Source organism: Cucumis melo, chromosome 5 (genome assembly GCF_025177605.1).
Source record: "Cucumis melo cultivar AY chromosome 5, USDA_Cmelo_AY_1.0, whole genome shotgun sequence".
Lineage (NCBI taxonomy): Eukaryota > Viridiplantae > Streptophyta > Magnoliopsida > Cucurbitales > Cucurbitaceae > Cucumis > Cucumis melo.
In genome coordinates, this window is record NC_066861.1 from 5870160 (window position 1) to 5942248 (window position 72089).

Sequence of the window (72089 nt, forward strand, 5' to 3'; positions counted from 1 at the left end):
TCAATGAGGTCTAAATATGTCGTCAATTTTTCTATTTTTATAATTTCTCTAAAAATAAACATGAAATGTTCAAATATAACAAATTAATGAACCAAAATATTTACGACATATAGTAAAATTTCATATTCTACCAATGATATATGCATTGATAGATATCGATAGACTTATTAATGTCTATTAGTAACAATGATAGACAATGATAGAAGTTTATCAATGTTTTTTACTAATAAAATTTAACATTTTGCTATATTTTGTAAATATTTTCAATAGTTTTTTCATTTACAATAATTTTTCTATACATAAATAAATGTTTGAATCATACAGTTCGAAAACAGATTTCCAAAACCCAACCAGTATGCCAAACACATATTTTCTAAACTTGAATTTAAAAACATAAGATAAAATCTCAATAACATGTTTACTATTATGTCAACATTTGTTGATTATTTAATATTTCTTTTGTTGATTATTTAATATTTAAAAATTAAGCTTATAGCATATTTCATACGTTGATTTTTCCTTTTGTTTTTGTTATCTATCTAAAATCAAATTGTGAAAGTTTAAAAAGGTTTTTTTAAAAAATAATTAAGAAACAAACAACTTAAACTTCATAAAAAGAAACAAAAATCTATTACATTTTAATGGAGGATAAATATTTTGTTAATTTTTTTTCTTTTTTTACAATTTCACGAGTTTTTTAAAAGAAGTTTTTTAAAAACTTAACTTAAAAAAAAACCATATATTTAGTTAGAAAAGATTACAATCTACCTCAAGAAAACAATTTTCAAAAAAAAAAAAAAAAGAAAAGAAAAGAAAGGTGAAAAAATAGTTATAAAAAGGGGACACTAGCTAGTTTGGAATTTTATTTTTAAAATTAACTAGACTTATGAACACTACTGCATCCAATTATACATTTTTATGTGTATTGTTATCTTAAAAAATCAAATCTAAGTTTTGAAAATATTCCTTTTTCTTTTAGAATTTGACAAATAAATTCATATACAAAAACCATCATTAAAACATTTTAGGATGAACCAAATATAATAATATTTCATTATTAGGTAGAAAATTCAAAAAGAAATCATTTGCAAACAATACCTAATTAACCATTTAAGACATTTTTCACATTCTCTTTGACATTAGAAATCTGAATTCACACTTTGATGTTTTGTTGTACTAAAGCAAATGATTGGTTAATCTTCCATTACTATAACATTTTCCTAACACTTAAATTGGTAGTAATATAGTAATGAGTAACTTTTATTGAACAATCAAATCAACTTTATAATAAGGTGAATAGATAAAGTCATATTGAAAAGTCAATAATGATGTTCCACTAGAAATTTGATCCTACTTTAGGTAATAAGTCAACGAGAAGAACATCAATATATGGATATGGGTTACATTCCCATACCACATTTCTTTCCCCTACAAATTTATTTGATATATAAGTCCTAATATTATTTGATAAACTTTTTATATTTTTTTGCTTTAGATTTTTTTTATTTTTTGTTTTTTTTTTGTTTTCTAGAAATAACGAAACTTCAACAAAACTTTTTAAATTTTTTATTAACTTATTAAATACAAAATTATAAGTGCAGATATCTAACAAATATTTTCGTTTTTTTTTTAAAAATCAAGAATTTGAAAGTTTAGAGGACGAAATTGAAATTTCACTAATTAAGCTTATAGTTAATTAAGTTTAACCAATTGAAATATGTATGTAATTAGGATCCTAGAAATTTTAATTGTATTTAATAGATATGTTAATGATTTTTTTCTTTTCAGATGTCAAATAGGTTAGTATAGACAGAAAATCGTAATGTATTAGACAGCTCCTAATTAGATACCAAATCACAAATTATTGTAATTTTGAACTCCCAAAAAGCTAGGATTTGGATATTTTGCACTTAGTTTCCTTTATCCTATTACTTACTAGGTTGTGTCACCTACTTGACTTGAATGGCTTGATACCAGTCAAAAAAAAAAAAAAAAAAAAAGATATAGACCCAAGCCACTTTTGTAAATGTTATATTTTTTTCAATGTCTTTAAGAGGTTATCGAACAACAACACGTAAACAGAAACTCGGGCGAAAAAATGTCGGATCTATGAAACAACAGTACTGAAATAGACTAAACAAAAAATAGAAACAACGAACAAAACCTACAAAATAGAAAACGTTAATGGCTGAGTTGTGGAGCACTTTCTATTTAAGACGTTTTACGATTCTGCTTAGTATAAGTAGTTTGAAGATGAATGCCTCATCGTTTCTAGGATAAAACATCTCAGAAAACCTTTGTCTCTCAATCAGAACTACATCTTCGGAGTCCAAGAAGAGTAGAAGAAGACCGAAGGAATGGGCCTACAAACAAACTAGCACTACAAGAAAAGGGAAATCTCCCAATGCACAAAAACGTCGAGAGTTATACGAAAAGCGTCAGAAAGGATCTTCCGATGCATAAATGACTATCAGGATTGGGGTTGAGAAAAATTTATCGAGAGAGGATCTCCGTATACACAACATGCAGTGTTGGGAGATCCTAGACATTCTTCGATCGCCGTTTATATGACGTCAGCAATTGTATGTTCCTGATGCTGTCCATACATCATCGAGAGATCTTCTTTTTTTTTTTTTTAAAAAAAATATCTTCCATTTAATAATGGAGGTATATATTCTGTAAGAACACAGTCCAAGCCAGAGAATTCAAACAATTCTCAAAACATTCTAAGCATTTCATCAAACATAAAGTCTTCAAAACAAAATAATTTTAGGGAAATTTAAAAGAACATAGAGTTTTAGGGCAAAATTTAAAAGTACCTAAATAAGTTCAAAGAACAAAGAGATAGGGCAAGCGACGGTGGTGGACAGGAGTGGTATGATAGGGAAAATTTCACCGAGAGGCCCTTGACAATAAAAAAAAACACGAAAACAACCACAAATTTGATAATATTTCTAATCCCCTAAAGGAAAATAAAGAAAAAAGAAGAAGAACAATGGTGGCGGACGAAAGTGAAAACCATACGGTGGACGACGACGGGATTCCGAAATCTCTTCCTCTCTTTCGTTTTTTTCGACTGGAGTGTCTCCTCTTTCACATTTTTGATTGGTTTATAAACTTTTCCCAACGTCATGCATAACAACGCTTGGAGAAGTTTAATATATTTAAAAAATTATAAACTTCTCCCTACACCATGCATAACAACGTCGGAAGAAGTTAAATATATTAAAAAATAATAAACTTCTTCCGAAACCATAAAAATTATAAACTTGTCCTGACATCATGCATAACGGCGTCAGAGAAGTTAAATATATTAAAAAATTATGAACTTCTCCCGATGCCATGCATAATGGTGTTGGAGAAGTTAAATATATTTAGAAAATTATAAACTTTTCCCGGCGACATGCATAACAACGTCGGAGAAGTTAAATATATTAAAAAAATTATAAACTTCTCCCAACGATATGCATAATGGCGTCAGGAGAAGTTAAATATATTAAAGAAATTATAAACTTCTCCCAACGCCATGAATAACGGCGTCAGGAGAAGTTTGTAATTTTTTTATTAAATTACCTTATACCGACGTTGCCTTATGTCGCTCGGGATTGCCAACCTTTTCCTATGGAGCTTCTACGACATTGAGAGAAGTTTTTTCTCCTGACGTCACTTATCTCGGCATTTGTGTTGTGCGTCGAGAAATACATATTTTCTTGTAGTGTGGGTCTAATCGGCCTTGGGCTAGCATAGCCTAAGCATTAAGGGATGAAACCTAGTGTGGCTAAAAATTTTAGGTTAGTCAACCTCGGCCCAAAGAAGATCTGCACATAATTTGTCCAATATAAGATAAGGGAAGTGTAAGCACCTTTTAACTTTCTATGCAACGAGAAGCTAGACAACAAACTGAATAGAGGTAGGACGCCTCAAAGATGCGGCAAACACATATCAACTAAAGACAATGAGTAAAGGCAATGGACACTAAATGATGTGAAAAGCCTTTGAGGTGGTAAAAGATTGAGACACAGACCACAAATGGTTTTGAACGTGTGACTACAAGTGTGACCATGAGTCCAAGTGAGTATCTAAGAGTGTCGTCGCATGACGCCATGTCATCGCTTAAATTGAGATAGCTTTAAATATTCCAAGTACATGAATAAGACAAAGACGCAAACTAGTGGTAGCTAGAAATCTTGAAAAAGCTCAACAACATTTCAATGGTGAGCGTCGGCCATACTGATTTGTTTGGACCCGTTGAATAAGAAATTTTAGAACCAATCACAAATTGACACATCATTTACTAAAATAATTGTTTTTGGGATTAACTAAAAATTGGCATGTGTCCCAAATTAAATTTAAAGATCACAATTTGGACAATTTTAATGATGTCACATGTTTTTATTATGACAATTGGATCAAATTAATTATTTTGATTCAATTAAACATTATTTACTTGGCTAAAATTCAATTAAGCCCAAAAATAAGTTTAATTTAGCCCAAAATTAAATGACTCAAATCCATGTGATTGAGCCCAAGGGTATGGTCCACGGGCCAGATCAGGTTCAAGTCCATAAAAACCCACTAGGGAACCTTCTAAATAGAGGAGTTCTCTTCATTTGTGAGGAGGAAAATTTTTTACTTCAGAAAGTCTAGAGAGAATTCTCTCCAGAGATAGAAGACTCCTCAACTCCTGAAGTCGAATACCTTCAAAGATTGAAGCTCCTTTGAAGATACAAGTTTTCTTCCAAGACTCCAACTCCAAGAACATCACGTGTTTTGTTTCCTCAAATCAAGCGTAAGCATCCAGCCGAGATAGAATTAGAGGATCAAATTGTAGAGATCATACCACATCGCATCAAATCAACGTAAATACAACATCAACACAAGTTCAATTCCACGAACCAAATTTCTCCGAAAATCTCATGTGAACATGACCTAATAGTATATCTTTGTTGTGTATGTGTGTTCAAGGTTGGACACTCAATCAGAAATCTTAGAGAAAAGTTTGAAAAAGGCGGTAGAAGAAGAAGAAGTTTAAAATTTAAGAGTACATAATCTTCAAAAACTCATTCTCATAATTGATTAAGTTTTAGGGAGAAAAAACTTTGAATCCATGCTGCTCTTGAGCAAGGGTTTTCAATATTTATAAGAGATGAATAAATCTGGGAAAAATTAGGCACAAAGACCTTGGTGAATCTTAAATGGTAAGCAAAATGCATCCCTTGAATCTTGTGATAAAGTAATGAGTTTAAGACACACAAGTATTATTATGACAATAACTTTTATTTTGGATGCATAGTTGTTATAATTCACATTGAGCTTAGGCGTTGGAAGATTTGGTTAATTCAAGATGGGGGAGCTAAGGGGATGTTTGGTTTATGAGACTAGTTAGTTTTGAGATTTGGAAACTATTTTTACTTCTTTGAATAGAAGATACGACTATTGTGGACGCAAACTCTCATGTTGAATGACCAAGTGATATGTGAGTGATCCTTTTTTGAAATAACAGTTGTGTTCATGACTTTCTTTTGAGAATTGTTGACTTGATAAAGGTGAACGCATATTTGATAAATGCTTGTGAAAACTAGAAAATATTTCGGTATGATATGATTTTTAAAATTCATAATTTAATTTGGATAAGTTATAAATGCTTTGTTATGAAATAATGTTTTTGGCACGTGATGAAAATTGGCTCAAGGAAAATGGTAATGAAACTTTGAGCCAAAATAGTCTGATTGTCCTCGACCTCAACCAAGAATGAGGCAAAAGGCTAATCTTCTCTATTAAATGATCATTGACCTATTTGGATCATAGAAAGATGATGTGGTATATGGGTCGAAAGCCCAAACCAACCTTCTCGACCTCTGTCTTGCCCAATGATAAGAAAGGATTAGGTCGAGACCAACTTTCTCCATTTGGAATGTCTTGGTCCATGTAACTTGGAAGATGACCTTATTTAAGATTAGGAAACTCACATCCTAGTCCTAGTTGAATAAAGATAAACCTTGTATCAAATTCCCTATAAATACACTATTATAGTTTCATATGAGATAACTAAAACTTCTAACTTCTTCATTACTTTATAATTTTCTTACTGACTTAGACATCATGGTTATTAGGAGATATTTCAAGCTCCACATCTTCTCCTATTTACTCATTTGTAATATATATAAATGTTGGTACTAATCAATGAAAATACAAGCAAGCAATACAAATTTATATTCAGAAACTTTTAATAGTCATTTTTCTTTGTTTTGCAGGTTCTTCTTTCTTTCGCAAATTAAAAATTCAATTGATGGTATCAAGTGAGAATTAGATTTGTTTGTTTGTTTGTTTTTTTTTTTTTTGGCTAAAATTTGGCATCAACCAAAGATATATATATTGGAAAAAATATTCATATAATTTGGTGGGATTATCCATAAGCCATAACCAATAACTTGACCTACTTGTCCTTATGTATTATTTCAAAGTCAACATCTACTACTTTTTTTCCTTATTCTTTGTAGAAAATTGCATCATTTAATTTATTCTCAAACAATAGAATCTTTGCTTGTAACACCCACTTGGCATAGACAATATTAGAACAGAAAATGAATTAAATTGAATAATAAATGAAAGAGCCATTTAAAGGTTTGATACTTATCCATCACACACCCAAAAAAAAAAAAAAAAAAGAAAAACTCTCGAACCAAAAAGTAAAAGGGAAATGCTTCATAAATCATAATATCCAATTGTAGAAATGTAATTAGGTACACAGAGTAAAAATATAAGTGTAAAAAAGAGAGAGAGAAAATTAAAAAAAAAAAAAAAAAAAAAAAATATATATATATATATATATATATATAAGTGGAAAAGAGAGAGAAAATAGAAATTATGGGGACAGTTAAAGTAAGGGTCAGAGATTCTATCTAAAGTTATTTGATTTGTTTGAAAATAATTATAAACTATGGAAAAAAGTACTTTTTTAAATTTTAAAAACAATAATTTTTTAAATATTATAACTGATTTTATAAGAATTCGTATTTCTTTTATGAAATTAAGTTTCTTTTTTCAAAATTGTTTGTTAGAATGAAAAACATTTTGAGAAATTTTTATGGATAAAAAAAAATGGTAACTATTTAAAACAATAACAAAAAAATATAAATAAATATTAATAGGCATCGATAAAATTTCTATCAACTTCCATTAATGATACACAAATATTATTAGTTTTTATCATTGATGGTATCAAGGATAAATTTCTATTAACATCTATTAGTGATAGATCACTTGTATTAAGTTTCTATTGTTCATAGAAACAAATATTTATAATTTTGCTATAACTTGCAATTATAATTTTTCTCAAAAAAAAAAAGAAAGTTAAAAGATAGAATAAAAAACTTTTTCTGGGTATAAATAACTTAACTTTTTGTATGTAATTCTATTAAAGGAAATTATATGGATTCAAATGAATGAAAAACTTCGAAAATATTTACCCATATAACAATATTCTACCTTCTAGCAGTAGTAATAAGCTTCGTAAAATTTACTATATTTAAAATTAACCTATCCTGCTATATTTAAAATTATCTCTATTTTTAAATCAATAAAAATATTAATTTTGTATGCATAATTAATAAGTACATACTAAATATAAATTTCAACTTTTTTTAATAGTTTCTTTCTTAGATTTTTTTCATACAAAATTGAATAATAATAGCCAGTTTGCAGGGTTGGAAAGACTAGATTTATTTTCTATGCTAAATAATACATCAACTTGTATCAATTAGTAGTTTCTCTATGTTATACAATAATTATTACATTAAATCAAAACAAAATTAGACATCCTTCAAAATAATTTCAAGAAAACATTTACCTTCTGGTTTCATTTTTGGCTATCATTCAACTTGAATATGTGGGAAGTAGCTAAGTATCAGTGCCTCGAGTTTGTTGGGGAAAGGTCCACTCTGTGACACTAGGCAAGATTCAAAAATGATGTAAAAATAATGTGGAACTCTTAATCTTACGAAAATGTTGATAGCGGTGAGTAATGACGGATCCAAAAATGTACAACCATTACACTACGATCATACTTTATTTAAAATAAAAAATTATTTAATATATATTGTAATTTGACAGTTCAAAATTAATATTAAAATACAAATATCGATAATGTGAATTCGCTAGTGTGGCGGTGAGTATTTTTTAAAAAGAACTATACAAACAACAAAAAAAAAAAAAAATTAATAAGTAAAGCTCAATTTGGTATTCATTTAGTTTTTTTTTAATTTTTGAAAATTAAGTCAATTTCTTCCAAATTTCGTAAGATGACTTGAATTTCTTCTCTTTAAGTAAAAGAGTTGGATTCTTAGAACAATTAGAAAGGGAATCATCATTTTTTTTTTAAAAAAGATACCTTTGATTTAAAAAATTTTGTTTGATTTCTAAAAACATTAGTAAATATTAGTGGAAGGAGTGTTTATATATATGCTTTAGTTTTCAAAAGAATAAATAAATAAATAAACGATTACCAAATATCTATATTTTACATTTTCTGAAACCTTAATCGTTATCACATGCCAATGTCCAAATAATTACCGAACAACAATTTAATACTATAAAATGGTGTGAATTGAAATTAAAGCGGGAGGGCAAAAGTGTCATTTAAAGAAAGTTAAATTTGGGTGATAGAAGTAGAATCCAAATACATCAATCATACCATTTTTTTTTTTTTTTTTTTTGTTCCTCCAAAGAGTTTAAGATATTATTTCTATTTGAAAAATCGGTTAACTGTACATATTTTTTCACATCTCCAAAGAGGAGAACAAACCTACTTACACTTTAAACACATTTGGAATACTCTCATACTTCTTGTTCCATCCGAAAAGATGGTTTTCCAAGAAGTATTCTCCATCATTCAGTTATAGCATTAGTATTCTCAAAGTTACATAGTTATTTGTTTGTTTGTTTGCCTCTCACATATGTGTGTATATACATACACACGTGTATATTTTATTATATTGATGTACAATAGGAATTAAAGTACAATACAAAACAATGATTTTCTTTTTTCCTTTTTCCTTCCTCGCTTGTCTCTTTGTCTATAAATACAGAATTAGTCATCAAACTTACATCTGTCTCTGTGTGTGGCACAGCACAGCAAGAAACTCAAATTCAGAGTTTGAATTTTTGAAATATACTTATATATAGAGATAAAAAAGAAGAGAGAGATGGGGGTAGAAGAAGGTTTGGCTGATGACTACACACAAGATGGAACTGTGGATCTCAAGGGCAACCCAGTTCGTCGCTCCAAAAGGGGCGGATGGAGAGCTTGCTCCTTTGTTGTTGGTATCTCTCTTTTCATTCTAATTTCGAATCTCCTCTCTCTATTCTCTCTCTTCATCTCTCTTTTTTTTTTTTCCCCCTTTTTTGTTGAGTGTTTGTTTCATATTCGTTTCTGTGTGCCCTTTTAGATGACAAATCTAAGTTACTTTATGTTTAATTTGTATCCATGCTCATTTGGTGTCTGTCATGTATTCATATCGGTGCTTCTTAGGGATGGGATAGAATCATGGAAGGCTTCCTTTGCTCCTTTGTTGTGTGGGTGTCTGTGTCTTTGTTTACTTCGGGTGTCTGTGTCTTTGTTTACTTTGGTCGTTAATGCCACTTTTTTCAACACGATAATATGAAATATTGTTTTAATCACTTAAAACTAATTTAGTATTTAATATTATACTTTTAATATAATGGTTATATTTTTAAGAACATGTTTAATTAAGAGTGTGATATTTGAAAATCATAAAAATAATTTTAGTTATTTATCATCACCCTCTCCAATATGCCATTAGTTGTATGGTTTTATGGTTTTAATTAGTAAATCTTTGATACAAAGATATTTCATTTTGGATTCATGAAAAAGAGTGTGTTGATACTCAATTATACCCATAGGATGATAATGGTAGCAACATATATATATCAAAGGTTGGAAAGGAAAAAATAAACTTTTTTGATTTGGTTCTTTCCATTAGGTAGTATTTTGGTGGGATGGAGTATCTTATCTACCCATGATGGTTGGTTCATAATAATTCACATCCAACCTATCTTCAATTTTTTTTTCTCTCTCTCTCTAGAATTATATATGGATATAGACAAACACTAGGGGCTTTAGTTTAGCACATCACATGACAAAACATATCATACATCCAAGTGTAAAGTAGAAACCCTTAGCTTCTTCAAGTTGATAAAGAAAATCATAATATACATATATTAATATTAATGGTTGATTATTAATTAATTAATTAATGGTTGATTTGGAATATATGTGTTTAATTGCAGTGTATGAAGTGTTTGAAAGGATGGCATTTTATGGGATATCTTCAAATTTACTAATATATTTGACAAATAGACTGCACCAAGGGACAGTGGTTGCAGCCAATAATGTGACCAATTGGGTTGGGGCAGTATGGATGACTCCTATCTTGGGTGCTTATATTGCCGATGCCTATCTTGGTCGATTTTGGACTTTCATCGTTGCCTCTATTATTTACTTATCGGTATATTCTCTCTCCCTCTCCATCCAAATTTATTATTATTATTATTATTTTACTCTCGTTTCATAATCATTTTATTTTTATTTTTTTATATAAAAATATTATATTAAATTTTGAAAACTAAGAAATAATATAATTTTTGTTTTTAGAATTTGAAAGGAGGAATTCAAGTTCTTTTTTAAAATGTTATACTAAGGTAGAATAAAATTTAGAAGAAAAGGGATGAATTTCAAAAACTATATTATTTTTAGGTTTATGAGAGTAATTTTAAACTAACAACACCTAAAAATGTTATAGGAAGTCTATAACATGAGCATATAACTATAACATAAACCGTCCACCATCTACAATCGATAGGTCAAAGCTTTTGATTCCTTTGTCATGTATCATTAATTATTATTACTAAAATTTATTAAAAATCTCACGTTAGAAAAATTAAGAGGTTTTATAATGTTTACAAGATAAACGAACTAATTCTTTTGAAAATAATTTTATTTTGAAATGAAGTCTTATGTGATTTAGGAAAATATATATAAATAGTTTTTCGAAATTACTTTTGAAAAATGAGATTACTTTTAAAAAAATATACGTAAAATGTGAATCAAATCTCTAACGTTAACATCGAAAACAAAAAATTTATGTCAGTTGAGCTCAGGTTTTTTTGTTTATTGAAAAGGCGTTAATATGATCTAGAAAGATAAACACGAAGTTATTTTTATAATGAATTGGAGAAACCAGTAAGAAATATCAATTTTTTAAATGGAGGTAGAATAAGAATCAAACATATATATATATATATATATATTATTGTTTAAAGAGTACAGTACTCACAAATTAAACCAAGGAGTCTCGTTCAAATTTCATCTTCTAAATTTTTAATTATTTGAGGTTTGAATTATTGCATATAGTTTGGAATTATGTAAAATATCTACGGTGGTTCCTAATTTTATATATTATTTTTATTGGTTGAAATTTGGACAAATTCTAAAGAAAGGAACCAATAATTTAGACTCAAATGTTGACAACGTTGGCTGTCTTGTCTTTATTTTCCTTCCAATTTCTCTCAATTTTTCCAATAAAATGTTTTATTCAATCACTCTCAGTCTGACATTTGCTGTCACACTTTTTGACCAAAAGTCCATAGTTTAAGTAAACTTAAATTTTTGTTCCCCTTACTTTATGTAACTTTATTATCATTAAAATAAAATGTCAAGTTCATTCGTCACACATCTTTAGATTAAGTTTGTCCTATATTAGTCCTCTAGCTAGTTGAAATACTTAAAAAAAATGAGATTGTGGGTAGGTTTGGATTACTTGTTCAAATTAAAAAATATATATATTTTAAAATGAATTCGAAGTATTTGGTAATTTTTCAAGATGCATTTTTAAAAAATGAGATTGAAAAATAATTCATTTTAAAGATAACATTCGTAATCCAATTTTAAACTCAAAGAATGTGTTTTAAAAAAGTATTCTTGAAAAATATTTTTATATAGATAATTCAAACGTATTCTATAATGAATGGATGGAGGTCTCGTATTATATATTATTTAAAATAATTTATTGAACATAAAACATAAAAATATAAAAATCAAAATGATATTTTAATATAGACTAAAAGAATAGTATTTTAACCAAATAATTAAATGCAAAGATTTCTTTTTTTTTTACTAAATAGAAAAGTCTTATGAATATTATTGGTGTCATTGGTAAAAGAAAACTAAAGACTTGAACTAAAGTGGAGAGAATCTTTTGGAATCTGAAAAATGTTTGAACATAACAATTAGTTTGAAAATTTGCATTTTCCAAACCTTTATACAACCTAACTTTTAGGTATAGTTAACATAATAACAAAAGTTGACTAAATTACCAAAGTTGATGAATTTAAAGTTTGTGTATTCCTTTTTTATCACTAAACTTTTGAAATTGAAAATTAAAGTGTATAAAGTTTTTTTCTATTTCTGAAGTATAACATATGTTGGAACAAATTAAATTGAGGTTAAATCCTCAACCCTTACTTGATTCTCATTTTTCTTTTCTATGAGAGTATTTAAAATTATATTTAATAGCATGTTATAGTAAATTAAATGTAATGTAATGTTTTGATTATGATTGTATTGTAGAGTGATTGAAACCTCTAATTAATATGAAAATCTCCATTTTAATATTTATTGTGTATGTAAATGTATTATTCATGATTTTTATCAACGTATGCCAACATCGTACCAACATTATGTTACACACACTCACAGGGTATGTCACTTCTAACAATGGCTGTCTCACTCCCAACCCTACGCCCACCCCCGTGTGCCGAACCCACCTCCGGTCATTGTGAGAAGGCCTCCTCGCTCCAGCTCGCTGTCTACTTTGGTGCACTCTACATCCTCGCGCTAGGCACCGGTGGAACAAAGCCGAATATATCGACGATTGGTGCCGACCAATTCGACGACTTCCACCCGAAGGAAAAGAAGCAAAAGCTCTCCTTTTTCAACTGGTGGATGTTCAGTATTTTCTTTGGCACCCTTTTTGCTAACATAATTCTTGTTTACATTCAAGACAACATTGGTTGGACCCTTGGTTATGGCCTTCCCACTCTTGGCCTCGCCATTTCTATTGGTATTTTCGTTGCCGGAATTCCATTCTACCGCCACAAGGTTCCTGCGGGAAGTCCGTTTTCCCGAATGGGTAAGGTTCTCGTCGCGGCCGCAAGGAAGCGAAAACTGCCGCTGCCTAGGGACGTTAAGGAATTGTATGAGTTGGATTTGGAGGAGTATACGAAGAAGAGGAAGTTTAGGATGGAGGCCACTCCCTCTTTGAGGTATATGTTTGACAAATTTATTAACATTTTCTTATTTGAATTTTAAGGAAACAACTATAATTAAGTTGAATTTTGTTGTCTATTTAATGTTTTCTTTTATAAAAAGAATTCTCATATTGGATCCCATTATATATTGTCTTCTTCTCCATCAGCTTCTTGAACAAAGCTTCAATAAAAACTGGTTCAACTCATCCATGGCGGCTATGCACAGTAACAGAAGTGGAAGAAACAAAACAAATGATCAGAATGATTCCAATTCTATTTGCAACTTTTGTCCCAAGCATCATGTTGGCTCAAGTCAACACTCTGTTCATAAAACAGGGAACCACTCTCGATCGAAAAATCGGCAACTTTGAAATCCCCCCGGCCAGCTTGAGCGGTTTCGTCACCGTTTCGTTGCTTGTAAGCATTGGACTTTACGATCGAGTCTTCGTCAAAATCATGAGGAAATTCACCAAAAATCCAAGGGGAATCACTTTGCTTCAGCGGATGGGAATTGGGATTGTCCTCCATATGTTGATTATGGTCGTTTGTTCTCTTGTCGAGCGGCGGCGCTTGGCAGTCGCCAAAGAGCACGGTGTTGTTCAGAGTGGCGCCCAAGTTCCATTGAGTATCTTCATTTTGCTACCGCAGTTTATTCTCATGGGGACTGCTGATGCCTTCATGGAGGTGTCTAAGATTGAGTTCTTTTACGATCAGGTATATTATCGTCTCGTTTAATAACGATCTTGTTTTGCAATACACCGTATCATGAAACTAGAGAGCCAAGCTAGAACGTAAGCATTCATGTTTGATCATTTATTCATGTTCTTAACACAGGCACCAGAAAGCATGAAAAGTCTTGGGACTTCGTACTCGACGACTGCGATCGGGACAGGAAATTTCCTCAGTAGCTTCCTTCTCTCCACGGTTGCGGACCTTACCAAGCGAAATGGACGGAAGGGGTGGATCTTGAACAACTTAAACGCATCGCATCTCGACTACTACTATGGGTTCTTTGCGATTCTAAACTTTTTAAACTTCATCTTCTTCCTAGTGGTCTCAAGGTATTATGTGTACAAAGCTGAAGTTTCAGACTCCATAAGATTGCTCACTGAAGAACTCAAAGAGAAGGCACCATCTAAAGAATCAAACAACCCACATTCATGATTAAAGAGCCTTCTAAATGACTTAATTTATATTATGTGTAATCTTATGAATTCTAATTTTTTCTTTAACAATCAATTTATAGTCTTGCAACTTTTTTCTTTTATTTTGGATGGGTTTGTGTGATGTAATATAATAGTTAAATGTAGTTCACTCATGCCAAAGTAAATTTTAGTTTTAGTTTTAGTTTTTGAAATTAAATCATATATATATATATATATATATATATATATATATATATATATATATATATATATATATATATATATATATGTTTGATAAATGAAAATAGTTTCGCAAATTTTGTGGTTGTTTTTCACAATTTTGTATTATAATTTTTTTGAGCCACTGGACATTGTAATTTAAACCATGTTGAAAATTATATAATCCTACTCTTCAATAAAAAAAAAATGTCTAGATTTTTTTTAAAAAAGATAGGAGGTGTTTACTTTTTATACTGCAACAATTGTGAAAATATAGATTAATAAAATCAAAGCTAAATCCTATAAAGTAAGGGGAAATGTTGAAAATCATCTGATTTCTAGCAGCAATTAAGACACACAATTTTTATGTTTAATTTAAATGTTGATTAGTTTTTAAACAATTAAGATTGATATTTTAAACTTTCATAAGAGATGCTTCTCATGAATAAGTACTAATGTTTGCCCGAGGTTTATGGAGAAACATGCTTTATGAAGTTGAACTTGCGTTGATGTTGATTATGTTGCGAAGTGATTCATTTTGTAGTATTTGATTCTTTGATTCTCTTTCAGTTTAATGTCAACACTTGGTTTGGAGAAGTGAAATTCTTGAAGTTGAAGTATTTGGGAAAAAAGCTTGTATTTTCAAAAGAACTTCGATTTTCGAGGGTGATCGACTTTTTTGGGAAACTTTTATCTAGATCTACTAGAGTACTAATTTATGTCCCCTTCAAATGAAAGAAATCATCTATTAGCTTGTGGTTCAAGTACGTGGGTTTAGTTCATATTTAGCATTTGAAGTAATTAAATTAAGTTTATTAAAGGTCAATTGAAATTATATTTAATTGAACCAAAATAATTAATTTGACACAACGATCATGATTAACTCGTACATCATTAAAATTGACCCGTTTATGTGTTCAATTTCTAATAATTAATGTGGTAGTTTGTTATTGGTCCAAAATTCCTTGCAAAAATTCATAAATCATTTCTATAATTTAAACAAACAATTTTTATGTTTTTTCCCCATTATCTCTATTATGGTTTTCATCTATCTTAAAATAACTAATAACAACGAAAGTAAAATTCTAAAACCAAAAACGGTGTTTTTGAAAACTATTTTTTTCTTTTAGTTTTCCAAACATGACATGGTTTTTTCATAGTAGAATTTCAATAACAGGTTAAAGCGATTTATTATAAGTTCATCTTAAAAATTTAAAAACTGGATTTAAATTTTATATCTTTTTAATTATGAAATATAAAGTTATGACTCATCAACAACATCACCGACCATCGCTAAAAGAATTAATTTTTGGTTTAATAAATAGTATTTTAGTTCTTATTTTTTTTAATTTTTCTTTTTGTTAATTTTCATCACTATACTTTCAAAATGCTTATTTTGATCTAAACTTTTAAAATATTCATTTGATCCCTATATTTCACAACTTTGATTATGCTCCTTTTTTAGTTTTTGTTTATTTTGATCCCAAAACTTTAAAAAAGTGTCCATTTTGGTTCCTTCATTTTCGTTTTTATTTTAATTTTTAGGGATCAAAATAGTCAATTTTTGATAATTCAAGAACCAACATAAACTATAGTTAGAAAGTATAAGCACCAAAATAAACATTTAGAAAGTAAAGACCAAAATGAACCAAAATTCAAAGTATAGGGACCAAAGCTAACCTATAAAAGCATGGAGAACAAAATGAACAAAAACTAGAAATACAAGGACCTAAGCAATATACCTCTAATGACGTGTCAAATAGTGAATGGAAGGACCATGTAATATTCGAGTACTATAAATCTTTTCCGTACATAATAATAGTATACATGCATCACCTGGTACATAAGTTCCGATCAAATCCATCTTCCCATGTATAAAGAATAATTCTCGCAGAATTATATACTAAAATTCAGCTGCTCAAGTCAGAGTACGATGGACTGATGGATGCATGGTAGATTAGATATATCACACCTAATACATGTAATTTCAAGGGGTGGTCAAAATTTCAGCTCCCGTTCTAGTTATCAAAATAGTGTGCTCAAATTGAGCAGCTGGACTACCATCAGCTGTTAAAGTCGTCCAATTATCTGGCCATGTTATGCACTCAATGCCTCCCATCGTAAGAATTGGTTCTGCAATGAAGAAATTAAAACTACGGATATGAGAGTGAAATAAAATGATACATTTGAAAGTAAAGTTTCTGATAGAACTCTTCCTTGATATCAATCTTTTATTTATTTACTCAAAATGTTACAAACTGGATTGATAAGAAATCAATCCAGGAGACTCTCTTGTTGATCTTTCTTTCAAGATTCAATAGCTAATTTCTTACAAAAGAATGACTGCCATCTTCCCACCTAACAACCAGCTATAATTAACCAACTTAACTAATCATGCCTATTGCACATGTGGCTAACTGTCTTAACTAACCCTGTCATCTTTATTCTTCCTTCTGTTATAGACATACCTAATGGGAGGTCTAACATTACTCCCCCCTTCCAAACTCACCTTGTCCTCAAGGTGAAAACTAAGATAAAGTTGACGTATGGAAGGTGGCTGGCGCGTTTGTTAATCCAAACGGCACTATAAGGAACTCGTAATGACCCTCATGAGTTCTAAAAGCCGTTTTTTGAATATCTTCTTCTGCCATTCTTATTTGATGGTAGCCAGACTTCAAGTCAATCTTCGAAAATAAGGTAGCCCCATTTAACTCGTCGAATAACTCTTCCACAACCGGTATCGGAAACTTATCGGGTACAGTAGCATTATCGACTGCTCGGTAATTGACGCAGAAACGCCAGCTTCCATCCTTCTTTTTAACCAGAAGACTTGAGAAAGGACTTTTACTTGGTCGAATGACCCTAGAGATCAACATCTCTTCAACTAGCTTTTCCATCTCATCTTTATGATGATATGCATATTTGTACGGCCTTACATTAATAGGATCGGTGCCATCTTTCAAGTGGATGTGATGTTCAATATCTCTTCTTGGGGGTAATTTCTCAGGCCATTCAAATATATCTTCAAATTGCTTCAGCACACTATGCACCGAAGTTGTTTCAATTACTAAAGCATCATTGCACTGCTGCTCTTTTTTTTATTATTATTCATAACTTCCATTACCCTACATTCAACGAATAGCCTTCATCTTGGTCTCTCCACGTTTTGATCATACTTTTCAAGCTAATCCGAGCTTTAGTTAAACTAGGGTCTCTCTGATACTTACTTGTTTTCCTTCAGCAATGAAAGTAAGCATCAACTTTTTCCAATCTACCACTGTTATACCAAGTGAGTGTAACCACTGCATACCAAGTACGACATCAACTCCTCCTAGCTCAAGAGGTAGAAATTCCTCCTTCAGTTTCCAATTTTCTAACTGAATTTCCACACCTTCACAGACTCCTTTCCCTTGAATGGCTTGTACCGAATCCAGGATGACTCCATAGTGAGCTGTTTCCTTGATCAGTATCTGCAATTTTTCAACTAATTTTTCCGATAAGAAGTTGTGAGTAGCTCCACAATCAATCAATATGATTATGTCCTCCTCATGAGTTTCCCTCTGACTTTCATTGTACCCGGATCATTTAACCTGACGACAGAATTGATGGAGAGTTCGACATACGCCTTGTTATTCTCTTTTACTTTCATCATAGTCAGCTCCTTCTCCTCAGCTTCCTTCTCTTCGATTATTTCGTATTCTTCATTCTCATTCACCACCACAAACATTCATAACTCACGCAACTCCTTTATCTTACATTTGTGATCAGCAGAATATTTTTCATTGCATCGGAAACAGAGTCCTTTCTCCTTCCGAGCTTGAAACTCGACATCCGACAACCTTCTAGCATTCGTTTCTCTGCGAACTTCATTGCCATTAGAATTCCTAAGTGTAATGGTTCGAATAGGAAAAGCAGTATTTCCTTTGTTCTCTGCCGTCACCGTGGCTGTCGTTGCTTTATTATTACTAATGGTTGGATGTGGAGGATATTTCCCGCTCATCAAATTATTTAAATTCGCTTCGTTTCTGATCAGTTCTTTGTTTTCGACCAGCTGCGCGACCTGCATCATTTCAGCTAATCTTTTCGACCTACAAAAGGCGACTTCGGCTCTTATCCACGGAATTAGTCCGTTCATAAAGGTGTCTTTGACTACTTCTTCTTGAACATCAGACAATGGTGCAACCAATTTATCGAAAAGGTTGCGATATTCCTCTACTGTGTTCTCTTGTTTAATTCGCAAAAATTTTCCTAAGACAGTTCCATCCCTACTCGACCTGAATCTAACTAACAGCTTTTCTTTTAGATTCGTCTAGCTGAGGAATTTATCTCTTTCCTCTTGAGATCAGTACCAATTTAACATTGGTCCGTCGAAACTTATTGTCGAAACTAGCATTTTTTCCGATTCATTAAGCTTATGGATTTGGAAATACCTTTCTGCTCGGAATAGCCATGAATCTGGATCATCTCCGACGAACATCGGCATTTCAACCTTTTTAAATTTGCTCCGATCGGTTGACGTTTCTTCGATCTCTGTTTTCTTCTCGTATCGGTCTTCTCCGATATTTCGGCCCGACTCGGCGGCTTTACTCGACGTCGCCTCGTCTTCTTTTCCTTTGGCTATCGCAGACTCATGCGCAACAGATTCCGACGTTCGTTCACCCACTACGGTTCTATCCTTCTCAATCGTTTCCATCATCATCATTAACATTTGCTGCTGTTTTCCAGGTTCTTCGCGATATCGCTCAAACCTGATTCGATCGCTGGCAATTTCCCGATCTCTTTCTTTATTCCGGTAATTTCTTGATCGATCAATTCCGATCTTTCCTCTATCCTTGTTTGAACCATTTTTCTTCCAAGTTGCTCTAATACCAATTTGATAGAACTCTTCCTTGATATCAATCTTTTATTTATTTACTCAAAATGTTACAAACTGGATTGATAAGAAATCAATCCAGGAGACTCTCTTATTGATCTTTCTTTCAAGATTCAACAGCTAATTTCTTACAAAAGAATGACTGCCATCTTCCCGCCTAACAACCAACTATTTATACTGGTAATTAACCGACTTAACTAATCATGCCTATTGCACGAGTGGCTAACTGTCTTAACTAACCCTGCCATCTTTATTCTTCCTTCTGTCATAGACATACCTAATGGGAGGTCTAACAGTTTCATTAGAGATGAAAGAAAATTTAACTAAATTGTAATTGGCACACTCCCCTCTCCCTCCCTGGCTTAAAAAAGTTCCATAAGAGGAACAGTTTTATATTTCAGTAGTCATCTTTCCTTTATTTGCATGTTTTAACTTTTACTTAAAAGGTAGTGTCCTCAATAACCACAACTGCTAACTACTGCATCTTGAATTAAATCGTGCACACACGTAGATTTATCCTTACACACTCTTCCCCTCTCCCCCTCTGTGGACAGTGGTTTCTTCTTATCAGTTTCTACACAGACAAGAAAGTGGATAGTTAGAGCAGTTTTTGCTACATCACAGCAAATAACTGACCTCCACAGCCAAAAATAAACATAGGAAGTAACTAATTAGTTATAAGATGGTTTCTTTGCCTGCAAAAGTTTCTTCGAATTCTTCATTAACCTTCATTATTCGAGAAAAATGAATACTTTTTGGAAGTTTAAAATATTTTTTGGCCTATATCCTTTCTGTATATTCCTTTTGAAGATGTGTGAATTGTATCTTAAAAGACTATTTGAGATTGATTTTCAACATTTCTTGTGAAGTCAAATACGATATCTAATGCCAAGTTATCAGCTTGGATTACTCATCTCGAGTCTCGACAAGAAATTAGATAAAATTTGCAACTCCTAAGAGGGTTCTTTGTCAAATAAAGTTCCTGAAAAGGTAGATTGAGATTCTTTGCAATACTCTATGGAGCTTTCGGAAGTCTGTTTCAACTTCTATGGGTGGTTGGCTGTTTATTCTCTTGATTCAATTTAATGTATTTCTTTGTTAAGGTTTTGACATTATCATTTGTTATGGGTTGCAGTTTCTTTATATTTCTCTTACTTTTTCTTTTTCAGTCCTTTTGGAGTGTTTCGTGTGAGCAATAGTATATCTTTCCATCTTTTCAATGAAAGGTTTGACTCTTGTGAAATATATATACATACTCAAACCAATGGGAGGGCCTTCTTCCTTTGAATTTTCTGGTGAAGGAATGGTTTTCCCTTTCTTTTATATTTGACCTTTTAATGATGATGTTTTTTCTTTTGAGGCAAAAAGAAAGTGGAAAAAGAAATTTCCTACTAGCAAATGACATTATGAAATTTGAATCAATTTTCTTCGACCATTAATATGCTCCACATCACTTTGATCAACTTTTAATAAAATTATCTGCAAGCACGAACATCACATGTATAGTGTATTCATTTTGTTAATTTGCAGTTCAATGAAAAATTATTTTCTCCTTTTTATCCTCGATAATTCAATGTAGTGCCTATAAACACATGAAATTTCAATTAGATGCTAAAGATCAAAGTTACCAACAGCTTATAAAGCTGCATTTACCCAGAAAGGAAACAATGATTTTAGAGGCACTCACCAATTGTAAAGGTTAGACCTTCAACCATTTGTCCAGGTTCCTCATTGCCTGGCCATACCAACTAACAATGAGTTACAAAAAACAATCATTTAGGTAAGAATTAAGATGCAGCAAAAGGATACCCCAAAAAGGAGAGAGAGAGGGAGATAGGGAGAGGGAGAGACAGAGAGAGAGAGAGAGGGGGGACCGCTTACGGTGGTGATATATAAGTGGTTCAGAATGAAATACAGATCCCACACCATGCCCAACAAAACGGTCCACCACCCCATAGCCATACTTTTCAGCATGTTCACTGGCAATTGTACATACTAGATTAAAGAAACAGGTAGCTTGTAGAAATATATCAATCTTTTAACGTGGCACAGAATAAAATAACAAATAGTACATATGCATCATAGTAATCAAGTTTCAGCAGGAGCACATTGCATAAACATGTAAACATGCGGAATATTGGACAACAATAGTAAGCCATCCAGGATAGAGCAAATGCTAGGTTCTCTTAAGAACAAAATTGCACCAGGAATAGAGTTAGTGGGTTCTCTCTCTTTTATGGCAAGCGGTAGCTCATCTCTACACTCAAGGTGTGAGAAAGGACTTCAACTTTTTTAGTGTATGTCATACATGCATGGTTTTTCCTAGAAGCCTTAGGGACTCCCATTTATCACGCTTATCCCACCCCTCAGAAACAAGGCAGAATTATCGCTTAATGTGGTGAGCTTACCTTTGAAGAGCTATGGTTCCAGAGGAACTGGAGTCTTCAAGATCTTGTAGAATTTTTTAGGATTTTGGGACATTACTTCTTACAAAATTACTTTTGGGACATTAGTATTTTTGTGGTAATTTCTTTTTTTTTTGAAGTGCCTACTCACTTCTTTTTGTATTACTACTCTACCTGATATGTGAAAATTAGAAGGTGGTTGGTTATTACTTTGTCTTGGAGTTTTCCTGTTGTATATTTCATCATTTTTCTAAAATTTCCCTATAAAAGAGCCTGTGTGAGTTTAGAATTCCTATCTAGTAAGAGCCTTGAGAATCACAAAACTGTGATAAATTTTCTTGGGAAGGAGTTGACGAGTGAGGGATAGATGGGAGCCTCTAAAGGATTGATCAACTTCCTCTTTGTATTTATCAGTAGCTCAACTTTCTTAGTTTCCTTTTCTCGTCGTCTGGGTGTTGATGTTCATTCGAGCACATCATTAACAGTGCTAAGAAAAACTTGAAAAGAGATGATTAATGGGGGAAGAAGGCTTCCATGATTCTCTGTTTCTTAACTATTAATGATACAGGTGTTGAATGAATGGCCCAACGTATTTATTTTTCTAAAGGAATTTTGTTTTACTTATAATTTTCAATATAAAGGGGTAAAAGAATGGATTGAACTATTTGATAATTCCATTGTTAACATGAATGCCCGACTATTCCCAGACCATTTCCTGCTTTTAGAGGCAGGAGCAGGTCTTTGGGGGTCCCACCCACACCATTCAGATTCTACAATAGTTGGCTGTTGAATGTTTCTTTCTCAGGTATAATTAAAGAAACCTTGGAAGATGATAATTCTGCTGGTTAGGCTGATTTTGTAATAAATCTAAAGCTGCGTAAAGTGAAAGACAGATGAAAAACCTGGTTGGCTGACTAAAAATTAGAAAGGAAAGAAAGGAGAATGACCTAACTTCAGAATTGGAATTCTTTGATATAAAGGCAGAAAAAGAAGTCCTCCTGTCCTTCGAGGAAGATATTCAGCTAGCAATCAAAGATTATTTCTCGACCTTGTACTCTATAGAAGAAAGGGACCTAATTCAAAAGAGCAATTGGCTTTTTTGACCTCGTACTGCATAGAAGAAAGGGACCTAATTTATTTTGCAAGCTATACTGGATAATCTCATAAAAACAATTGGCTTTTTTGAATGGTATTCGGGGCAGAAAGTGAACTGGGAGAAATCGACATTGTATGGGATAGACATTGATGAAAACACTCTGCTATTAACAGCTTCTCGAATTAATTGCAAGGGTGGATCAGTCTTTCACATACTTGGGGCTGCCATACTAGCTGATTACCCGAAAAACAATTTTTTTGGCAACCAATACTAGACAGGGTGCCTTGAAACATGACAGATGGAAGAGATACAATCTGTCTAAAGGAGGACAGCTAAACCCTTTGCAATGCAGTTTTGGTGAATCTCCCAACATACTACATGTGCATTTTTCAAATGCCAAATTCACTAAGCAGTAAGAGCGGAATTAGAAAGGATAATGAGTAATTTTATCTGGGAAGGGTAGAAAGGTTCTAAGATGAATCACCTTGTGAGATGAGAGCTAGCCACAAAAGCTTTGCAAGAAGAAGGGAAAGGAATCAGCAATCTGAAACATAGAAACCTAGTCTTGTTATTCAAGTGGAGCTGGAGGTTTATGAAAGAACCTGATGCATTTTGGTGCAAAGTTGTGAAGAGCATACATGGAGTTGATCTGCATCAGTGGCACACTTCTGGGAAGTTTGGTAGAGTTTACGGAGCCCATGGATTAATATTTAAAAGATTTACGACCGTTTCGAATCTCTTGCAGTCTTCAAGATAGAGAATGGAAAAAATATCTACTTTTGGTTTGATCCATGGTGTTCAGACCAGCCTTTTGAGCTGACCTTCCCTCATCTTTTCCAGTGCTGCCCCCAATGGCAGCATCAGTGACCATTGGAATCCGGTGACTTCCTCAAAGAACTTTGCTTAGAAGACAACTAAAAGATGAGAAATTATCAGAATTCCAGCAGCTGCTATGTAATTTAAGACTCTTCATCCCTCGATTCAAGGCATTCGTCCTTGGAATCCTCTAGTAAGTTCATGGTTAAGTCTTTATCAAGACGACCTTATTTGAACAGGATCCATTATATAGGTTGTACAACTGTGTCATCGAGTTCTAAGATTAAATCTTTATCAAAATGTTCGAACGCATCATCCTCACTTGATAAAGACATCTTCCAATCCCTGTGGAAATACAACAGTCCAAAAAGAATTAATATTCTTATTTGGATTGTGATGTTAGGCTCCCTGAACTAGTTCAAGCTCTCATCCACAATGCAACACAAGCTTCAAGCTCATCATGTATCTCCATGTATTTGTTCTCTTTGCTTAGCCAATGGTGAAGACTTGCAACATCTGTTTTCTCAATGCCCCATCTCTAGTAAATGTTGGTGGAAGCTCTTCGGATACTTTAATGTACTTTCAGATTTTTAGACCTCCATTCCACGATAATATTTCCCAAGTGTTGAGAGGTCCTTTGTTTTCATTAAAAGCCCAAATATGATGGTCAAATGCAGTCAAAGCCTTATTGTCTGAAATTAGGTTTGCGATTGAGTGGTTGGATTGCTTTGGTTCTGCTCGGCTCCATGCTTCCTCTTAGTGTCCATAATTCAAACTCTTTGCTTATTATTCAATGGAAGACATATGTCTCAATTGGAATGGCTTTTGTTTCTCCAGCTTAAATTACATTTAAGTTTAATTAGCAATAAAACTCAGTGAACTATTACATTTTGTTCTATGGATATATTTAGTAATGGAAAATGATGAGGGTGCTAAGGTTGTCTCAACCTAGTTGAGATAGTAGGATACACCCACTGACCCTACTTTTAGTGTGTTCTTCATGATCATTATGTCTCCTCGTATTTTGAACATTAGTCTCTTTTCATTATATTATATCTATGAAAAGTTTTGTTTTTGTTTAGAAAGAAAGATGCCTTTTGAAGAATTGGCATTCGATCATAAGATAAAAGTAGTTCCACACATAAGAAAATTGAGAGTATATGAAATACCTGATTCTCTTCCCAATTTTCTTAAAACTAGCACCATCCTTGCATACAGCGATACCTCTCTCGAGACATTCCTCAGTAACCTGAAATACCAACGGAATTTAAACAACAAAAGGGTAAAAGAAAACCAATACCATAGAATAGAATACTAGGATTAGTATAGAACTGAAATTAGTACACAAGATTATTTTAACGGAAAAGAAAAAGGAGAAATTATTACACCAGATATGAACAATTTTATTCAAAAAGATTCTTTTTTTTTTCCTATCTTCTCTCTTTTATGTGAAACAGAGATATAATCAAATCAATAAGGAACATCCTAGGGAACTGGATTAAGGAGGATGCCCTGAAACTAAAAAAAAAAAAAAAAAAAAGAGGCAAACGATAAGCCTACCAAAGAAGTGGCAAAAGGCGATGCATTATTTGCACTGCAAAATTTGAATAACCTTCAATATTAAGCCATTCATTATAAAATAACTTAATCCAAAATTAACAAAAAGTACCTTCACGAGACGCCTCATTCCGTCACTTACATCTCCACAAAAATATGTCTTCGATGTGTCTCCATGATATCCCTAACATTTAAGGGGGAAAACTTAGCTATCAAAACTAACACATACATACTGCATGGAAACTAACCAAAATACAATGAATTAGGGCAGATCTCTCGTGGAGTTGTGCATGCAAATTTTTTAACCTAAAGAAATTCACTGGGAACTTGAAAACTCATTACCAGACAATTGGGGATTTAACCCTAACTTGTACCGCACTTCACTTGAAGTCGAACATACCAGGGGTGCTATTCCCAAGAGGTGAAAACAAGTTTTCCTATAAATCTATCTGTTGATATAAGTATATTATCTATACCTTTGTGTGAATATATATGATACATATACCCTGTTTATATTCTTTTAGACTGAAAAAATTACACCAATGTAAAATAAGCAATTTTTTAGTTGAATCCAAACTTTTTCCATCATGAAAAGATATCTAAATCCATGATTCCACATATTCCCTTCAACATTTTTCTCTTTCTTTTGTTTTGGAATCTTTAAATTAGGACAAACCCTATTCCTTCAAATCATTAAGAAAGTGTTTGGGACAAGAAGTGGAGTTGTGAAGATTGAAGAGTTGTTTAGTCGTGAGGCATGCTCATAGTGTAAGGAGTTAATAAGACATAAAATTGATGTTTTTTGGGTCATGGGGCACACAAACTTCTTGGGCCAAACAAGAGTGGAGTTAACCCCCAAATCCAACTTCTTGAGCCAAACACCCCATTAGAGTTAACTCTTTGAGGCCCATTATTGAAGTTATGATTGTCCCTTCAATGGTTGTAATGAAACATAATTCTGTCAATCTTATTATCATTATGTGAATAATCTCTTAATCCAAGATATGAATCTCTGTGCTTGGTTGGGTTTAAAGGAAATCCCATTAACATTCATGTTTCTATTTCATTTTGGTTTTATGGTGACTAAACAGTAGAGACTAGATATTTTCATCACTACATAGCTTTCAGAATATAGGTTTGCAGCATGTATGTAGAGTTTACCAAATCCAGCATTTAAGTAGATTCTAGAACAAAGATGTTCCAAAACTAATGGAAGAAATAGCACTGCCGCTATTACCCAAACAATGCTATATGTATGAAACAAAAAGCAGAAAACATATCTGGTGATGAACTAAAATCTAGAATGAGAAACAATTAAGAACATACATTTAGATAGACCGTCACATCAATGTTTATTATATCACCACTCTGCACAAAAGAATTATTGTTAGTGTAAAAAACATGAATTTTGTTTCAGTATTTGATATACAAATATGGAACCTGTAATTGACGAGAGTCTGGTATTCCATGACACATGCACTCATTAACTGATGTGCAAACACTCTTTGGAAATCCCCCGTAGCCAAGAGGTGAAGGATAAGCACCAGCATCAATAATCATCTGATGCACTGCTTTGTCAATTTCATTTGTTGTTACCGAGGGCTGAAACAAAATCATGTGTCAAGAGAAACTCAAATGTCATTTGACATTTAACATAGCCACATCCTTCGAACTAGATGCCTAAACAACATTAAATCATAAATAATTACACACAATTTATCACCAGCGTTCCAATATCAATGTGCTAGATGATAAAGTAACCGATATTGAATGTAGAAGCCAAAAACTTACTCTAACTAGAGTTCCAGCATACTCTAACACACGAGCGGCAAGCTGACAAGCAGCCCTCATTTTAGCAATTCCCTCGGAATCATGCATTTGATACTCACTTGAAATTTCTGGCAGTATAGAAGAACCAACATAAGGAGGCTTTTGTATGTGATCGGGCACAGGAAGACGTGGAGATACCTTCCCACGCCTCAATGGTTGTCTCTTTCTAACTTTTTGTACAATGCCAAGCTCACGCTCTCTACATGAAAAAATAAATAAACTATAAAGGTAGATAGAGCTATAATGAAATAATATGGAAAGTGGAAACTACAAAAAAAAAATGCAACGACTTTCAGGAAATGACATCTGATTACAGTCTTTATTCATAAAGGAAGGACCTAGGTAGCCAGCCACATAAACCCTTTCTCACAGCTGAATATGAGGAGGCAATCGTTTTTCAATCATATTGGTCGGTCGACTCAATACTTTTTCTAAAATGGAAACAAGATTCGTTTATATAATAAAAAGAGGTTATTCCACAAAATATAATGAAAGTTAACGCTAATCAACAGAAACACGAGAATAGAGATAAGTAGATACACCCGGATATCCCAACTAGATTGATACATCTATAGCATCCTCATCTATCTCACAAAATATAGTTACTACATAGATATAACAAGATTACATTGAGAAATAAAAGTTTATAGAGGAAAACCTCGTACATTGGTTCTAAAAATGAGAGTAACGCCACGTATCATTCTACAAATCTTCTGGAGAGACTTATACAGGACCATTTTCAAAACTTTTTGGATTTCTCATAATTAACTAACCAAGAGTTCTAATCGAGGGATGGTAATCTATTTTCTTTAATAAACATTAAAAAATCGTACATTTCACGATATAACAAATGTCTAACTTAGCAAAGAGCACTACTATAAAGAAATGCCACAAGACATCAAGCAGCCTAAACCAGTAAGTTAGGTATTATAAGCAGGGGATTCGACCGGAATCAATTAGAAAATAAACGTATAAGATGAAAGAATAATAAACAGTCTCATACGTGCTTAAAGAGCCTTAAAGCCCGTGAGTCTGCAGTACCTCCTAATTCTCATGGCTTCCTCCAGACCCGATATTCTCTTGGATACAATGACAAGATTCTCATGAAACGGCGTTCGTTTCCCTGCAAAGAACGAGAAAAAAGCCAACCCATCACCGAAACGAATGATAAGAAATAGAATTAGAAGCAAGCAAGCTAACAAGGTTTGAGGGAAGTTCGGGCATACCGGAACGATAAGAAGGAAGAAAATTAAGTGGCGCGCCCAAGAAGGATGAGGACTTTGATGAAGATGAGAAATCATCGCCATGAGAGACTGAAGAGAGCAGCTTCAATGATGAAACTCGAACGAGTGAAGCGCCAGTTGCCATTTTTTGCTAGAACTTTCAACTAACGAACGAACGGTAGCATGAGATGGAAGATAACGTTTTCGAGAAATAAGGGTGTAAATAAATGAGCGGGGTTCGGTCGGATCTTTCTTTATAACCGACCGGTTTAAAGGTATAAAGCGGGCTGGACGGGCCACATCGGACGATCTTCTTCTTCTTCTTCTTCTTTAATTCTTTTGGTGCGGGTTTGAGAGAATGGGGTTCTTCATAGAGAGAGAAAGATGGGGAATGATGTTGCTGGCAGCCTTGCGGAGAGATGATTGGTGGTGACTCTTTAAAACTAACCCTTTTAAAGATGTAGCTTCGCATCGTCTCAAACACTTGACAACATTGGATGCTGGGGAATGTATAACTTATACTTGTAGTAAATTCTTTGACACTAGTTGTCATAGAAAGATTTCGTGACAGTTATTTGCAGTCATGAAAAGTATTTTATGACAGTTCTACAAAACTGCCACGAAATGTATTTTTCATGGCAAAATAAATGTCACGAATTACTTATTTTATGATTATAACTGTCATTATTTAGATTTTATGACATAATAATTGTCATTACTTATATTTATTACAGATAATAACTGTCATTGTTTATATTAACAGAGAATAAGTGTCATTATTAATCTTGTTTGACAAATACTAAATGTCATTATTTATCATTTATGACACTTATTAACTGTCATCATTTCATCTACCATAACTTTAATTAATTGTCAAGAAAACGTTTTCGATGACAGTTTTTTTTTAGATTCAAATGTCATAATTCTATTTTCAGTCCCTGTTTTGTTGCTCTAATTTTTATTGAATCCCTGGTTTTCTTGTCGCACTTCCATTACACAGACCAATACAATCACAAAGTACTATACAACACACCCATCTAGAAAGAAATGGTGAACACTTAAATATATATACTTTAATATATGTACAATTGTTCGTAAAGTGTTTGTACAATGAAGCACTGAACATATATGTTTTGGTATGAACAAGTTATTTAAATAAGTACATTTGAACCAAATTTGGCTACCAAACCTACAAAAGACCTATAAATAAATCAATTGCCACAAATATGACTTCACTACTCCAATGGGTTCTTGCAAAACCTAGTAAGAAAAGAAAATGATTATTGTAGCTCAAAATAAGACTTGTTATAAAGACAAGAAATAGCGCAAACACTCACAACGGACAAAGCAACAGTCAAACATTTCTAATTCAAAAACCAATAACAACCTTAAAAATGAAGATCAAGAGGAGAGAGCTTTGCAATTAGCTACTTCTTAGGACTTAACTCAAGCTTGAACACATTGTATCCTTGGAAGAAGCAAAGGAGGTGACAATCATCAACTTTTAAAAATAATCCCTAAAACAATTATTTAGCATAAATATACAATATTAATTAGATGATGATTAATTAAAAACTTAATCCTATGGCATATCAAGGGAGAGGACATAGAGAGGGGCATAACAAATTAGGTAACTATGAATATTTAAATTACCTTTTGAGGCCAAATGTATTTTATCTTTAAATACTTGAAGACATCCATATTATTTTTATAAACATAAAATAAACTTTTAGCTTAGGTTTTGTGTATGGACAATATAATGATCTTGTAACATCCTTATTAAGTTGGTTTGAGTATTATTATTTTCTCAATAACATAAAATTTTACATTGAACTAATAAAAAAGTAATCAAATTAATTAGTTGAAATTTTAGACACACTTTTTAGTTGAAGCAATTGAGGTAGTTAAGATAATAATGCAATTCACTTTCTCAATGTGCATAGATAGGAGTAAGTAGAAGAAAACAAAGTACACGCATCTAACGAAAGAGAAAATATGAACAATGAGACAAAAAATTATTGAATATGGCATTAGAAACAAAGTATGGTAATAGCTCCATAAGTTCCCTAATAAGTCTTTTGAGCAACCAAAAGAGGCACCGATTGAACGTTTATACCACTTTAGTGCTCTCAATGATACTGTACACCAGTGAAGTAAAGAACAACAAAATCAAATGTACTAAGGTTATTTCATAGTACCTGACAGCCACTAGATAGACAAAAGTGCACCAAAAACCAACTTACCTGTGCTAAAATCATTATCTCCTACACCATATCGGTTGCAACTCTGTAAAGAGAAGGAAAAGTAAATTAAAAGAATTAGATTTATACAAAAAAAAACAAAGCTACGCAAATAAAAAAGAACTTGAACTTGATACATGAAAAGTTTTCCGACGTGGAAAAAGAAATCACACAAATATGGATAACTATGATTTAGTTTCAGACGAAGAGCTGATTACATACATCACTTCTATATATCGAAAAAATATTTTAATAATATTTAGCCTAGGAATTGAAAATTTTATCATTCCTAAACCCTATTGCAAGTTTACACAATGACTATTAATCATACTCTCTTGTCCATCAAGATATTCCCAAAAGAAATATCTACTTCATTTTTTATAAAGTATTTAATATAAATCAATCATCTTTGAATATTAATAACCATGCAAGTGCTGTACATTTTTATTTCACCATCTTATCGAATATATATCATTGTTGATAAAATGTGATCCATCTAAATACATAATAATTTAGAATTAATATCTCAAACGATTTCGATGAGATCCTTTTAGATATAGAGTGTAAGATACCATGACAATAACTCTCAATAAGTATATATACTATTTTTCTCCAAGCTTTTAGACTATACCTTTTGCTACCAGCATTCCATTTCTCAATATCCAAATACATACCAACATAAAGAAAGATGAAAATCTCTGCCACAAAAGATAATGTTGCAAAAGCATGGCTGTAAGTATCAATCAATTGATAACACAAAAAAAATTCAATTCTATAGAAACTTCAGCATAAGCTTTCAATTAAGATAGAACTTGAAAATGAGGTATGAGTTTGGAACTATCATTCCCATTATTCCAAGATGTGTAGTGAGACATGACAATCTCACAAAAGAAGACACTAAGAATACCATTAAGAAGCAACAATTGCAATAATAAATTACAATGAATATGTCACCCAAGAGGAAATGTAATAAAAATTCACGCTGCAAGTAAAGATGGAGATGATTATCCTTTTGACTTAACAACACATAAGAAGACTTACTTCAACGACCTTATACGAGAGGTTAGACCATCAAAATCATCTATTCAACTTCATAATTTGTTGGGTGCCTGAGAAGTATTATATAAAATCTCTAATAATAAGTTAACACACCCATATTTCTTGTAGTGACTCTTTGATAACTTGATAAGAATTGGTCAGAAGCAATAGATTAGGTTAGCATGTAAATCTAATTTGATGGACAATGTGATTCTAGCCAACGTAGAATTGAACCTACTGAATTTTAATTAGACGTTGAGAAAATAGACATTCTACGTAAGGAACTTAATGCTCTTTGGGAAATTCAATATTGCATGTGTGAATCGTATTGAATTAAAACAATTAGAACCTTAGGACAATTTAACTGGTTGTTCCAATTAAGTTAGTTAGGTGAAGTTTACATATTGTCAAGTAATGATAGTTCGATGAATAAATTCTTTGGATAAGGAAAAAGTCTTAATAACCCAAGCTAAATCCTTTTATTATTGAATTTTCACAAGTTTTACTTTTCTGCTTGCAATCTACTTTGCAATCAACTCAACTCCCCCCCCCCCCCCCAATCGGTTACTTGAGGTTGGAAACTAATGGTTTGAGAACCAACGTGCTCCCTATGATCGACTCGGACTTGACACTAAGACTAGTTTTTGTTGTATGGTTCGGTTTATTATTTGACACGAATTTGGATCAATCTTCGTTCAAATCAATATGAAATTAATTCATTTGCAAAATATAAAAAATTAGTTATCAGATGCATTTGTAGATGCAAAGAAAATAACTAAGTTACATACATTAGCTACAAATGTCCCATCGAAAATTGATATCCCAAACATAACAAGTTGTCATTAATGAATCTAAAACACGTTATAAGCATGGTAAACCAGTGGGTTCAAAAGACAAAAATCCTTGAAAAAGAAATGGATTCAATAACTTGATTAAGGATATGGATGTTCCAGAAGAAATCTAAAGTTTGACTTCTCATAAGATTATCAAATAAGATATAAAAACAATTGAGGATAATAATGGGATTTTGATAAACTATGGAACCGAACTAATATAGTTGTTGACAACATTTTTGTATATAATATTGCTCTTGATATTATATCTAAAAATGAGGATCCTAAACCAAAATCTATGGAAGAATGTTGATAGAGAAAATATTGATCTTTGTGGAAAGAAGCAATTGAGGTAGAATTAAATTAACTTTCACAATATCAAGTTTTTAGATCAGTAGTCCAAACACTAGAAGGTGTCAAACCTCTAAGATATAAATGAATATTTGTGAGAAAAATAAATGAATATAATGAGACCACGAGATATAAAACAAGACTAGTTGCACATGGTTTTTCATAAATGCCGATATTGGTTATAATGAGACATATTTTTTTATGGTGGATGCAACCACATTAAGATTTTTAATTGGTCTAGTTGTGTATGAAATTTGGACATGCATCTTAAAGATGTAGTCACAACATATCTATATGATATTTTGATAATGACATTTATATGAAAATCCCAGAAGGATTTAAGATACTTAAAACATACAAATCAAATTCATCGAGAACTATATTCAATAAAGTTATAAAGTTCATTACATGGATTGAAACAATCAGGAGGAATGTTGTACAATCGTTTGGGTGGATATTTGTTAAAAGAATATAAAATAATCCAATGTTCATGTGGTTTTATAAAAAAATCACACTCAAGATTTACTGTTATAACTATATATCCTCGAATATCTTTTCAAATTTTCAATTCAGTAACTTTAAAAATGGAAGTTTCTCTATGGCATAGCGACTCTAGGTCTCATCCCATGGAAGCATATAGTGAGAAGAATTAACCTAGGGAAAGACTAAGGTGCCTTCAAATTGACTTTCTAATTATTTATAAACAATTTTTTTTACACTTACACACACTTTTTTAAACACTAACATGCACTATAATTTTGAAGAATTGTTACAAGGCACCTGTTGGGTTTTATGTCCTAAAACTCGTAGATAGTAAATATAATCAATTGACTGCCATTAATAAAGTATTTTATTATTATAATTTCAATAAGTGTTATTGATTATATTATTAGTTTTATCTTAATAACCTAAATCCACTAGAACAAATCTGGCCTTTAATGTCGGTTGGAAAAAATGAAAAAAGAGCTTTAATGTCGTTTTTGAAAATGCGGATGTTTAATGTCGGTTTTAAGCCGACATTAAAGCTAGAGCTTTAATGTCGGTTTAAAACCGACATTAAACATCCTTGTTTTGAAAAGCGACATTAAAGCTCCTTTTTAATTTTAATTTTAATTTTTTATTTTATAAAAAATGACTTTCTCTCTCTTACTTTACTCTTTCTCAATCACCCACACGATTTCATCCTTCCAATTTCTTCTTCACTCCTCATTCTCATCTAACAATCTTCCCTTTCTTCTCCGAAGAGTCGCTGGCACCACCACCACCATCGTCCCTCGTGCCCAGCTCGTGCCCGCCACCACCGCCGTCACTCCTCACTTTCTTCAAACACTGATGTTGCTTTGGGGTTTTTTGCTTTGGGGTTGTCGACGAAAAGAATGGTAAGTTTGAATTGGGAATTTTGCTTACTCTTTCATCACTGTATGTTGCTTTGTGTAAACTTAATTCTTTTGAAAGACTAATTTTCAGTTTCATGGGGTTTGCGGATACTGATTTATCACTAACATTTTCTTTTTTCTCAAAATGTGAAGCTGTGAGCATCAAACATGTTTGTTAATTTTCAGATTCTTGTTGCAGATCCGTTTTCTATGGCACCCCAAAAAGCACTTGAAAGTATTGGAAAAACATTGAGTGTACAGTATGAGAGGTGGCAACCCAGGGTGGAGACCATTATGCCCAGAACTTTGTCTGATTTACTGTATTGCTAGTCTATATCCTAACTTGATGATGTGTATGCAGGCCCGTTATAAAGTTCAGCTGGATCCCACTGTGGAAGAGGTAAAAAAGCTTTGTAGTACATGTCGCAAGTATGCAAAGACTGAACGGGTTCTCTTCCATTATGTTTAAATATTAGTGTTGATCCACCTGATGTAATTAAGATTTCACCTTGTGCCAGAATGGAGTGCTGGATAGGTAGATATTTTACACCATTACTACTCTTTTTCTTGAACTTTTGCTTTTATTTGAGTTTTATGTGATTATCGTATTTCACTAAGGGTGCATTTGGTTGGGGGATTTTGGTGGCAGTACAAGGTTGGAACCAAATGCTTCCTGTTCTGTCAATTACTTTGAATATTTTTTTTTGTTGGTATTGTCTTTTATTTTTCATAAAAATTATTAACCTGTGCGTATTGACATTATGTAGTAACAGAAGCATTTTTGCATTATTAATTATTTGAAATGCACAAAAGAAACTTCCTACCAATATTTAATTTTCAGTGTTTTACTTATTTGAAGTGTTTATGTGTCTCTTATCTCTATTTGTTTTAGCAAATTGTTTTATTTGACTTGATTATATTGGTTAAACGGTAACTACTTTTATTAAATTCTTATGAGTCACATGGGCTTAGTTCTGCTACCTTGTTATAGTTCAAGAGAGAACAGACATCTGCTTACTCTTGAGCAAGAGCAAGACCATATCAGTCCTGAAGAAAAAATAAATTTGACATTTTATCCTCTGAACTTGTTAACTCAATTTAGTTTTTCGTCAATTTTTAACACATTCACAATCAGAATTTTTGTAACCCATGTAAGGTTTACTTGGAATGTGGTAGAAGATTTACACTTCAGTTATGTGTAACATTTTCATGCTGGACACGTTATTTATTTATTTTTACTTTTGTCATTATTTTGTTGAACATGTTTTATTCAAGGTTGACTCAATTCATCTTCTTGGAGTCAGGATGATCTTAAAGACCCTGGAAAATTTTATGAAATGACTGTACTTCTTAATGCCCAAAGAGAAATTGCTGATAAAATCTTGGATGCGCAGTGGGAAACAAAATGGCGGCAGGAAAAGGTTATTCACTTCTAAATCTCTGTGTTTTCCCTTTATGAAATGACTAACTGGTACTCTAAGCACCAATTTCTTGGGTTGACTCTTCTTCTGAACCTAGTCATCAAGTAATGCTTCATTTATATATCTATATGAGTATTTGGGAAGGAACATAAGAAAGACGTAATGGATAAACTTCCTCGTAAGTGATAACTAATTCATATGCACATGTTTTATAACGTAACTTATTTGTCTCTATTTATTACCCCTTCTTTGCATTGTTAGACTGATAACCTCCTGTACTTCTTGCTTTAAACCGTCAATATACTTTGGATTTACTATCGTTATAATTTTATTGTCAGTTGAACGAGTTGTTGGAGGAAAAGCTGCGGCCTTATGTTACGAGTGCCAACAGCCATGTCCTTACAGCGCCAATTGTGTTGAAGTCACAGGAACCGGTTCAGAAGGTCCTACCCTTTCTTTTTCAACCATTACATTTTGCCTCTATTTGATTTTACTGGATTAGCAAATGACACAAAGGCCCTCTACCGCTCCCTTTAGTACTTCAAATATTCTATCCACTTGAAGTACTGGATAACATAAGTTTCCCTTATTAGCATTTGTATATTCTTTCAATGCTAGTTAGTTCCCACCACATTTTTCATTCAAAGTGGCAATTAATCATTGGTTACCACTACAATGATAAGACCTAGGCCAGTTTCATTGGAGAGTTATTCCAAATAGGCACTTACTTTTGCTGAGATGAGCTGTTCAAATAGCGTTTCTCTTGTTCTTTATTAAGCTTTAGTAACACCTGTGACTTACATGAACCTCCCAACTTTGTAGCAACTGTTTAGGCTCTGCTTTACTTGGTATGGTAATTATTTGGTTTTTGATTTTTGAAACTTAACTCACGCTACTTCCATCTACTTTTTTTATGTTTTGTTTTTTAAATTCAGCTAAGAATTCAAGTGTTTAGTTGGAAATGATAAAAACCTTGGTAAAGAAGTTGTAAGAAAACAAACTTAATTTTCAAAAACCAAATGGCTATCAAATGGAAGCTTATTGGGCTATTTCATTTTGATTTCTTCCATCTGCTCCTCCTATTTTAAAGTGTATTAGAAAGAGAGTGAAGGAGGAATCGGCTTAGCGTAGCCTACAAGTTGTAAATGTGCTTCCACGGTACAGATTTATAGTGGAGCTTGTTGTTATAGTGCGAGTGTGTGCTGAATCGTTTTTGGTCTTGTACTGAATAGGGAGTTGGGAGGGATAGGGGAGCTCTTGAATCTCCCTCAGTTTGCACCTTCCATGTTAATAAAAAGTTTAGTTCCTTTTTAGAACTCAATAGTTCCAATAATTAAATCCCAGCAATCTCTCAAAATATGTGAATTGATTGCTTTAATTTGAGTTGGTTTGCAATTACACCATTCTTTTTACTTGTAACTGTATGGAGCTGTTGCTGTTGCTCTCTATGATGGGCTGTTGTTGTTTTCTTCTTCTTTATAGAAGGTGAGAATCTTAAGTACTTTATCTAATCATTTTGAGAGAGGAAGGTTTTGCTGCTCTTTATAAAGGGATTGTTCCTGGCCTTATGCTTGTAAGCTGTTAGATTTTAGTTTAATTTTCTTTTAACTGTTTGCTGTGTGGATCTTATTGCATTAGTTTAATTGGTCTTGTTAGGCATCTCATCTCCCATTTTTTGTACTTTGGCCCTGTTAATAATATCTTCTGTTACCTGTAAAAATTTATCTGTATTTGTGTGTCAGTGTGAGAAACACATATATTAGTTAGTTTTAAAATTTCATGTCTTCCATTCATTATACTGCAATTTTGTTTAATCAAACATGGGCATTACTCTAAAGTTTAACCGAGATTCACCATTATCCCAAACTGAACTACTGTTCATTTGTCCTTTCCTCTCTTTGATGCTGTGAACTGTGGTGTGGTTTTTATAGTCATTTTTCTTAGCTGATTCTTGAGTGACTTGGTTTCAGGTTATTCGAGCTCGGTTGCTACAGTTCAGGAAGAGGAATGTCAAGCCCTTGCTGCATTTGGTGCCTGTTTCCAATATTAATAATTGTTTGAAGAAGCATTTTCGAGACCTTTAAAATGTCGTGATCTTTGAATTTATATAATTCTGTTTGGTTGCAGTTAATTTTACAAGCGTGTTTTCATTGTTGGTGGAATCAGACTTGAATAATATGGGATTTATGTGCTTTAAGATATGAATGGGATTTATTGTTGCTTTAAGATATGAATGGGATTTATGTGCAAGTGCTAATAGCATTTTCATTGTTGGTGGAATCAGACTTGAATAATATGGTTTCCTACGTAATGTGACTTGTAGTTTCAAGTTTGTAGTTAATTTCACTTGTTGGATTCAATGTTGGTTTATAAAAAATGGACAATAATACAACAATTAAATAAATATAAATTTCTAAAAATGGACAAAAACAAGCCTTTGATGTCGGTTTTAAACTGACATTATTGGCCTCTTTAATGTCGGTTTTAAACCGACATTAAAGCCAAACCGACATTAAAGGGCTTCAATAACACTATCAAAGATGTCGGTTGAAAACCGACATTAAAGGCCTTTAATAACGCTCGCAAAGATGTCGGTTGCCAAGTGACATTAAAGGCCTTTAATGTCGGTTTTAAACCGACATTAAAGGCCAAAATTCTTGTAGTGATCCAATAAACTAACATCATAAGCTGTTTGATGAGTCTTGAACAGTATGTAGAGACATACGGAGATCAATGTTCAAGATCAGCTTAAAGGGTCTATAGTATAGGGTTAAGGTAGGGTACCTTATCCTGTAACACTATGGATACGGCTAACTTTGTATTTCATACAAACACATTGATCCAATGTGTTCATGTAAATGACATGCGAGTGAGGGTATTCTATGCAATGAGTTTGCATAAGACTGGACCACGAAATAGTAATGACTAGATGTAACACCGTTAACTAGTTAGATTTCTATTTCATTAGGATGACCTAGGTGAATTAGTCTTAATCCTGAGTGTATTATGAACTCCTGTTTGTGAGGGATTGTCCTTTGATTTGTACGGGTGATAGTAGCCAAATTGCCGACTCAATATGCTTATCATTTTGGGGTCTTCAGGACTTGAACGAAAGGCCCTACCCTCTCTATGGCACGAGAGGGGTTTTTGTTTAGTAGTTGGACCATAAACAGGTTGTTCATTAGAGGAACACTGGTATTTAAGAACTAGAGGTAACCTAGGGGTAAAACGGTAATTTGATCCAGCTGGTGTTACGAACACTTGTGAAGGACTAACTTACTGGTATTGGTCTATATCCGTGGACACAGAAATATATCTACAATGAGAAGAGTTCAGCTGTGAGTCTTTAGTGGAGTGTACACACAGTTAACGAATATTGATTAATGTAGTTAGTTAATGAGTTTAACTAATTAATCTCATATCGTTGTAGCTTCTGATCTGTAGGTCCATTAGGTCCCCTTAAATAGTAATGAGATTTATTTATATTGGTTGTAATTTGAAATGTTCAAATTTACTTTGGGAATTAATATAATGTATATTGATACATTATAATATAAAGTTTATATTTCAATTAGACTTTATTATATAAATTTAATTTTAGATATGATTCAAAATTAAATTACGAGAGAATAAAATATTTGAATAAGTTCAAATATTAGTTTAATTTGAATTAGATTCATATTAAAACTATAAGTTAAAATTTAATGTGTATATGATACATATTAAAACTATAGGTTATGAGAGAAATTTATATTTGAATATGATTCAAATTATGGATTAAATTAAATATAAGATATTTAATTTATATTAAAACTATAGGTTATGAGAGAAATTTATATTTGAATATGATTCAAATTATGGATTAAATTAAATATAAGATATTTAATTTAGCTATTAATTAATTGGAGAATTAATTAATAGTTTAGTTTAATTTGATTTAATTAAATTAATTAAATTAAAACTAGAGATTATGCGAGAGATATTCATTTAAATATGATTTAAATGAAAATATTAATTAAATATGATTTAATTAATTATTAAATTAATTAATTAATTATTTTAATATATATTAATTTAATAATTATTATTAAGTTAATAGGGAACGTGGGTAGTTTTTCCACGTTCCCATTTATTATCTCCAACTTCCCACTTCTTACGTCTGAAGAAGTGAGAATTCTTTGCGTAACAATCAGAACGGGTGAGTTCTGCGAAGAAGAAGACTCTCCATTCTCTCTGAAAAAATTCTCTCCTAGAGAAAAATTCGCTTCTTCCAATTTTTGTTCTCACAAACCATCTCAATTAGAGAATAGGAAGATTTCCAAGTGGTGGTGCCCAAATTGGTGATTGGTAGATTCAGAGTCGTCAACGAGCGTAAGTTTTCTTCTCTGTATTTTTATTCAAACCATGTTTAACCATAAAAATTATTTTTATAATTTTTTACCAATGTATTGGTATTTTTAAGGTTCTAATTAAAATTGGGTTTCTGTAATTATTCCGCTGTAAAGGGTTTTCATCTCTTCAGTACCTTTATCTGTCGAACTTATATTGTAGCTATGATTCTTGTTTATTTAATTTTAAATAGGATTCAAATATTTATAATTTTAATTAATTCCATTCAAGGGTACACGTATACTACAACCGATGATAAAAATCATCGACTTATCTTAAAAAACGTGTAGTGCCTTAATTATCACTCTAACCACTTTTCTTTTTAGTTTTATTGAGAGCCTTTCTATTTATACACTTTTCCTTCTCCTCAATGCTCTATCGTGGATAAGGAACTCTTTCAAAATGGCAACATATGTATGGGTCCTGGGCTTGAGTAGCGCATTCCCAACAATTAAACCTATTGTGATAATAAATTATTCAACTCAAATAAACTTTTATTTTGATACATTACAATGAATTGAATTAGAATTTAAAGTAAAAATTTAGTAAGTATTTTTAATTTTTGGATTTACTTTGAATTCATCACAAATATGAACAAAATGAGTTATATACAATTATTGCATTACAAAACATTTTAAAAAAAGAAAAATTAAATGAGTCATTTAAATTTTAAATGAGTTCTTTTTACCTTTCAAATTGTAAAGGGTAACAATTTTAAGGGGGTTTTTGGTGTCACAAGCGCAATCTTTCAAACACGAGATGGGTGATTATGCGGCACTTGTTCTAACTCGGTGAACAAGTCAGCCATATTAAATCTAAAAGTCGCGGACAAAATCGCGATATGATGTAACCTCCTTTCACGTTTTGAGAGAAAATAGTTTTATAAAACGTGAGAGAGAAATAAAAGCATTGAAAACATCATTAAAGAAAGCATTGAAAACTGTCAATTTGCAAAAAAAAAAAAAAAAAAAAAAAAAAAAAAAAGCTTAGATTGCAAAGAGTACAACAAGGCTTGGTCGAGGATTCAACTACTACATCTCCCTTATAGTATATTTTAAACTTTTTTTTTGCTCTGACTGACTTGCATATGAAAAGTGTGAAATGTCATGCCCTAGGTTGGTGACATCAAAAGGAAAGCAATAAACTAAACTAAGTACAAAACATAAAGAGAAGGTGGTTTGAGGATGTTTGGGGACGCGACCATAGACAAATAATGCCCTGGACAAGCATGTTCATGACATTCAGTTGACGTCCCTATCGACTAAAGAAGCTTGAACTTTTCAATCTTTTGCGTCCAGGCTTCTAGATTTTTGGCACGTTCCCAACTAGTTTCTTCTAGATCTTCAGCACGTTCCCACTTTACTAGGTACTCGTGGATTCTTCTTGTGGGTCTTCGACCATTCCTCACTCGAACAACAAGAACTTCTTCAACATCTTTATCTTCTTTCTGGTTCAAATCAATGCTTGGTTGAACGATGACATTACGTTGCATGTCATCTGGATCTGATGGTAGGGTTTCAAGTGTCTCACACGAATAACTTGATAAATTTTTATCAATATGGGCAATGCCACTCTATAAGATGTACTTTTCACCCTTTTGAAGCTTCCACTAGTCCCACGTATTTTTGACCAGGCACTGGTCTTTACATCCTCGAAATTGAATCTGTTCTGGTCACAGCTTGATGAGGACTTGATCTCCCACCCAAAATTCAAGGGGCAGCATTTCTTATCTACCCACTTCTTTATCCGCTTCGAGGCTTTGTTTAAGTAAGCTCGAGCAATGTCTGTCGTTTGTTTCCATTTCTTTGTAAAGTTATGAGCCTGAAGATTCGTCTCTACACAGGGATGATCAACAAGATGTAGCAGTACAGGTTTCTTATTGTAAATAATCTCAAACAAGCTTCTCCCAATTAATGAACTCGTTTACGCATTGAAACAGAATTGGGCCACATTTAATAGTTGAATCCAATTCTTCTATCTTGCATCCATAAAATGATGCAAATATTCTTCAAGCATACAATTGAATCGCTTGGTTTGGTCATCGATATGAGGGTGGTAGCTTGAGAATATATTCAGACTTGTCGCCAAGAAAGTAAATAACTCGATCTAGAAATACCAATGAATATACCATCTATGTCGCTCACAATGCTTGACGGGACTCCCCATAACTTTACAACATGTCTGAAGAACAAGTGTGTTGTCAACTCGGCTAAACACAACTTGTTAGTGGGAATGAATGTGCCATATTTTCAAAACCAATCAATGATGACCAAGATGACCTCAAAGTCGCCTACATTAGTGAGGTGGGTGATGAAATCCATAAAAATGCTCTCCCAAGGTCTTGTCGGAACTGGTAGAGGTTTGAGAAGTTCAGCAGCATTCGCCTTTTCGACTTTATCTTCACTACAAAAAAATTAGTATTTCCCAATGCATCTTTTGCACGTCGGGATATGAAACATCAAAAGACATGGCTTCTGTCAAAGCAGTAGGACGCGTGTTGGAAGCTTTACCATTCTCCAATGTCACACTTTAAACATGGGGAATGGTTCAAGTACTCTTAATGCCATTAGTTAAATGTCGGAAATACCCAAAATATTCCCAATGTGGCATTAGCATAAAGGAAACATTTAAATAATTATTTCTTTTATCCCAATGCCATGCATGTAAACATCGAGATTTGTGCAAGCAATCACGACATTTAACTAATAACGTCAAGATTGTTGGGGCACTATGTCTCGTGTCATGGTGCATAGGGAGTTCCCCCTATAAAAAAAACCTTATTCCAAATCTGGTTTATAGATTTGGAAGAGTTAGTCAAAAACCAAAGAGACGAAGCGTCTAAAGGTCGAAAAAGAAAGAAGAAGCCCCATTACTGCTCATCATTCCCTTTCGCCTCTATTGTTCTGCCTACCGCCGTCACCGCTTGTGAGCCAGTCGTCCACCCTTGGTCGGTAAGTCTTTGTTATTAATTTTTTTTCTTTATTTTGGTTTAGGGTTTAGAAAAATAGTATATATGTATGTTTTTGTGATTGTCGAGGCCCTCTCTGTGTGTTATTCTCTTTACTGTCGCCACCACCCCCTTTCTTCACTTGCCACTGCCCCAACCCATCGGTATATAATTTCTTTTCCATCAATAACGTGTAAATGTTTTTGATTTTGTTGTTGATTTTTGTAAGTTGTTGACTTTGTTGTTGATTTTGTAAATATTGTTTTTGTTCTTGTTGTGGGTGATGCATTGTTAAATGTAGTGAGAGTTTGGAAATGAATTTGATGAGTTTAATTTTGAAATGGATTTGGAAACTCTTAAATTTTGGCATGTTTGAAGATCTTAAAATTAAAATGTTGTTGTAAATCAAATGTTCTTTATGTGTGTTAGATTGCATATTTGATGAGAATTTGTTTGATGAACTTTTTAATGAATTGATGAATTGTTGAAGTTGTGGAATGATGTTGTTATGGAATGTTGTGAAAGTATGTTAAACTTATTGTGAGTTTGGAAATGAATTTGGCAACTACACTTGCTACCATGACTTTCGATTTTTTTTTTAAATGTAGTTTTATTTATTGAATGTGTTAGCTAGCCTTGTAAAAATTGAAATATGTATGCCTTGTTGGGTGGGAGGAGGGGTAATGTTGCAACATTTGATCCTAAAGATTGAAGTAGCAATGTTGCTACATTTGAACCTAAAGATTGAAGTGTGTTGCAAACTATGTAAAGTTAGCTAGGTTCTAAGATTGAAGTAGGTAGCTTTACGCATGGTGATTTCATGGGATTGATGATGAAAATTGTGTGGAGATTTGTTTGTTGGAAGTGTTAACTAGCTTGTTAAGATTGAAGTAATTTGTGGTTGATTTGTTTTGGTTAACCTGTAGTTATGGTAGCCTTTAGTTTAAACTTAGTTTTTAATTTGTTAGTAGTTTTGTTTGTTTGAAGTCTTAACTAGCTTGCAAAGATTGAAATAATTTGTGGTTGATTTGCTCTGACTATCTTGCGGTTATGGTAGCCCTTTAGTTTGAAGTTAACTTTAGTGAAAGTTGCAAGATTGGGTACTTGTTATGAGGTGTAGTTAGTTCATGGAGCAAATTCGAAGGGGGTGAGGAGGAATATAAGACTAATATTTTGTTGTAGAAGTAAGGGTTTCTTTTTCTTTCTAAATATTGTTGATCATTTTTTGCCTTAACCATCACCAAAAGTAATAGAGATCCAAATTTGTTTTCATTAAAAAATAAGAATCCATCAAAGTGTTGTTATGTCTTAGGATTTCTTCCTTTCCTTGAAAACTTAACAACTTGTGCTTGGATATATATTTTTGAAATTCGTCTCAACTCCGTTTTTCCTAACTTTTAACATTCAAACCTATTTATGTTTTAGGTCTTTAATGATGAACAAGGGTTGGACCAATCTTAGAAATAAATTGTCAGTTGAGTATAGAGAGGGAGTGTCCAAATTTTTAGAGGTTGCAAAGTTTCACGGCAATGATTAAGGATGAACAAGATATGCATGCAAGAGATGTACGAACTCAATTTGGGAGTCATTAAAGGGTGTGAAGCGACATCTATTAACAATTGGAATATCTCCCTCCTATATAAACTGAGTGTACCATGGAGAGCCAGTGAATTTGCATAGAGGTATAGAAAGATTTGGTGAAGGAACTAACAATAACCCTTTTAAAAAAAAATAAAATGTTAGGTATGCTTAATGATTTACAAGTTCCAATTGAACACGAAGAAGCAACATAAAAAGGTTTAGAGAATGAAATGTCGTTTAATGGTGTGTAGAACAAGAGACAACAAACATATTTTAGGAGTTATTGAATGAAGCATGTAGTGAGGTATACCCTAATTGTTTAGAATTTTCCTCCCTGAAATTTTTAGTTAAGTTGATGCATATCAAGGTTCTCAACAGTTAGAGTAACAAATCCTGTGACATGTTATTAGAATTGTTAAAAGCAGCATTTCCAAAGGGTACTGATATCCCTACTTCATTCTACGAAGCTAAATGAAAATTGTGTGACTTAGGTCTATGATACAAGTCTATTCATGTGTGTAAGTACGACGATGCGTATTGTATTGGAAGGAATTGAGCGATTTGCAACATTACCCAATTTGTGGTGAGTCTTGGTACAAGGTTAATGATAACAAAAAAAAAATATGCATAAGGTGTTGCACCACTTTTCGTTGATAGTGAGATTAAAGCGATTGTTTGCATTGCAAGAAGGCTCGTCTAACATGAAATGACATAAAGATAAACAAGTCAAAATGGAGGATGCGTTAAGACATCTAACTGATGCAGATAGATGAAAATATTTTGATTGTGAACTTCTTGATTTCGCTTCAAATTCACGGAATGTTCGTTTGGGATTAGCTTCAAATGGATTTAATCCGTTGGTAATATGAGTACCTCGTACAATATGCGGCTTGTGGTGATAATCCTTTATCATTTGCCACCTTGGAAATGCTTCTTCATGTCATTACTCATACCTAGTCCAAGATCTTTTGATAGGGAAATTGATGTTTACCTACAACCGTTGATTGAGGAATTGAAAGAGTTATGGACTTTTATTGTGCATACTATTATGATTCTCTTACTAGTCAATTCTTTCAATTATATGCAGCCTTGTTGTGGACAATTAATAATTTTCCAGCATACGATGACTTATCTGGATAGAGTACAAAAGGCTATCAAGCATGTCCCATATGCATGGTGCTGGAAAAAACGACAAAGATCATGCAGCAGCGGAAGAAAAGGATCATTACTTTACTCTATATGCATATAAACGATTTAGAAATTAACATGCAACTACTAAACGATAGACCTAAACGATGAGTGTAGAAGGTAAATGATGAGCTTACCTTTGTAGTTCTCGACTTCTTCTTCGCTCCAAAGCTTCTTCTCTGCCTGAAGATCACGAGCAAAGGACAACCACTATGTTGACCTACTAATCTTAGGACCAAGAACCGAGTTGTGAGACTCGTTTTTATGAAGGATAACTTAGAGAGATGGAAGGAAGAAAGTGTTTCGTTTAGAGATTTCTTATGAAATTCATCATCCTTTTCTCATTCTGAAATGAGAAGTTTATATGGAAAAATTACATGCAAAATGCATGCAATTTCTTTCATATAATCTCAACACCTAATTAATTCATTAACTATTTAATGAAATTAGTGGCTTCTAATTCATAATAAGCTGCCACATTTCCCACTAACATTTAGTTAATAAAAAAATTAGTCAAAGGGTAATTTGGTCATTTGACCAATTAATTCAAAGTCAAACTTTGACTTTTCTTAGTCAAAAGTCAACTTTTTGACTTTTTGTTATTTTTCCCATCTTGACTAATTCCAACCTCCCGAGTATGAATCCGCATTCATTTTTCTAAAATTCAAATCATATTTGAATATAAAGCTTAAAGTTTATATTTACCGACTTATATCATATATTTGTCGTTTTCTCTCTCTTTACCTAATTCGAACAATTCGAATTACTTTAACATATTATTCTTAGTTGAATCCATATGAGCTAGTAGGGGAACCTAATAGACCTATAGATCATGGGCTCCAACAATTCGAGATTAACTGGCTAAACTCTTTTAGACCAAGCTTAATCAACATTCATTAACTAATAAGTCATTCCACTATAGATATATTTCTGTCCACTTGATATAACTATGATGGATAAGTTGATCCTTCACAAGTTGTTCGTAATCTTGCTGGGTTAAAATTCCATTTTACCCTCGAGTTACATCTTGCTCTTTAAGACCCACTAATCCACTATTGAAGAATTTGTTTAAGGTCCAACCTTTAAACCTGAAATCCTTCTTGGGCTAATGAGAAGGTGGGGACCCTTGTTCAAGACTTGGATTCAGTTCTTAAGGGAACAACCTATCTACTATCCCAGAAGTGGATAGGAGTAAATTCCATCTTGCACCCTATGTCCCTAGCTATCTACTCAATCTTATCCTTGAAATGGGAGGCTTATTGGACCAGCGATGATGAGCTGCCCTCACCTATGCAGATCTAAGGATACTATCAAATTAACAGAAGTTCATAGTTAGCTCAGGATTAAGATCAAGTTACCTAGGCCATCATAATTGAAATAGTCAGTTTATATAGTTTACGACGTTATAATTAAAAAGTGACTATTTCGTGGTTCCAGTCTTATGCAAACCATTTACATAGGATGCTCCCACTCCTATGTCTCTACATGAACGATTTAGGATTACATCGTTTGTACTAACTACGGAGGGGGCTGTATCCATAGTGTTTTTCCAAAATAAGGCGCCCAACCTTATTTATACACTATAGACTATTTGGGCTATTAACTCGAACTTAATCCATGTTTATGTCTCTACATAAGGTTTAAGTGCATTGACAAACTTAGTAAAATAGCCTCGGGACCTTAATTTATTGGTTTTAAGATTATAGCATTCAATAATAAATTTTATTGAATCAAATAACAAAGTATGAGTTTTAGGACATAAATTCCAACACATGGGAGATTAATCGTCATCCAGGATAAGAGGAAAATTATCTTTCATGGGACATCAACGTTATATTTCAGAAAACCATGTTTGGCATAGAAGTAAGCTACATGATGGAAAGGTATAGCGTAAGCCTTCTCTAATTGTAATGAATTGACATGTTATATTAGAACAACTAGATTCATCAAATTTTACAGTTATGAGTAAAAATACCTCACTGAAAGATAAGAAAAGAAAGCGAGCACTCAATTGGACTAAGAGAAGTATCTTTTTTTAACTTCTTTACTGGTCTAGACTACTATTACGTCATAAACTGGATGTAATACATATTGAAAAATATGTTTGCGAGAACTTGGTTGGTACATTGTTGAATATTGAAGGAAAAATGAAAGATATCACAAATGCTCGTTTGGACTTACAAGATTTGAAAATAAGAAAAATTTTACACCTAACAGAAGTTGGTAACAAATTTTTGAAGCCACATGCAACGTACACGCTGACTAGTAGCGAGCAAATTACATTTTGCAAGTTTCTAAAATCAGTTAAGTTTTATAATGGATTCGTTTATAATATTTCACGATTTGTGAAAGACAAGGACGAAAAAATATCAGGTCTTAAAATGCACGATTGTCACGTTTTGCTTCATCGACTTCTATCCATTAGTGTTCTAGCATATCTACCGAAAAATGTGTCCACTGCTGTTACTTAATTGTGTGGTTTTTTGTGACTCGTGGGCAAGAACGATATCATAATCATACTTTATAAATTGGAAAGAATATTCTGACATGCCTTCTTCGAAGTAATGATACACCTTACCGTTCACCTACCATATGAAACCAAAGTTGCTGGTTCGGTTAGTTACAGTTGAATGTATCTCATTGAAAGAAGATTGTGAACATTAAAATAATTTGTCCAAAACAAAGCACGTCCTGAAGGGTCTATTGCAAAAGCATATATGATGAATGAATTGTGAACTTTTCATTCGAGATACCAAAGTGGATTGAAACTTGATTCACTAGAGATGAATAAAATGATGATAGCATTCCCAATGACGAGTCATTGACGAGTTTGAAGTGTTCGTGCAGAAAATACGACCATTAAGGGCTCCATCATAGGAAGGAAAATGGTTCGTACATTTGTACATCCTCAACAATGTAGCTGAAATAGCAGACTACCGTAAGTATGCATTTTCAACTTTATATTTCACTCAATATTTTAAATCTTTGTTATTGTCATCACACAACCTCACAATTATCTACTTTAGGAAACACTGAGGTTGATACAACATCAAGCTGAAAGATCTTCTAACTTATATAGAAGACATTAACGAGCATTTCCTAATTTGATTAAGAGCTCAGGTATATATCGTACATGAATTTGAGAATTGATATATCTTACTTGAGAATTTATATTCATGTACATCAATTCCAGGTTCTAGAAATGCATAGGAGAGAAAATTTTTCTCATGATTTCTTTTCACTTTCGATGGAACCTTCATCTGAGGTTCACTCTTACAGTAGATGCATTATCGGTGGGGTATGACTTCACACGGTAGAGCGTAATTTTTGATGCACTACATAAAACATTGGAGTCATGGTATTCGGTGAAAACAATGGCAGTGAAAGTGCCGACAACAATTTCTACAGTGTTTTAGATTAAGTATTGGACATTTAATATCTGTTGGAATGATGTGTTTAGCTATTCAAGTGTAGATGGTTTGACACAGATAACAAAAAAAGTCATAGAACACATGTGGAATTAGGCTACATATCAATCAAGTCGCGTTTTTGGTTTGCTGAGGAACCAGTTATTCTACGATCGAGGCACAACAAGTCTTTTACCTCGAGGACCCAAAAAATGGTACCAATTGGAAAGTTGTTCAAGTGGTCCAAAATAAACGTATATGAGATGTGCCCGAAGTGAAAGATATTAAGAATGAACAATTGAATGTATTGGAAATTGTTGTCTGACATCGTGTGGATGAACACATTGAGGATGACACTCTATGTAGAGTTGATGTTGATCCTACAGTGGTGGAAAGATCGATTGTACTTCATGTCGTTAACGACTTCATAAACGATGATGATGGACAATTATCACCTGAGAGCAGATCAAATGACGACGAATTAGGATGAACTACGTATATTTATATATTTCATTTTGGTTTAGATTTAGTTTGAAATGTTCTCATTTGTTTAATTTTGGTTTTTATATCAACAGATACTATGTCATCATTCTCCAGCGGTTTCCACGAGTTAGATGATTTGTTTCTGAAGTTCAACTAGGCTCTAACTAACGCAGGTGGATCGTCCTCAGTGGGTGACACTTCAAGTTAGTTTTGTTACTTTGATGACACTTTATAACATGAGTTTCCACTGATAGTGTTATGTTTTGTTAGATGGCTTTTAACCCACTTCCACTCCTAGGAGACGTCAGTCCTATTGAAACATGGAGTTGGAGAGATACGTCCAAAAGAATGGAAAGATTCTGTTGGAATTTATGTCATAAAACTCGTAGCTTATATTTTAAATTTCATTCTATTCAATAAAGTGATTATTGAGGACTTATTAAGTGAAAGTAGAATTCTATAATCTTGAATCCAATTAACTAAGGTCTTGAGGCTATCTAGTGTAGACTTGAACTTTATGTAGAGATATAAACGTGGATCAAGTTCGAATATATAGCCCAAATGGTTTATAGTGTATGAATAAAGTTGGACGCCTTATTCTGGGAACACTATAGATGCGGCTGACTTTGTAGTTAAAGACAAACGATATGATCTTGAATCATAAATGTAGAGATATGGAAGTGGTGGCATCCTATGTAAAGAGTTTACATAAGATTGAAACCATGAAATTGTCACTTTTAAGTTTTAACATCGTTGACTATATAAAACTGACTATTTCGATTATTAATGACCTAGGTAACTTAATCTTAATCTTAAGCTAACTATGAACTTCTAGTCAAACGAAATTATCCTTATATCTATATAGGTGAAGGCAGCTCATCAGCGCTGGTCCAATAAGCCTCCCATTTCATAGGTAAGACCGGATGGATAACGAAGGACATAGGGGTAAGACCGCTTTAGGGTTAGTAGATAGGTTTGTCCCTTAAAGACTGACTCCAAATCTTGAACAAGGAACCCCACCCTCTTATTGGCTTGAGAGGGATTCGGTTTATATATTGGACCTTAAGCCAATTGTTTAATAGTGGATCAGTGGGACTTAAGAAGCAAGATGTAACCTCGGGGGTAAAACGATATTTTGACTCAACCAAAGTTACAAACAACTTGTGAAGGATTAACTTACTAATCATGATTATATTAGATGGACACAAATATATCTATAGTGAAGGAGGTGTAACTACGAGAATTTAGTGGAATGACCCATTAGTTAACAAATATTTATTAGCTCGGTCTACAAAGGTTGAGCCAGTTAATCTTGGATTGTTGGAGCCCATGATCTATAAATTCGTTAGGTTCCCTTACTAGCTCCTATAGAATTAACTTAGAATAATATATTAGAATAATTTGAATTGTTCGAATTAAGAAGTAAAGAGAGAGAAACCGACAAATATATATGATATAACCGTCGTTTATAAGTTTAAGATAAAGCTTTGTATTTAAATATGATTTAAATATTAAAAATAAGATTCATATTGGAAAGCTCGAAATTGATGGAAATGGTCAAAGTTGTAAAAAGTCAACATGTTGACTTTACTTCGACCGGCTTTATATTCAAATGTGATTTGAATTTTGGAAAAATGAATGCAGATTCATGCTTGAAAGGTCGAAATTAGTCAAGACGGACAAAATCATAAAAAACAAAATGTTGACTTTTGACTTTAAAAAGTTAAAGTTTGACTTTGATTTAAATGGTCAAATGACCATATTCCCTTGGACTAAGTTAGTTAAAAAATCTAATATTTTGTTAGATAATCTCACTAACACTTAGCGGGATAGGTGGCTATATGAGATGTAAACACTTAGCCCACTAAGTTCCACTAATTATTAGTGGAATATTAGGTGTTGAGTTTTTATAAACTAATTGCATGCATTTTTTTGCAGGTAATTAAGTTATAAATAGGTTCTTTTTCAATTGTTGAAATTTTTTTGAAATTTTTTTTAAATTTTAGAATTTACAAAATTTTAACAATTTCTTAATTTTCTCTCTTTCTCACACCCCTAAAACAAGTTGGCTCAGGTGTAGAGGAAATCGGCTAGGTGGCTCGCAAAAGGAAACGACTTGCGAAAATGGCTCAAACTTGGCTACGTGATAGGTAGCGAGTCAGACGAAGGAGGGACATGACGGTCGAACAGAGACAGGCGGAGATGATTTGATGCGCGACAGAGGGGTTGACGGAGATGATCAGAGAACCCTACGCACGACGGAGGATGGGAAACGATTCTTGAACACGACAGGCTTTCGTGACAAGGCTTCACGATGACTGATGATCGGAGAGAGGGACGAAGATGACGAGCGGCGAACGGTTGACATGCGGTGGAGAGGGCTTGACGGTGAATAAAGGGCGGCGACGGGTAGAGTTTCCAAGGAAGGAGAAGAAGATGAACAATGACCTTCATGCATCCCAAAGTCCTGTTTAAAATATTATTATTATTTTTATTATTATTATTATTATTATTATTATTATTATTATTATTATTTTACCTTTTCTTTTTCTTATTCTTTAGAAGAAAAAAATCAAAATAAACCTCATTCTCTCACCTCATTAGATCCTATCAAATCAAACTTTCTCTTTTTTCCCAAATAATAAAATATCGTCCTTAAATAATTATATTATCATAATATAATTATTTTCATTCCAAAATTAATTTATCTAATTATATACATCTATATATATAATCATTCTTAATTCATTTAAATCCAACACCATAATAATCAACCCAAAATCAAACAACCTAAACCAAATCTTTAAAACACAAAAATTCCAAATTCCAAATAATTAATTAAATATTCTTTCAAAAATATCTAACTAATTCTAACTTCCACAAAATCAACCAATTCTCACCAATTATCTGAAATTAACACCCCAATAATCCCAACATAATTAAAATTAAACCAAGATAATTAAATTTAAAATTACCTTATTTTTAAGGCGTTACAATGAGACCTATTGTATACATGTAGTTAATTTCATACTTATGGTAGGGTTGACGAACCTATAGTTTATGGACCATCAACAATGATATATTTTTATGCCTTAAAGGAGGAGGATACAGTGAAAGCTGTTTTCTATTGATTGTTCCGTCTTAAGATGAAGAGGTTTAATACTGTCTGTGGCTATGGATCATGTCTTCTAAAAGTTATGCAAATGTTAAATGTTTCAAGTATCATGTTATGAAATGATTGTTTACTGATAAATGTTATTTAAGTTATACTTCTATGTTAAATTGTTTATAAAAACTTATTTTATAAAATTGTTGCTCACTAAGTCTTTTGACTTACTCTTTCAAAAAGTTTTTCCTCTTTCTAGGTACAGATTGTGAATCTTCGAGTGCTGAACTTACTACTGTCAGGCCAAATCAATTTTCAATCATGAAAGGAAATGATTTATTAAAAGTATTGTCATGTCTTATGAAAACTTATACTTTCATGTCTTATACGTTTTACTTAGTATTTATAAAAAGTCATTTTCAAATGAGTTACACTACAATATTAAGTTATTTCTAAGTTTAAAGACTTCCGCTTACAAATATTTTATGTTTTCAAGTTAAGGGTCAGTTGAAGTTGTTTCAGAGGGGAATGGTTTCAGTTGACATCACACCACCTTCCAGATCTAGAACAGGTGATCTGGGAGGGGGCGTGACAATTTAAATGTGAAATTCTAGAAGAGGTGTGGTGACATTTCATTGGGACTATTAAGATGTTAAGGAGAATAAAAAGAAGAAAATGATAAATGAAATCCATGGAGAAAAATTAGGAATCAAAAGTTTTGATTTCTCTTTTGTTTTCCATTTTGTTTATTTACTTTCGTGTAAAAATGTAGTGGGTTAATTGTTGTTCATTACCAAAAAGAAAAAAACTTTAAAGCATAAAAGAAACAATGTAATCCATATTTTATTCAAACAAAGATAGGTAAAGTGATTGAAAAACAAAAATGTCTGAAACAAAAATAGTCACCAAAAAACATATAATATTTAAAATTCAAAAAAATGCACCAAATACTTTCACGTATGAACTCAACTCTACACTCTAGATACATACATATAAACTTAGACGAAACGGCTCTACACCTCATAGATAAATAAACTTAGACAAAACAACTACATGCACCCTTAACACAGACATATGATTAAATCAACAAACATATAAACTCTAAACATCATATCTCAATCCCTTGCCCAAACAAACCCAAATGCTAATATATATGTGGGATACCTAATCTAAGTATTTATTTCTTCATTAATATAAAAATTAAATATAATAGGTAGGAAAAGAAAAAGTAGGAATAGCATTTAATATATGTTTTACACAGTTTGATTGATTGACAATTCATAACCATGTTAAAATCTCTATCACCACATGCACTAACCAATTTAGGGAAATCCCTCCCTCCCTCCAACAGAGTCTTCTTCACACACCCAATTTTGTGATTAAATTTTACTTTTCTTAAATAAAGAACTTTGGAGATGGGGGATCGAGAACATGCTACTTTAAAGATTTAGTTCTTTGGAGATGGACTCACTTGGGTTAGTAATTCCTTTTTCTTGAAAAAAACACTCAAACTTACAAACTCTTGTAAGCATCTTATTAGAAAAGCTTATATAATAATAATCAATATCAACTTTAGTTGAGATCTCTAGTTACACTTACTTGCCTCTTTCTTATATGTATTTTGTTGAAAAACAAGTTTAGTTTTTCGAATTTAATTTTGTGATCAAAATTTGTAAAATAATAACAATACTAAATTTTATTGCTAATAAATAATAAACGTAGACATTTAAAACTATGTATAGAGCAAAAATATATAGAATGAAATTTAAAGCTTAGAAATGATTAGTGGTATTTTTTTAACCTAATTTGTGTTTATTCGATAGGGATGGAGAATATTGAATTTAATATAGATACTGGTGGAAGTTTGGTTGTATTATGGCTATATAGCCTTTTAATTTAAAAAGCATTTATTATCAATAAACTTAAAATTTTTCTAATAAATGTAGCATTAATACCAATAATTAGAAGTCATTTTAATAAAATTAATTTAAAACAAGTTATATAAATATTGACATTTTATTTTACAAATAATAAATTAAACTTAAAAACTAATAAACTGTAAATATTGTAATTATATAATTATATATTATAAATATAAATATCCATAACCTATAAACTATGACATGTTCTATAAATAGAGGTGTGTGGTGCATTTATAAGATACATCATAATTGAGTTCAATTGTTATTATTTTCTTTCTTTCTTCTACTCCGCTCTCTTTGTTTTGCTTCATTGTTATTGTCGCCACGTTCCCGAGACAATGCGGAGCAATCGATGTCCTCAAAATAGGCTAGTTTTAAAACAAAATAGGAGTCACACTAATTTTTTTCACGGTATGATTGGACATCGAAATAGAGTAAACAATTTTAAATAAATAAAAAAAGGGACTGCGAAAACTAGAGTTGAGTTCGGGAGTCATTTGTGTATAAGGAAGGTGTTAGCACCTCGCAACACCCATTTAGAAAATGGTTGCCAAATTTCAAATCTTGAATTGAAAATATTCTTTAATTTATTTTAAAAAAACAATATCTTATTTTACTCTTCATTACTCTAACATTTGAAGCAATGATGGAGAGCATTCCATCAATTAGACTATATTAAAGAAAATTTCTTCACCTCACATCAATTAGCATTCCATCATTTGATTTCTTCTTAGTACAATTTTTCAAAATCCATCGTAAGAATAACCTTCTACTAAAGAGATGTTTTATTTTTTTAAACATTAATTAAAATCATTTTTTTCTTGGGATCAAATGTTGGACTCCCAAAGATGTGACCCCTTACCTCAAGAATTCTAAGAAATTAGACTTCCAAATTTCCTAGATTCTGTCAGATTTTAATTGTTTAGGAAAAACGATATAAGTTATTAGAAAATATTGATTAGAAACCTTTATAAAATCATAGATTAAATTTTGAATGTTTGGAAAAAACATAAAAAATATATATATAACTTTAAAGAAAACTTTTCTAAATGATTTAAAAATAAATGTTTTGTGAAAAATTTTTAAAACTCAGAGAATTTTAAATTGGAAGGATTTAAAAAATTTAGTTAGAAAGAGTTGAAAATTTTAAATAGGAAACAAAATAAGACTTAATAGAAAAATTAGATAAATAGAAACAAAGGTAAAGAAGCATCATCATAAATTATGCAAACATAAGATAACATATTGAAATTTTAATAAAAACACATTGGTGATCGTTCTTGGATTTCCAAAGAATTGATCTCCTCACTTTAAGAATTCTAAAAAATCGGATTCCTAAATTTCCTAGATTGCCTCGTCGGATGTTTTTAAAGAAAAATAATTTAAAATATTAAAAATATAAACAATTATTGGCAATAACATATTAAATTGACCACAAAAGAAGAAAAAAATATTGAATAACATATAAAACACAAGAATATATTAAAGAAGAAATAATCAAGATGAGAAAAATATTAAAAGAACAATAATCAAGATGAGAAAATACTAATGAAGTAATAATCAATGCTATAAAAAGAAAAAAGAATTAAATAAATAGAAATTCTAATTATATATATATAAAAGTAAAGATACAATATATAGAAAATAAACCTTAAGAATAAATTAACAAAGGAAAGACATAATAATAAATAAAAGGAGATAACAACAAGGTACGAATAAATATGTAATAAATAAAAAGACTATATAAGAGAAATTTACAATATAATAAATAAATAAATATAAGAGAAAAGAAAAGTAGAGAAATAAGAACAAGACCGATAAGCAAAAATTTAATCAATTAAATTTTTTTATGGAAGCTTGAAGAAAAATAAAATAATGAGAATATTAAGAATAAGCAAAAATAAAGAACTTGGAAGGAAAAATAAACAAAATAAAAAGAAGAATAGGAAAAAAAGAAAAGAAAGAAAAGTTGAAATCCCAAAAACTGTCTGCTGAATATTTTTTTTCAATTTTTTTTTTGCCCGAGTATACCCTTTAGAAAGGGCAATTCTTCACATAAAAATACAGTTTATTTGCATAGGTCAAAAAATCAAACAAATTGTGAGAGAACACTAATACAATAAACACATTCACTTTTGGTAAATCTTAACTAAATCAAAAAATATTTTCTTGCTGCAAAAAATTTCACCATCCTTGAAGATATGTTTTAGTTTCACATCCCCTCATGATTAGGATTTAAATCAATTAATTCACAATTTTTTATATTTCATATCATTTATTAAAAATTTATTAAATAATGCATATTACAAAATTTTAATAACAATTTGAATCTACAATTTATATCATCCCCTACGATCGTCAATTTGAATTCAAAATTTACCTCGTATCCCTAAAATAACACAAAGATAAATTCAACTATTTCACATTTTTTATTATTCAAACTATTTATAAAAAAATAGACATAAATAATACATATTTGATATTTATTAACATTTTGAGTTTAGAAATATATATCTCACCCTAAAATTGTTAGTTTTAATCTCAATTTTTAACCTTATTTTTAAATCCAATTTTTACACTTCAATTTTAAATAGTAATCTCTAAAATTATGCTAAAGATACTGAACTAAAATTTGAGTTAGATTATCATCCCTAAAATAATGCTAAAATAATAAACTTCATTTACAACATTTTCATCCCCAAATTTTGCTGATTTAGCAATAATTTCATAAATAATACATAATATGCAATTGTTATTTTGAATTCAAATTTTATACATTATCCCTAAAATGATGCAAATATATCTACAAGATTTTAGGGTTTGTTATATTTTAAACAATTTATTATTAATATTGATAATTATTATAATTTCTTAAATGACCTTAAATATGCCTCAATGGCGTTTTTGCAATTAATTGAATCTTCTTCCTTATGTCTTTTAAATTAAATTAGAGAAAAGAAAAGAAATATGAAAAATAGAAAGAGGGGGAAACCGCAAGTTGAAAAAAACACAGGAGAGAGTTTTTTTCCAGCAAAAAAGATTGATAGAAAAGAGTGTGGTCTGACGATTTTCGGCGTTCCAACAAAAAGAAAGACGTTGGTCAATGGAGAGGAAGACGTTAGAGGTTTAGTCGTGGGTTTCGAGGCATATAGAAGATGACGGTTTTTCCCCTATTTACGACAGCTCTGGCATTCGTTTCAATAACTTCGCAACGCGTCTAACAGCTGGTTTAACCATGGTTTTGGAGCCATCAGAGGTTGGTTTTGCCATTAGAGGAAGACGTTAGAGTTTCGACGTTAGTGGCAACGGACTTTTTTTAGTAGCGTTTGACGGCGTCCGATATTGGTCGTGGGTTTGCGGTGGGTTCTAACGTTTTCGACTTTCATGGGTTTAGCCGCAAGCAAGACAAAAATTCCAAAGTCTCCAGTCAGAGGAGTTGATAAGAAGAAAATCCAAGTATGAAGACTTTGAAAGGTTTGAAGGAGACGAGCTGAAAGCTCCAATAGTTTTTCCAAGTGATGGAAGTTTGATTTTGATGTGTTAATCATGTGTTGAGAGTTTGATTTTAATTATAGGGTATTTGTAGTTTCTTGAATAATTGTATTTAGGATTCAATTTTTTCAGTTAGGCATGGGCATTTAAGACATTATTCTAGCAATTAGTTTTCCATATTTTCTGATTTTGTTATTTTATCAATTTAAATAACAATTTGTCATTTATGCAAGGTAAACCTTCTATTTTCCTATTCTTTTTGTTAGCCTTTTTTTTTTTAATTAAAAGAAATATTAATTTTAGCATTCATATCAAAATGGCATGGAACCCTTAATAGCCAAAACCAAATAAAAAAAAGTTACCATTTTTTGTATTTCTCCACCTACCTTAGTTAAACTAACTAATTGATTTATTTACTCTAACTAACCTATCCACGAAACTTTAAAAATAATTAAATAATATTTTGTTTTTGACAAAAGTTAGTTAATCACAAAATTATAAAATAGTCAAATTAAGGTAAAAATTAATTTAGCAATTAAATTAATTTTAAATAATGTGAGACAAAATTAGGTATATTATTCTTTATTTTATAACGGTAGATGTATATTATATGAAAAATTAAATCATTTTGGTTTTAATTTCTAGCGTGTGAGATTTGAAAACTACAACTATTTTCTCAACATTTCAATCTTTAACCTTAGTACAAGAGATAATTCTCAGCCTGATTTAAAATTAAAAAGTGTTAAGTTTTTGACAGCTCTTTTTCTTTTTTTCTTTTTCTTTTGACTTGATTCTTAATTTAAACAAAGGATAAGAAATGAAAAATAAAGATAAATAAAGCAAAAAATTTAAAAGAGGAAGGAGTTGGTTACATGCTTACCTTCCAAAACAATATAAAAGAAATTAAATAAGCTCTCCTATCTCAATACAAAATCGTAGAGGAAACACCTTCCCCCACAAAGCATGTCCCCCCCTATAAACTTATTAAAAAGGACTTTAAAACAATAAATGCTCCCTGTACTTAGACCCCACCAATATACATAACTCATACATGCAAGATGCTCTCACACACCATCTTGTCTATAACACAATCATGGGTATAATCAACTCTATTATTATCTATCATTGATATAATCTAAAAATTTGTAATCTTTTATAGATATTTTAAGTAGTTCTGTAATTTACAATAATTTTTCTAGATCATATAATATTACAAGACAATAACCATACAATATTTTAACAATAAAACATGTTAAAAGTAAATTAATAATAATTTTGTTAACCAACTAATGGTTAGTGGATAACCAGCTAAAACTAAGTTTATTAAAAATCCAAATTTTACATTTTAGATACCAAACACATATCTAAAAACATAAAATACAATTTTATTTTCATTTAGAATCCATTTAGATTGATTTAAAAAGAAAATGTTTTTCAAATTATTTATTTTTATTTAAACACTTTTGGTAAAAACTTATTAAAATACACTATTTCTCATGAACCTAGTCATGTAATTCACTGAGGTCATATTTTATTTTCTTTATTTTTTAAAGTTTATTTTCTATATGGGTTGCATTTATTTAATTTTACTCCATTTTCATCTAATTTGGAGACTCCATTTTTAAAAAGTGGGTTTTTGAAAAAAAAAAAAAAAGTGTGCGCACCTAGTCATTTGAAAATATGAGTTGATAAAAATTTAACAAAATTCAAGTTACAAGAAGAAACATTTTTATAAATTTAGGGACCATTGAAACAAGATTCAAAGTTGAGGATCAAAAATTGGATTTTAGACCGAGATTTGGGTGCGCTTGGATTGCATTTTCAAATGATTAAATGTAAGGACTCAACTCCTTATACTAACCCGAGGTCATTATTAATTAAAAGATAAATAAAATTTTCTTAAATTAAAAAAAAAAAAAGAAATAAACAAAAACCTCTAATACTTATTAAAAATCATAAACAAATGGTTTAAAGATAAAATTAAATAAAATCATAACTCGGGCCCTATTTAGTTTTTAGAGAAAATAAATAAAATAGAAAGTGCATCAGACCAAATGGCATAAAGCGAAAGCTAAATGATCCCTATGGCTCGCCACAGTCACTTCTTGTCAGTCGCAGCTTCCTTTACTCTTACTTCTACCTGCATGTAAAATTAAATAAGAAAGAGTGAGTATAAAAATATACTCAGTAAGGGACCTACTACTAGTCTTGCTAGGTGTCTATTAACTTCCTATTAGAGTCCTGTAAAGGTAGTACCCATGAACTGGCACATTCCCGAACACGTACAATCTATGGTCCTGTAGGAACATAACTGACCTTCGGTGAACCCAAAGGAGCACCTAGGACAAATTGGTTTTTAGTGTACCCGAAGGAACACTAAGATGATCGGGCTGTGAGTGACCCCATCGAATCACTCATAATCATGTCTATGTCAATGTCATAATGGACTGGTGATCCTCTCAGACTACACAGTCATAAAAGGTGGTGATCCAAAGGGACACCTATGTGGGTACGACTCTAATAGATGAAGCTAACAGTGCACCCTATCCATAGCATGTAACGTGTCATAACATTTTCATAAACATGACATAACATAATAATCATAGCATACTTATCCAAATATCTTAATCATAAGCATAACGCAGTCATCCTCACCAACATACTACTAGTCATAACATAACATCAGTCATCAACATCAATCATCATTACAATGTCAGTCATCATAAGTAACATCGAGTTATGCAATTTAGCTATTGTCTATGCATAACCATACCAACATGCAATCTCTTAATTTCAGTTGAAAGTCTAGTAGTAGAATCTCTTACCCGGAGATTAGTTTAATCCAAAGAATAAAAATTTTGATAGCTAGATCAAGCTTCCCAAGAAAGATCCTAAACATTAAGGGTAAAATGCTAAGAAAAACTCAATTTGCAATTAATTTAGGATCCAAAAATCTAGTTGATTTAACTTACCCAAGAATCGAGGCCGAACTCGATTTAGACTTAGTTGGACAAATTCCCAGCTCGGTTTCCAGTTAACTCTAGTCAATTTAATCCAACAATTAACTTAGTTAGGATAAAAAATAAACCTTAGTTGGGTATGCTAAAAACCAAATCAAACATACCAAGGGTTACCAAAAATGAGTCAAAATAGGTTAAAAGAAGCTTGGCAGCTCAAATGGCTCGACTGGAGGGGAGAAATCGGCTGGTGGCTTGGCTGGAGGGGAGAAACCGACTACGGCTCGACTGAGGAAGGGACTGGCTGGTTGGCTCGGTTAAGGACTCGCGTGTGGCTCGGCTCAGGTAGGCTCCAGGCACGGCTCAGCTAAAAGACACGCGTGCGGCTCGGCTCGACTCAGGGCTTACGGGTCGAATACGACTCGCACGGGTGGAGCTTGCGCCGCGTGGTGTGGGTGTGCAACGATCGTCGACCGAAGATTACTTGACGACGACGTTGCTGCACGGCGGACGACTCGACGCGGTGCGAACGACTGATGAATGACGGAACGGAGGCAGAGCGCTTGGGACAGTCGGCTTGCGAAGGCGAGGAGATGGCTTGGGCTATCGGTTAGGTCGGGCGATCGGCGGAGCATGTTTGCTGACGACGGCGGCGACGAACGTCGACGATAGTAGAGAGCGAAGGAGACGGCGACTGCACGGTGGAGACGAAACACAACGGCGGCTTGGTCGAAAAAGAGGGAGGCAGCGACAACTTGATGGGAACAATTTTAGGGTTTTTAGGGTTTCATTTTCTTTTCTCAATGAATGAAATGATTGATGTTCCCGAGGCCTATTAATAATAATAAATTATTATTATTATTATTATTATTATTATTATTATTATTATTATTTCTTATTTTTCCAATTAAACCAAACAAATCTTCTCTCACTTCATTTAAAACCCATCAAATGTCCTCTTTAAACTCAAATTTCTCATTCTTTCTAAACCAATCATCTTTATCTTTCAAAAATAAATATCTCTACCTAATTATATTATCCACATAATATAATTATTTTACCTTCAAAATTTAATTAATTATACAATTAAATATATAATTAATCAAATTTTCTCAAATACAACCAATTAAAACACAAACCCCAAACACTACAACAATTAGATATTTTCCTAATATATAATAAAATTCAGTCTTCATGAATCAAATAAATCAACTAAATAACACCCATAATTAAAAAAAATATTTAAACTTAAGATAATCAAAATAAATTACCTTAAATTTTGGGGCGTTACATTAAATTAAAAAATAAGTTGGTTTAAAAAAAAGATCAAGTGTTTGGCAATCACTTAAAATAAATTTTGAAAAAATAAATTTATAAAATAATGTGGTTTAGGATAAACACCTAAAGCTAACATTTAGAAAAATAAATTTTGTGTGTTTAATGGTTAATCTCCCTAATTTGTATGAAACAAATTGGTCAACACCTTTAGCTATCCTCACCAACCAACCTTCCACAACCATCCTGTCAACTATCGTCGGCCAACTTTCTTTCACTATTTTTTTCGTGATAGGCACTCCCTCCCTCTTGATTGAAAAAACATTTAAATGGAAATGTATTATTTAAAAAATATTTTTTTCTTAAGTCATTCCAACCAAGCGCTTTATTACACTTATCAAATATGTTTGTTATTAATTTATTCTCTTCTAAAGAAAAGTTACCAACACATTTTCGTCAAAGTTATAAAAACAAAAAACATCAAACTAGAAATGGAATTATACAACGTTACCTTTTTAAGTTATTACTGTCATGAATGTTGAACGACGAAAATAGTATATTTATTCTACAATAAGTGCTTAATTCATCACGTGTATAAATATCTATGAGGAAAGTGAGATTCTATCATAAAATCCCATTTTCAAAGTTCTTGTTTTTGATACTCTCCATTGATCGTTTCAACCTCCTCTCTCCCTCAGCCGCAAGGAGTAGCAATTTTTCCATACACAAAATTTGAATTTTCTTGTGTTTGTATATTCATACGTATGCTCTAATATAACTTAATTTCCTTACTGTTTTCAAGACGAATACAATTACTGAATCGGTTTAATATGGAAAAGGGTAGGCGAAGATGAAGGTGGCGGTGATCGGAGCTGGGATCAACGGTCTGATTTCTGCTTATGTTGTAGCCAAAGCTGGAGTAGAGGTGGTGTTGTTTGAGAAGGAAGAGTACTTAGGCAGCCATCATTTTAGAACAATAAATTTTGATGGCTTTGATTTGGACCTCGGCATCATGCTCTTCAATCCAGTTATTATCTCTTTCTCACTTCTTTTAGGTTTAGTTTGATTTTATGGTATCTTATTTGAAAAGTCCTTTCTAATATTGTGCTTTATTTAGCATAAGATTATATTTTAAAAAATAAGAAAAATTCTAGTAGACAGTAAGAAACCACTTATAGTAAGAAAAATAAACTTTGGATTGAAATATGAGAATATGATAGATTTTGGTATATTTTTTAAATAGTTTCATTTTCTTGTGTGTGATATTTAAAAGGATACTATTTTTTTTAATTTGATATGTGTTTGGATACGGCTTATAATTTTTCTTTATCAGGTAAGACATCCAAATACAATGGCATTATTAGAGGATTTAGGAGTTGAAGTGGAAGCATCAAATATGTCATTCTCGATAAGTATAGACAAAGGAAGAGGCTATGAATGGGGCACTCAAAATGGTGTTTCAAGTCTTTTTGCGCAAAAAAAGAATATTCTTGACCCATCTTTTTGGCAAATGATTCGAGAAATAGCCAAATTTAACGACGAAGTTACCGAGTACGTACATATTATTGAAAAAAAAATAAGAAAAAAGAAAAGATTGACTAAATTTTGATGTGGGCATACAGATATCTTAAAGCAATGGAAAACAATGAAGGATTGGAACAAAATGAAACGTTGGGACAATTTCTGAAGTCAAGGCACTATTCCAATGTTTTTCAAACTGCTTTCCTTGTGAGATATAATATTTTCCCTTACCCATTTTAATTTCTTCTTTATGTTCGATTGGTGATTTAACAAGTATACTCGTTACCTTTATGCAGCTTCCGATGTGTTGTTCCATTTGGTTAAACCCTATAGAAAAAGTTGTCAACTTTTCAGCTGTCTCAGTGTTTTCGTATCTTCAACATCATTTTCTGCTTCAGGTCTTTTTAATTTACTATCACTTTTTTCTTCTTCTTATATTCTCCTATTTTCGATATCATTTCTTTAAAAATTTGCTTTTTTTTTTTTATTTTTCTTCACAGTTATTTGGTCATCCACAATGGCTTACTGTCAAATCGAGTTCGAATGCTTATCTAAAGAAGGTGATATCCTCCAAATTGTTATTAGAGTGTTCATACATTATTAATCTTTCTTTTCTTTATAATACATTTCTTCGTTTGATTGGTCGATTCTTTTCATTATTATTATTTGTGGTTTTCCCAATTAATTAACTATGCAATTGGTGCTTTAAACTTCAGCTACAAAAAGCACTTGAGAGTGCAGGATGTCAAATAAGAACTTGCTCCAAAGTTAATTCCATCTCAACTACCAAAGATGGTGAGTAATTAAAGTTGTTGCATTAATTAATATATACATTGAGTTTTGATAATATTATTAATAGAGAATTCTTTTATATAGAAATATGGTTAGAAAATATTTACAAATATATCAAAAATTTCTTTCCTATACGTTATAAACTACAATAGATAAAGACAGAAATTCATCAGTTTTACTACTAAAGTGATAGATGTTTATATAAGTTTGTTGCGATCTATATCACACTTAAAAAACAAAATTTTACTATATTTATAAACAAGTTACTTCATTTTGTAATATTTGAGAGCATTACCGATAATAATTTGCAATTTGGATTATAACAAATAAAAAAGACATTAAATGTAAAATTTTGATCAGGATGCATTGTAAGCTATGGGCTCCATTGTGAAGAAATATTTGATCAATGTGTGATAGCAACTGATGCCTATGATGCATTAAGCATATTAGGAAATGAAGCAACACAGAAAGAAACAAGAGTACTTGGGGCTTTCCATTACGTTTTTAGGTACATTTTTCTTTTAAATCTCATTAATCTTTCCACTTATTATTGGGTAATATTTATATATTCTAATCTTTTTAATCAAATATCTATGTGTTGATCACTTTATTGGCTCTACGAACATATTAGATATGATTCGCATCTCGAAACTAAATGACAAGAAAATGGATATTATATATAACTTGTGTATTTAATATAAAAAATGTAAGATCTCTGCGTTTGTTAAGAAAAATCTTTTCCATTTATTACAAGAATAAACATATAAAAATAACTGAGAAATTAGAAGAAAAAAAGAGAGAAACAATGATATAATTGGAAACACGTGAATTAATGAGGAAAAACTCCGAACAAAAAAAAACCATGGATAGAAAAATTCGACTATGTAAAAAATTATTATAAAAATTGCCCTAAACTCAATTATAAAATCACTCTCTCAAAACTGTTAAACCACACACCCTCCCACCATTTTCAACTTTCACCTAGAGAATATAAAGAAAAATTTAATTAAATTGATCAACACATCTAAGTGCTTAAAGTGTTTCCAGCCCTGGATGTTCAAAACCCAAAGAGATATGCTCTTTATGAATGATTCGAGTCCATAATTTTCTTTAAATAACCTTTTTGATATGAGACATCTAATCGAAACTTTTAATATTTTACTTCCTTCTAAGAATTTTCTTTTTTTGTCACGTATCGATAAATTCTCCTTGTATTTATGATGCAACTTCTACCTACTTAATTCACTTAGAAGTCCTTTTATTATTGACATAATTTTAACCACACACCTTGCATAAGTGTCAAATCAATGCCTTGTGTACAAACTTGTGGAACCGCTAACATCACATCTTCTATCGTAGCAATAAAGCAGACATATACCATGAGATGAATTAATTTTATCTTTCTTCAAAAGAACAAGTTGCCATATCCCATGGAAAATAGAGATGACATATAGCATCTGACTCAAAGCCCTTTAACGAACCTGCTATGGTAGGATGATCCTTTTTCATGCGTACATATAGACTATCCACATTCTCAATAACCGTATTTCTATAGAAACTCTTTCTTAATTATTCCCATTGCTAGTAGTAAATTCTCTTGTGAAGTATGCCCTTCACTATTTAGTATTCTTTCCTCTTAAAACTTACTAATATCCTCAGTCAAATTTAAAGTTTTCTTCTCATACATCAAAGTTGGTTCTCTATGTTCATAAGAAGGGGAAGTGACAAAAGATAAGCCTAAGGATCTTAATCCTTTTATCATCTATCTTCACTTTGATCACCCGCCTTCAGCTTAAAAATGATGTCATTAATTGGAATACCTAGATGGTTTGTGATTTTTCATACCTTCCACCATATATATGTAAAGTGTGAAATTGTTCCATCAAGAACAATCGATTTTTGAGGTACTTTATTTGCTTGATACATTTGTTTCAAGTTTCTTCCATAAAGCTCTTTGGCTATTGGACTTCCATGCACATATGCAAGAAATTCTTGACTAAATTTAGCATTATTGCAGTTGCAGCTCTCAAATCCATTTCCTCCCAATCTTCATCTCTCATACTGAACTTTTTAAAACCTTCTAAAACTGTCACTAGACTCTTCTGAACCACCATCATCACTTGACTCTTTAGAAGCACTGCTGATTGGTAGCTAAAGCCTTGTGTAACCTAAATTGTATGATCGGCACATTCTTGTCACGCTTGGCATAAGTCGACGAAGTTGATCCTTCCATCAAATTTCTCCATCTCAAACTTTACTGGACTCATAAAATGCTTGGCATACTTGCTTCATTTCCTAGCAAAACAATAAAGGGTGAACACCTCACACCATTCACAATACTACACCAGTTTCAAGGTTTTTTTCTTATTTTTTTCTGACGTGGAAACTCACACAATATAACTTGACATTTTGCCAAAATTCGATCGCTCTATCAAGAGGTTGTTTCTTCTAATAGACAAATCCCTTCTTTTTGCTTTCTTAAAGCATATGTTTTGATACCTTATTAGTTAACCCTGGGTTGTTTCACCTTAAAATAAATTGGGGGTATGAGGTATTTAGAACTCATGTTCATTAATAGTAAGAGCAATTGTTGTTGTTCTACTTCCCACATTATTTTCATATAATTGAAATGATACAGAAAGTGATCATGATTGTTGTTTAGATTAGGACATATTTTGGAAGTGATTTTGCAATTATTACGAATCACTTTTATTGAATTTGCAAATAACTTCAATTATTTAAAGTTAATTTACAGTTGATCAATATTTGATACGTTCAAATTTCATTTTCATATATAAAGATTTTAGTTTTTTATAGATACCAAAAAGGGTAAATGAAATATGAGTATTTTGGTTTTAACTTGTTATTTTCTTGCTCTTTCTTCTCTAGAAGTTATGTATGAATGAAACTAAATTAGTAAACCTTTGGTTAACATATATTCTTTTTTTCCTATATATATATATATATATATATTGGCAGTGATATGTTTCTTCACCGTGACAAAAATTTCATGCCCCAAAACCTAAACGCATGGAGTGCATGGAACTTTCTTGGAAACAATACAAATAATTATGAAGTGTGTTTGACATATTGGATTAATGTAATTCAGGTTAATATATATCCATCTCTTGAAGTTCCACTTTTTTTAGAAACCAAAAATTGATGCATCAATTTAATTTATCATATATATTATTATCATGTTTCTAACTCTTATTTTCTTTGGAATTAATCCTAGAATAATCTAGGAGAAAAGAGTCCTTTTTTTGTAACTATTAATCCAGAACAAGAGCCAAGAGACATCTTGTTTAAATCCTCAATTGGCCATCCAATTCCATCTCTTAGTGCATTCAAAGCCTCAAACGAGCTTGATAGTATTCAAGGCAACAGACATGTTTGGTTTTGTGGATCATATTTAGGTGAGAGGTTGATTTTTATCATTTTGGTGTCCAATTTCTATAATTATCATAAGTAATTCATTTTACAATGAAAAGTTCAATCAAACACGGTTATATTTTATATTTTAGAGGTGGTTTTAATTACGATTTATTATTATTAGTAGTTTTGAATGGAAGCATAATTCCTAAAAAAATTCTTTGAAGTCTTGTCCTATAAATGATGAGGTGATGCTTTTTGATCTTTAGGTTCTGGCTCACACGAAGATGGGTTAAAGGTAATGAATCACTTTATGGCCAAACAATAATTCTTTGATTGTTGGTCCAATTATGACCGATAGACTAATCAAACGTGACAATTTTATTTTTATTCTAATACATATTTAGATTAAGTTTCACTAATTAAGGTTATATTTGCAGGCCGGTACCATAGTAGCACAAAAACTTCTTGGAAAAAATCTCTCTCTTTTGAGTAGTAATCCAAATCATATGGCGCCTTCTTTGGTAGAAACCGGAGCACGTTATCTAGTCACTAGATTTTTTGCACGATATATAACTATCGGATCCTTAACGTAAGTTTATCGTATGTTTTCTTTTGATGCATCTAGTTAATATTATACGATAAACTTTTGTTAGTTTTCGTTGAGTATAATTAAGGAAGAACTAACTTTGGTTAATTATTATATATAATAATACAGTATAATGGAGGAAGGTGGTAGAATATTTACCTTTAATGGAATTGATCACAAATTCCTTCCAAATGTTGTTTTGAAAGTTCACAACCCCAATTTTTATTGGAAGGTATGAAATTATTCCCAATTTCACTTTCATGAATATTTAATCACATTTGAATTGTTTAATTAATCTGATAATTAAAAGTAGGAATTTAAATATAATAAATGAATATTAATGTCATAATTAATTGTTATTATTCCTCCATTTGTATTATTATTTAGTTTCAAATTAATTATACCTTTTTTATGAGATTATTTAATTTATCTTTTTTTGTTTACAGATTATGACAAGAGCTGATATAGGGCTTGCAGATGCATATATTGATGCAGATTTTTCTTTTGTCGATAAGAACGAAGGTCTTCTTAATCTTGTTCAGGTGATAATTGTTTTTGTTTTTAGAAATGATCATAATCATTTCTGTTTCTTCGTTTATCTATAGAACACTTTTAAATGATATTGAAGTTGTTATTTTGGATAGAAATATTAATTATATTTGGAGTTTTAATGTTTAGATTTTAAATGTATAAGATAATTGTGTTTTTGATACGGATGATAATTAAAATATGGAATTTGGATGTAATTGTGTTTGGTTTATCAAATTTTTAGATAATTAAAAACAAATATTAAATAATTACTTAAATAACGTAGACAACAATCAGTGTAGTGATAAATTAAATATATATAGCATTAGTTATACAATCATCGAATAAAAATAATTGAATATCATTACATATAATATTAATTAAACTTAATTATTTATTTTAATTAATATCCAAAATAATTAAATAAACATAAATTAATTGGAACAATAGTAATAATTTTTTATATAACTAGTTAATATAATTAAAAATCGGTAAATGCATTAGTTGAAATTTATTAGGTTTAAATTAATATTATGTATATATATTTAATAATGAATCAAACTTAATAGCAATGAATAATTTATATTATTTTATAAATTAACTAAGCTGTATTCTTACTAATCATCTCATAGGTATAATAAAAATAAATAGTGTATACAGAAGATATTAAAAAACCTGTATCTGGGGAATATTAAAAGTTCCGAAGATAATAAAATTTTATGACAAAACATGTGGAACAGATTGACCTCCAAATGTTGATCTATATATAGACACTAATTTTGTTTTTCTGCAGATTCTCATAGCTAATAGAGATGCAAACTCTTCGATTGCAAAACTAAATAAGAAAAGGTATTTGTGATATATATAGCAATCTTGAAAGAAATATATTATACTAAAAGAATTGTTTAAAAAAAAAAAGAGTATTTCCATTCGAAAATTTTTAAAAATTTCATTATAATAGAATTTAGTTAAAATGTTGAAAATTGGGATATGTAATTTACACGATAAGTGACCTCGAACAAAGATTTTTCTGCACTTGATTTAAATTTCAATTTTCAATCAAAATTTGACTTTAATTATTGGTTTTAGATATTTTTAATTTACTACCAATCGAGTAGGTAAGAGATTCAAATCAACCTCTTATATTAATTTAATTCATTTTTGCAGGGGATGGTGGACACCTCCATTATTCACAGCTAGTATTGCCTATGCAAAGTATTTCTTTCGACATACTTTAAGACAAAATACTATTACTCAAGCTCGAAGAAATATCTCTCAACACTATGATTTGGTAATTAATTAACTAAAGCCTAAAATATATGCTTTAATTTATTCCTTAATTAACATCTATATATATATATATATACATATCTTCTGGATTTAGTCTTCATTAGCATTTTTGTATGTTACATCCATCGTAAACTTGCATGACATAATTATACTTGAGTTAGCAAAAATTTAAAGAATGAAAAATGTAATTGAAAATAGTAAGTTTGTCGATTCATTGAATTCAACAAATATGTGTATGAAAAATGGACATAGGTTTTATTTTTGAAAATTAGTTGGTTTAGAGTATTTTTTTTCGGTAGTTATTCATTTGATATTTTCTATTTATTAAATTTATAGTAAGATTTGTATTAGAGCCATGCCCTTAACTACTTAACGATGTTGGTAGGATCCTCACGTCCTAAACAAAAATATAGTAGAGTCTCAAAAGTAGGTTACAGTAAGATTCGTGGTTGAACTTTATTGAATAGACAGTGTGCTCTAGGAGAAGCTAGCTTAGATAGAGTTAGAGAGATGGATGATTATTTGAGAGAGGGCTTAGTGTAGTACTTTGTTGAAGAGGAAGATTGCGACTAAAATCCCATATAGGTTAAATAAGGGAATGATCATAGGTATGTAAGTGTGAAAACAACCATTTTTAATTGATATTAGATCTTTTAGGTAAAACTAAAAGCAAAGTCATAAAGGTGTATATCTAAAATGGACAATATCATATGATTGTAGAGATTGGTAGAGGTTCGTTGTTCCTAACAGAATTCACCGACTAGTTAGGAGAATTCAAATTAATAAAGCCCAAGCACTTCCACATATATATTGTTATTTCACACACATTATTTTTTCCCTTTGGCTGACAAAGTATATTTGAATTGGTGATTGCGTTTTAGAGCAATGAGCTATTTTCTCTTTTCTTGGATGACACAATGACATACTCATGCGCTATCTTTAAGGTTTGTACATTTATTTTTTTTCTATATTACATTTAAACATTTAATAAATTGGTATTGAAAAAGGAATCATCGTTTTGTACTATTTTGTTGTTTTATGTTCTTTAATTTTCTTTTTTATCAGAGGGAAGATGAAGATTTGAGGGTTGCACAACTTAGAAAAATTTCTCTTCTTATAGAAAAGGTGATTATTTAAATTGAACTATAAATTACTAATTTCCAATTACCATTATTTATTTTATTCACTCAATATGTTATTCAATTGAATTTGTAGGCAAAAATTGATAAGAACCATCATGTCCTAGACATTGGGTGTGGCTGGGGAAGCCTTGCTATTGAACTTGTCAAACAAACTGGATGTCACTGTACCGCCATTACTTTGTCTAAAGAACAACTAAAATATGCTGAACAGAAAGTCAAAGTTCTTGGCCTTCAGGTATTAATTATGTATATATCTTGTAGGGATGAGATCAAACTTCTGATCGACCACACAAAAGAGTAAGGATCGAATTACATGTCATTACTATTGAACTTATTAAGTTGACTATTTTCAAAAATCA

At 31.7% G+C, this 72089-nt stretch overlaps 3 protein-coding genes and 2 long non-coding RNA genes across 6 annotated transcripts in view; 3 read left to right on the top strand and 2 right to left on the bottom strand.

The window, feature by feature from the left end:
- Window positions 1-8854: 8854 nt before the first annotated feature.
- On the top strand, window positions 8855-14593 carry LOC103499437 (protein NRT1/ PTR FAMILY 5.2-like). Its single transcript, XM_008462446.3, has 5 exons — window positions 8855-9321; window positions 10309-10526; window positions 12776-13341; window positions 13494-14040; window positions 14161-14593. The coding sequence occupies exons 1-5, from the start codon at window positions 9204-9206 to the stop codon at window positions 14488-14490; spliced, it is 1779 nt and encodes a 592-aa protein (XP_008460668.2). The 5' UTR covers window positions 8855-9203; the 3' UTR covers window positions 14491-14593.
- A 1817-nt stretch (window positions 14594-16410) lies between these two features.
- On the bottom strand, window positions 16411-28711 carry LOC103499439 (methionine aminopeptidase 1B, chloroplastic). Of its 2 annotated transcripts, XM_008462447.3 has the most exons (10): window positions 28494-28710; window positions 28309-28390; window positions 27229-27466; window positions 26878-27039; window positions 26764-26805; window positions 25550-25621; window positions 25050-25129; window positions 21445-21542; window positions 21251-21298; window positions 16411-16823 (listed from the first exon to the last, which is right to left on the bottom strand). In XM_008462447.3, exons 1-10 carry the CDS (start codon window positions 28633-28635, stop codon window positions 16678-16680), a joined length of 1110 nt encoding a protein of 369 aa, XP_008460669.2. In that variant the 5' UTR covers window positions 28636-28710; the 3' UTR covers window positions 16411-16677. The 2 variants fall into 2 exon arrangements, with proteins under 2 accessions (XP_008460669.2, XP_008460670.2); XM_008462448.3 differs by lacking the exon at window positions 16411-16823 and having other exon boundaries at window positions 21251-21311; window positions 28494-28711.
- On the bottom strand, window positions 22091-25014 carry LOC127149617 (uncharacterized). The gene is made up of 2 exons (XR_007821302.1): window positions 23703-25014; window positions 22091-23608 (listed from the first exon to the last, which is right to left on the bottom strand). It is a non-coding gene; the product is annotated as an uncharacterized LOC127149617 (long non-coding RNA).
- A 5390-nt stretch (window positions 28712-34101) lies between the features above and the next one.
- On the top strand, window positions 34102-34849 carry LOC127149618 (uncharacterized). Its single transcript, XR_007821303.1, has 3 exons — window positions 34102-34331; window positions 34528-34610; window positions 34690-34849. It is a non-coding gene; the product is annotated as an uncharacterized LOC127149618 (long non-coding RNA).
- A 28492-nt stretch (window positions 34850-63341) lies between these two features.
- LOC103504150 (uncharacterized) overlaps window positions 63342-72089 on the top strand; it is a 10712-nt gene continuing 1964 nt past the window's right edge. Inside the window, exons 1-18 of the mRNA XM_051085429.1 lie at window positions 63342-63523; window positions 63830-64047; window positions 64119-64224; window positions 64314-64415; window positions 64518-64577; window positions 64734-64812; window positions 65170-65317; window positions 67789-67918; window positions 68045-68225; window positions 68451-68479; window positions 68622-68773; window positions 68900-69002; window positions 69217-69312; window positions 70092-70147; window positions 70466-70589; window positions 71470-71532; window positions 71654-71713; window positions 71804-71965. Coding sequence (XP_050941386.1) covers window positions 63347-63523; window positions 63830-64047; window positions 64119-64224; window positions 64314-64415; window positions 64518-64577; window positions 64734-64812; window positions 65170-65317; window positions 67789-67918; window positions 68045-68225; window positions 68451-68479; window positions 68622-68773; window positions 68900-69002; window positions 69217-69312; window positions 70092-70147; window positions 70466-70589; window positions 71470-71532; window positions 71654-71713; window positions 71804-71965 — 2046 coding nt within the window. The 5' untranslated portion in view covers window positions 63342-63346. The remainder of the gene's footprint in view (window positions 63524-63829; window positions 64048-64118; window positions 64225-64313; window positions 64416-64517; window positions 64578-64733; window positions 64813-65169; window positions 65318-67788; window positions 67919-68044; window positions 68226-68450; window positions 68480-68621; window positions 68774-68899; window positions 69003-69216; window positions 69313-70091; window positions 70148-70465; window positions 70590-71469; window positions 71533-71653; window positions 71714-71803; window positions 71966-72089) is intronic.

Bases quoted from the DNA above. Each gene is read 5' to 3' on its own strand.
- LOC103499437 (XM_008462446.3), top strand. From the start codon at position 9,204: ATGGGGGTAGAAGAAGGTTTGGCTGATGACTACACACAAGATGGAACT. The intron at 9,322-10,308 runs GTATCTCTCTTT...GTTTAATTGCAG, and splicing joins AGCTTGCTCCTTTGTTGTTG to TGTATGAAGTGTTTGAAAGG. The intron at 10,527-12,775 runs GTATATTCTCTC...ACACACTCACAG, and splicing joins CCTCTATTATTTACTTATCG to GGTATGTCACTTCTAACAAT.
- LOC103499439 (XM_008462447.3), bottom strand. From the start codon at position 28,635: ATGGCAACTGGCGCTTCACTCGTTCGAGTTTCATCATTGAAGCTGCTC. The intron at 25,130-25,549 runs GTACTTTTTGTT...TTGGTATTTCAG, and splicing joins GAATGAGGCGTCTCGTGAAG to GTTACTGAGGAATGTCTCGA. The intron at 16,824-21,250 runs GTGAGTGCCTCT...TCTTCATTGCAG, and splicing joins AGGTCTAACCTTTACAATTG to AACCAATTCTTACGATGGGA.